This window comes from Gavia stellata, chromosome 8, assembly GCF_030936135.1.
Source record: "Gavia stellata isolate bGavSte3 chromosome 8, bGavSte3.hap2, whole genome shotgun sequence".
NCBI lineage: Eukaryota > Metazoa > Chordata > Aves > Gaviiformes > Gaviidae > Gavia > Gavia stellata.
Window position 1 is genome coordinate 25472746 of NC_082601.1, and position 72089 is coordinate 25544834.

The 72089-nt window shown below is 37.4% G+C and overlaps 1 protein-coding gene across 1 annotated transcript; it reads right to left on the reverse strand.

The window, feature by feature from the left end:
* Positions 1–1855: 1855 nt before the first annotated feature.
* LNPK (lunapark, ER junction formation factor) lies at positions 1856–45470 on the reverse strand. Its single transcript, XM_059820330.1, has 13 exons — positions 45441–45470; positions 41442–41523; positions 40133–40177; positions 38749–38936; positions 35310–35368; positions 32040–32080; positions 25047–25127; positions 24906–24957; positions 17365–17583; positions 12049–12154; positions 11293–11363; positions 9853–10023; positions 1856–3153 (listed from the first exon to the last, which is right to left on the reverse strand). Exons 2-13 carry the CDS (start codon positions 41466–41468, stop codon positions 2957–2959), a joined length of 1257 nt encoding a protein of 418 aa, XP_059676313.1. The 5' UTR covers positions 41469–41523; positions 45441–45470; the 3' UTR covers positions 1856–2956.
* Between the last annotated feature and the right edge of the window lie 26619 nt (positions 45471–72089).

Here is a 72089-nt window from a genome sequence, read left to right on the forward strand (position 1 = left end):
ACATACTTGGCAGAAGTAACATGTGAATGCTTACTGTAAATTGAGGAAAGCCCAGAGTCTATTACTATCTCCATGAGCCTGAATTCACTTACAGGTTAATTAACCCTCTACCCTCAATTACTATAGCTGCTTTAAAACCCTAAAAGATTAGGAAGTTAAAAAATAGATCCTTCTCTACCAAAATACCAGGACACCCTTAACATCTTTTTCAAGCCTTCTGAAGCAATTAATGGGAACAACTGCCAGGAGACTTTTTTTAGTATGAAAGCCTTTCAGGAAAACCTATCACATGCTTAAAACTCACTTACTCTTCCCCTCCTCAAAAATTCTAGGTACTCTTAGGTCTCATAAAGCTAGGTTTTCACATTTTAACAAGTATTTGTTTTCACATCAGGTTGACTGTGTCTACCTGATCCTTCAGTGACATACTAAACAGAAAGTATCAATCATTCCTGTGGCAAGTTGCTAATGTCACATTTAAGAATGTTGGGATAAATAACACTTTCCCATCCCCGCACCCCATACCAGATATGAGTCTCCTTTTTAAAAAAAAATTCAGATTCCCAGCAACCTAAGAAGCATCAGTTTCCTTGACAAAAGCAGGACATCTGAAAATAGACATCTTCCAGGCTAATGAAAATATTTTAATATATAGCTCCAATATCAACAGATTTTCTCAGTCAGTTCAATAGATACTATATGCATTACAGCTCAGTGGTTGCTTGTCATGAGAAGGACCTAAAATTACTCTACAAAACGCCTGACACTGAAGATACAAATTTTTAAAAGGAAATAATACATAGGCCTAGAGTAATCTTAACTTCTGAGGTGACAGTAATTCATGCATTCATATCCCATAAGAGGGATCATAACATCAGGTTTTTCTTGTTTTAAGTACATCCAACAACTTACTGTGCTGAATTACTGAAGTATTCTGCAACATATTTATTTTTTCTCCAAAGAAATCAGCCTTTAAACAGATAAACTGAGGTACAAAATGCAACATAGAGATTAACATCTGAAAGTCTTACAAAATAATGAGTAAGCTGTGTCACCTTTCAGGCAAAATTATTTCTATTTTAAAGAAGTTCTGAAATATCAGGTACGTTCTCTTAAGATACTAAACAATGCATTCCACTATCACTTTGTACCCTGTACTTTTCCCATATCCTAAGACATGTTTGGAAAAGGGACCGTTTTCTTTGTATTCTCAACTAAGATACTCACACACAAGACGGTTACCTGTTTTTACTAATTGTTGTTTATATAAATATAGCCAAACACCTACAAGTACTCCTTTAATCACATGCCTACATTCTGTCTATTAAAACCACTAATTAAAATATGAATTGCAATTTAGTTAGTGAACCAGAAAAAAATTTCCGATTTATCTAAATTACACACCAAACTTGATTCTGACTGATATAAGGGTTGAGCTTCTAAACTAACCCCAAAGAATCAGAAAATAAAGCATATATTTGGAAAAGAAAATTAATTATTGCTGTTCACATAATAATCATGTCTCTCAAAGACATGGATGCTAAGGTCACGTTTAGAAACATGTTTTTCTTGTAGAGGGCTTTTCAGCTACTAAGATTTAGCTTTTTACTACCTTTACTGTAAAACCAGTTCACTTTGGGACCAAGACGGTAGATTAAAAAAATATTTTTGAAGTTTCCCCTTCCCTGCATATATTAAGGTACACAGAGAACATCTCACATGATAAAACTTTTATCAGAACTACTACTAAATCAACCAAGTTACACATGGTCAGCATTTATTTAAAAAAAAAACCCTCATTGATTTAGGTACCTCAATTCCAGGCACCAGAAAAATTCTAGTCCAGGTTCCCAACTGTTATATTTAACAGGAAATGCATAAGTGTCCTTAGCTTGAAAAGCTATACAATAAAGAAAGTACTGTTTCAGTAATCCAGCAACAAATATTCATTGTAATTTTAACAGTGAAAAGTATCAACAGACTTCAGGCACAGTTAGGAAAGTGTTTAGGCAAATGCACATGTGCTTCCCCTATTGATCAGGGATCCATTTCTATTCTACCAAAGCCACCTTAGCTACATACAGACATGCTCTTTTTAAGGTGTCATATTCCTTCTGAACTTCCACACAGTAACTGCAGAATAGCTGCATACAGCAGAACAGAAATTCAGTTTTAGGAATCACAAAGCAAGTATTGCTGCTAGATGTCTTTATTTTCCTTTAACAAAATACACAAAGGCACAAAATTCACTTATATCTTGTCATTACTGTACAGGTATAAATAGTGCTTTGTATTCAAGTACAATCAAGTGCAGAGACTTTCTATATTTTATGTAAACAACGAAACAGTTTTGTATGTATGTGCCTCTGGTTCATCTGCAATGCAAATACCAAAGGAGATGCCATTTATTGAGTGCCATTTAACTGAATTCTGTCAAAAAGTTAGACAATGAATAACATTAACACCACTGTAATGACACTTCCATACGCTTCAGTCAAATGTCGGATGACACTTTAGCTTGTAAACATCTGTGTATTTAAGATGTACTCAATTCATTTCAACAGGGAAGCATTAAAAAGTATCTTAAGTTCACTAGACCAAACCTACTAGGTCAGTTGCTGCCAGTAATTGCTCTTTACGTGTGACAGCTAGAGATGTCAAATTACAGGTCGCCCTTAGCAAAGCTTAAAATTTTAAGTTTTTAAATATACAAACTGAACAATGGCTACAACTGTTAGACTTCAACCAACTATACATTCTGTGTGTTAACTTATTTAAAGACACATGCTTAATTTACAATACCCACTCTTACACATAGCTTTGACATACTGTGACAGTTGGGGCAGTTTAAGCTCAAGCGAGATTTAAGTTGTACCATTAAAAAAAGCTCACCTGAAGAGCAACAACAGGCATCAACAAAGCTAAAAAACTAGCTACAGAAGGCACTTGAAGTACTTTATTCTGCTTTCATTAAAGATTCTTCACTTTGTTCAGCTGAAATAGACTCTGAAATAGAGTCTTCAGTTGTTGAAATGTTTTCTGCTTCTTCTTTTTCAACTTCTTCAGCTAGCTTGTCATTTAGCTGCTCAGGACTTGGTGCTTTATCATCTGTCTCATTTGTCTCAATGATCTGGGCTGTATCTTCTTCAGATTCTGTGAAAAGAAAAATTATGAAATAACCATTTCCAGAAATTAAGAGGTAGCTAATATTCTTAAAAAGCAAACAAAACAATATTTTTAAATCATACCCAGGTTTTGACTAGTAACTGCACGAAGTTCTCAACTGCTAAAAACTATTTTATTTTCCTAACAAGAGGGAAAATAGTTCAGAACCCACTACGAAAATATTATCTATCATTTGTATATGTTCTCCCTCAACAGAATCTTTCTAAACTTGTTCATTAATGTGAGACAGTGTCAGAAATAAGACATAATGGTAATTCAGCTTCTTTGTGCTTGGTAATGGAAGTTTTACCAACTGTATAGCTTTTTCTATAAGAGTTCAATCTGTACACAGAACCTAAACATTCTATTTGGTGGAAACTACTTTAAACATAAGGAGCCAGAAAACCAGAAAAAAAATTAGAATAATCTAGTTCTCAACATCTCAAAACAGCCAATGAAAATTACTGCATATTCCCAGTCTTCCCACAGGAAGTGTAGGAAGGATACACATGAGTTCTCTTTACTCTCAATCTGAGATGGGAGTTTCTTTGATAACAGCATATTTTGGAGATCGGTCAAAAATATTTATCATAAGTACTACCTCTAGTACTACCTCTAGTATTCTAGCTTCACAATAGGACTTCAGTAGTGTATGAGAAATAAGAGACAGTCACATTTTGAAGTAAGCATAACCACTGAAAAACCAAACACTAAGTGTTGCACTAAATGACACAAAGGTACTGTAGAAAGGTATTATTGATGGTGGTTTATTTATTGACTAGTATTAGTCAATACTATACAGCATTAATGTATACTGTGAAGGCAAGCAGTTTGCAAAACTGATGCAAAGTTACAGCTCAAAAATGTTAACCTTATCAAGTGTTTGTAATTTCATATTTATTAAAACACATTGGTGTCTGAAAGTAATCAGACTGCTTCAGGCTGATATTCACAGACTTCAAGCAGGACTAAAAGTTTTAGAACCATTGCTCTGCCTTCCCAGGTCACGACTGACAAAAGTAGCTGCTGCACACCCTTGTCCAGCAGACCTGGTACAACTGCGGTCCGTCACCAAGAACTCGAGACCACTCTTCCCACACACAGCTCCATCTAGGTAGTTTCAAGCTCTGCTTCAGACTGCTCAGTACAGCCCAGCTTCTCCATTTCTTCGTCTGATTTGATTTTCCATCTCAGCAAGTTTGCAGCCCAGCTTGCCTTCTGATCCAGCTTCCTTCCCTGCTTTCTCAATCACATGCTGCTCAACACCTGCCCTGGCTTCTTGTTCCAAAGTTTCTCTGAAGCTGTCTGTCAGACAGTCAATCCCCCTACTTCTGTGCAAGCAAATTAATGTTCCCAGTTTCTTTCCAGACTATTCCATTCTCCATTCCTACTCTTCAATTTCCATCTTGATCCCATCCCAGCCTGCGCTCAATCTTTATCTCCCAACTGTCAATTTTCTTTCTGTTTCATCTCTGTATTTTTCCTTCAGTCTCAAATTCTATGAATAAGTATGTGCCTTTTCCTGCTACAATCCCTCCACACTTGAGTTACATTCCTCCTTTATTGCTGTTCAGGCTCAAGTCAAAGTATAGGATGTGAGGAAGAGACAACTCTATGCCCTCTCAACTCATTTGTAGCGTAGCCCAACCCCATTACTTATTTACAGGGCTTCAGTCCTGCAGTCCTCAAGTGAATGATGCTTAGCACTTTGCAGAAGTGACTTGCTCTTCGTCTGATCAAGGTAAAGAGACTATTCACTCAGTCTGATCAGAAGGATGCCGAGCATCTACAACGTGTTTGAGGACAGCCCCAAGGACAATCAGCCACTAGTAGAAGCAAGCAGAAGCTTCTAATGAAACGGAGAAAAGGTGATCGCGTGCATGTTCTAATTAACTATATTCAAAGGAACAGGAGAAGGATATTGCTTTCATTTTTATATTCTACTAAAAAGTATGGAGACATTGCTTCTCTAAGAAAAAATTGTCAGGTATTGTACGGCTTTTCACTTCACCTTGCTCTTGATTAAACTTAATGAAATTCTTGAATCTCCAGAATATACAGTTAAAATGAACAAACTTACATGGAAAATTTTGGTCTAATAATTAAGTCTGACAAAGTTACAAGGAACTAAGGAGTAGGTCCTTTAAATGAGTAGTCAGGGCAATCGTAGTAAGTGGTGCTATAAACATGACCAACCTTCATTAAATATATACAGTGATTCCATTTTAAATACACCGATTAACAGAAAGCTTGCCTAAAGTCAACTTTATCTCAATTTTTCATAATTTAACTTATTGTAAGAGCAGTAGCTCACAAGAGAAAGCTCTGACTGTAAATTTAAAAATATGACAGAAGAAAATTAGTGTCCTTGATGATTAATATTTAATCCATGATTTAACTGAAGAATACAGCTACGCATACATGTTCTCAACAGCAAAACAGCCCTATGCCGGCCTGAGGCAAATTTAAAGTTGCATTGATACAGCTCTTAAAAAACCTGCGCCTGGCTACAGCAGTTCCTTCTTTCCCCCAGCACTCCTGCTTAATGCTTAGTACTTAGAAAGCACATGTAAAGTAATCAGCTACCCCTCTTCTTGTTGCAGAGAGTATTTCACTGCGTAACCAGTGAAATCACAATACTGCATCACTGTTAAATTAAGTAGAAGATGTATGTCTTATGTAGGAATTCAAAAAAAGGGTATACAATAAATGCACTAAAATGTAGCTGTTCTACTTGTACTTTCAAGATCTCTGGGACAAGTTTTCTCCATGACCGCAGCTCCCCATTAGGAGAGACTTTCACACAGTGCCATGTGTTTGAAATATCTTTAAGGAACATGTGCTTCACAGTACTCTGTGTTCATGGCTTTGATATCACAGAAAGCTATTTTGAAGCCTTTGAAGAAGAAGCCCGATAATAACATAGCATTTGATTCTGTGTACCCTTTACATCCTACCAAAAAGGCAAGCTATGTTCTTCAGCAAAACTGAACTGTGGTAGACTGGAAACATAATAAATTTTTAAACCCAAAGAACTTGTTTACAAGTCATTAAACTCAAGGTGAGTTGACCCATGTCTGCTTGAGAAATCATTGAATTCTAGCCACATTAGCTGAACTAAGGAAAGAGCACAGCAGGCAGAAACTCACATCTTCTAAAAGAAACAAGGGCTTACAAAAATATAGTGGGCTCATGCTGTCCTGTGAAAGCAGAGCACATTTGGTAAAAAGGCAAGCCAAATCTCTGAAAAAGATAAGATAAAGTTTCTGCTCCACCTATAACACTTGCCCAAAGCCAAGCTCTACTTTTGGTAGAACTCATAAATAAGCATGAACTTGAAGTGGCATTATTTCTGGAGGACAGCATTACTGTGAACCCTTCTGTTGAACAAACCAAGTTTCTGCACCTGCCTTTTAAATGGAAGTTCTTTCAAATGTAATAGCAGTTGCTGTATTCCAAGAATCCTTAGAAGTGACAGAGAATTAAATCATTGTAAAATACTTTGTCAAGATGGTCAAGGAATTCCATAAAAATCTGGAGACAACACAGGAAGCTGTCTCCATAAAGGGCTGACCACCGTGGTGAAATCTGAAGTTTAAGGGCATCTAATAAAGACCTCTGAACATCAGCACCAGATATTCACCACAAAACACCGAAACAGTCAAATTTTGTTTCAACCTTCAAAACATTGCTAAATGCTAAACCTGAATCAAAAACACAGGTTAACAATACCAAATATAGGGAAGGCAAAAATTAATCAAGAGGGTAAAAGTGGTTGCTGTTGGCTTTTTCAATATAATCCGAACATTAATACTTGTAAGAGAACCGACTAGCCTTTGATGAAAAAAATTCAAGATCCAGCCATTTAAGAAAAAGGTAAGAAAAGAACTGAAGTATATTACTTCATTCTGGTACTAAAATTTCCCAAGTTACTCTGCTGAACATTTGTGCCAGTAATCTGCATCAGATTGACAGCTGACGACTCCGTATTTCCAGAGGATTAAAAAAATCCAAGGTTCAATGCCAACAGCACTGCCCATAACCATTCTTCAGATCTCTTATCCACAGGAGTTGCATGCAACATGCTTGTCACTGCATGAGCACACAACTGAAAAAAGATTCAGCTTCATGCTCAACTCATTAGTAAAAGTAGCTGACTGGTAAGGAAAATATTTTCAGCACTTCTGTATCACATTAGCTTGCAGTTTCTTCAAGCTATACAGCTACGGTTTAAATTAGTTACAGATAAGAGTTGGATCTCCCTGTGTTGTCAACACTGTGGTGAAGTTGGTTTCCTCATGTTAATGTTTGTCTACACCTGTAAGTGAAGATATTCTCTATTCTTCCTATGACAGCAGCTATATTACTGTAGTGAACAAAAGCCTTCCCCAGAGCTCTACCTCAATAATAGCTTCATACCTTAAATTTACAATCAAGGAATATGTTCATTTATTAATAAAGCCCAACTGCCTGTAAGCATTTATGTTTCAAATTAGGGTTCTGATGGAAAAAGTGATTTACTGAAAATGGTATTTTCTTATTCATAAGAGATTACTTTGTGGCAAGTCGCAGGCAGTTAATGCACAGTGACAAACTGGTAGGGTAGCACTGGCCTCTTCTACATCAACAAGACATTTCTTAGATATTAATTATGTAAAATATTAACACATACTCTATTTCTGGCTGTTTACTAATTATCAAAACAGAATGGTTTATATCATCTTGGAGATTAAATATTCAGAAAAGATTAGATATTTAAGCTAGATAAAATCAAAAGTCAGCATAATAGTTAATTATTTCCTACACCTCTTCTGAAAAATTTCACCATATGCTTCCTAGCAGGAAAAGAGAACTGCGAATGAACCCGACAGTCGCTTCTTTTGTTGTTGTTAAATAAAGCAGCACATTAATACAAGGCCACACCAACAAAAAACAAGCAATTTTCAGTGTTAAAGGTAAATTGGTAAAATCATGTTTACGGCAATAAAACCACCCTATATTTTATCCTGAAATACACGATAAAATTCTGCTTTCAAAAAAGCAAAAATTATTTTGCAGAATTTTCACTCCTACATCTTAAGTGCCTAATGAAAATATCACACTAATTCTTAAGGTTTTACATATTTTACAACATCTGTAAACTGACTCAGGAGCTCAGACCCATTAAAGGCATAGTTTGATAAACATTTCCTTCAGTGATAGTACCAGCTTAATTAGCACCCCCTTCTCCCAAAACCTGCAGTTACGGATAATACTCAGAAGCCCTCGAGGCACACACCTCCAAGAGCTGAATATCCATCTTTAAGGGCTTCCCCATTTGATTCACACAGAGGAAAATAAGCGGAGTTTTGAAGACACCAGTAACAAATTATGTCTTTTCTGTAAGAATCTTTTAACTTTAAAAGCAGCCAGGAAGCTACTAACCTACCCTCCACTCACTGAAAAGATAACCAGATCATTTGAAGGCAAAGATGACATTTGCATCGTCTTAGCTTCATGCATCTGATTTCAGTCTTACTTTCATGCTAGTAATAGTACTTTTAATGAAGTAAGAGTGCGCTATGACACAGGAAAAGAAACTAAGTTTTCTCTATAAGGCACCTGCACCAGACCACACCCAGAGATGGCTATAGTTAGACATGACTTCCCTACCAGCCTCATGCAGCCTTCTCATGCCAGAAAGTAAAGGCCAATGCCATTTCGTACTCCCCATTTAAGATAATCGAGCAGAAACATTTCTTCTATTACACTCCGACAGTTTTCCACAGTTGGTATGTTTCTAGCCTGAATCTCAGGGCCGTGCACTATTCAATAGCTTCCCCCTCGTGATCTCTGTTTAAACTAACGTAAAATCCCATCAAGTACTCAATAGCACATCTGAGCGGAGATTCTCTGGTTTGAAATTATGATTTCTGGAGTTTTTTAAAACACTGCATCTTCCTGTTGGCTGTACACCAGATGCCTACTGTATCTGCAGACTATAAAACGTCTCAAAAGGAACTATGCTAAATTAAAACTGACAATTTGTCTTTGAACTCCCTGATTTTAAACAAGGCAGTTTTACTAGATTTTCCTGCCCTGAGGAAAACAGCAAAAGGAACAAAGGCAGAAATTCCAACACACCTCAATCAAATGACCTGCTGAACACAGTGAAAGTTAACCAGTTAAGGACATATTCCCTTCTTAACTATTTCTGTCATTTACAGTGCTATCTTCCATCTGTTTATCAGTAACATTAGAGTGAAAAATGTTGTTATGCCATGATTTGCATGAGACATATTTCCTAATACGAAGAAATTTTAGGGTAGACAGAAGACAATTGTATCAACAAGCTAAGCTAGAAGCAGGGACAAGAAGAACTAAAAAAATATAAACTGCACCCACTATGAAGTTAGAATAGAATAGACTATTTCAGTTGGAAGGGACCAACAATGATCATCTAGTCCAACTGCCTGACCAATTCAGGCCTGACCAAAAGTTAAAGCATGTTATTAAGGGCATTGTCCAAATGCCTCTTAAACACTGGCAGGCTTTGGGCATTAACCACCTCTCTAGGAAGCCTGTTACAGTGTTCGAGTTCTTCAGCTGTTCTTCTTCTTACAAAAACTCATCTAGACAGAAAGCCAGATGACGGGGGGATTTCATTAGACATTAAAAAAGAGCAGACTTCATGAGATTAGCACATACCTTCTGTCTGTTGAGTCTCCTGGGGCTTTCTCTCTCTAGGTTCTAGAGGGTCAGTTTCAGATCGCAATTCTGTAGATTGCTTTTTTTCAAAACTGAAGTCTGGAAGTCGTGGAGCCTGAGGTCTAGTTTTTCTTGCAGGATTCAAGAAAAAGCAGTAGGCACACCTAAATGCTATACAAAAGCACACGCAGTAAGTAGCCTCACTAATTCATTTCATGTTTCACCTTTATTTCTACACTGACTGTCCAAAATACTAAAACCAGAGAATTAAATAAGTGACTATCAGTACCTGAGAGTACCTCCATCAAATTTACACAAGCTGTTCCATATAGCTCCATTTTTAACTTCAGCATACATTTGCTTCTTAAAAACCTGTGCTTTCAGCTCTGCTGCACTTACGAGTACTGCCCACCACTGTGAAAGATTTGACCACAATGAACAAAATAATATAATTCAGTACCACAAGATGTTGTCACGTGATGTTCTATTCTTTCCTACAAAAGAATTAGGCTGACAGATTAATTTTCTTTTTCCCCTTAAGATGCCACTTTCTTCACCCTCTGACTAAGGGGATTCTATGGATTCTGCAACGTATGTCTCACTCTGCTTTTTAAGGAGCATTCTGCTCCAGTGGTGCTTAATTAAGAAAAAGCAGTTTTGTTCTGGAGAAGTACTCGATACCACTTCATAATTAAGTGCATATTTCCCCCAAAAAAAACAAGGGGGGAAGTGGCAATTTCTTACACAATTGAATTGTGAACTCACTTAAGCTGACATACCAACTACATATCTTTGGTTCCATAGGAGACGTTCAGCTTGTTCTTACAATGCTGTGTATTTATTCATAAAATTAAGCGAAACAAAATTAAATAGAAGGTTTATTAAGATTCCCTCATTTCTTAAACATCAGGCTTACACTTGTGGTAGAAAGGAGGCAAAATAAAACATCTGTGTTCAATAAAGAGCTGTGTCTGTCTTAAGTTACTGTCAGCCATAAATTCACATATAGCCCCCTAGGGCTTGTTCCCACTCCTTTTCCAATACCCCCCCCCAAGATCTTCTTGCCAAAGCAAAATTTTGTTTAAGTTCTGGTAAGAGAGGCACACTTTAATGTCAGATAGTTTCCCAACATAAAACCCTTCTGAGAACCATTCATAGCCAGTAGCAATTCTCAGGGATGTATTGGAGGAGGCTTATTTCTACTGAATCGTTTTCTACACATAAAATCCTTGGCCTGAAGGTTGCAATAAAGCACTTCTCTAAGTCTTGAAGTGAATCTTAAGATACAGAGTAATAAGTTCCCATAAAACTGTTCCCATATGAAGTGGCATTTCACAGTGTCAGTTAAGCACTTAACTGCAACCGAAATGAAGTATGATGCATGCTAGTTATAAAACTTAAGCCAATTGACTAGAGAGTCTACCACAGATTAGCTCTTACCTATGTATTCAAACTCCTCCTTCAAAGCCATACCATTGTGAGAAAAACATTGCTGACATATAAGGGCATACCTAGAAAACATGAATAATATATAATTACATACCTTTAAGTAATAACACACTGAAGTGAGATGCATTTTACCTTAGATATTGACTAATAGCTTAGATATTTACTCTTAAAAGGTAATTTCCACAGTGCAATTATTATCCTTTAAAGCAAACTAAATCTGTATATTAAAAAATAGGTTTTAAAGTTGGTTTAAAAACAGTGAAATAGTCTTAGCTACAATTTAAACCTCATGGTTCAACATATTTTTAGTATCATCATTGTCAGAAAACAACATCCAAGTTAAGTTTATATTTCATTAGAATACAGTCAATATGACAAGTGACCATGGTTAACATGGAAGTTCTGATGGCAATCTAAAAGCATTTGTAATGGTAATAAGCTGAAGTGCTAAGATAATAAAATTATTTTCTTTAGTTCAATATAATTAATTTACCTTCTTAAGCATAGATTCTTCTTTGTATCACATGGCTAATACCACCCAAAGTGGAGATTAATTTTGTCAAAATGTTACAATTTTTACTGCAAAGAGATTTCAGGTGAAGCACTAAGAAAGGGCCATTTCATTATGAAAATTTCCGACAAATTAATTTGCTATTCTTTTAACCTTGATGCAACTGGCTTAAAAAAAAAGATTAAGAAGCTTCCTATCTCTTAAGTGTTTAGGTATTTCCTTTAGCAACATTTTACCTGTTCTGAGGACCATCGCCAACCAAATATTCAATAACTCTATCAACAACTCCTCTTTCTCGAGGAAGAATAGGTCTTGCTAAAGGAGGGCCTGGAGGATGAAGACCTAGGAAGACACAAACTATGTCAAAATTATTTGCAACTATATTATTATAGATAATCTGATATTTCACTGTGTGTGCTAGTGTAATAAAATAATTGCACCTACTTAATATACATAGCCATATTTCTTAGTCCACTAGGAAAACTGTAGGATTTTTAAACCCATAATAGTTGAAGGTTCTTCTTCTGCTTCTTTAGCTTATAATCTTATTAAATCACTCTACTTTTACACCTTGGATATGTAATTAAATTTATAATTTCTAAAGAACTTAAGGCATCAATGGTATTTACTGATTACTCACAAATACAGGCTTTTTAAGCAAAGAAAAACTCCTTATTTGAATTTTCTTCCTATACTGTCAATTCTACATATTCAACACTTCAAATTTACACCAATAATCTGGTAAAATCAATTACAACAGTAGAAGAACTAAAGATGTTACCAAAGAAGCACCCACTGGTTTCTGTGTAATTACTGTACCACATAAGCATGCCCTCGTTGTGCATTCAGTCTACACGTTAAACCCATCTAGCCATTTGGCATTTTGGTAATCCCATGTTTAACAGAAAGTTGGATAATTTCAGATTTATGCTGGTCAAAGAAGCCAGAAGGCCACTATTAAGATATCATTTTTCATATCCCATGTGTTTAACAAACTACCATCCAAATAAAACTCCATTAAGAACACGTAACAGCAATAGCTGGTACCACCTTTTTCACCTCTGTTTACATATGGCAGTTAAGGTAGACCAGTGGCACAAACTTGTCTCTCCACAAAGTTTTAAAACATCTGGTCTATTGCACAAGACCACTGCAAGCTGCCAATTTCCATTTATGTAGCTTTAAGTTCTTACATCTACCTTTCTTTCCAGCCTTAAAACAGAAGATGCTAGACATAATGAGCAAAATGCAATTTGGTAAGAAACTAAGTCTGAATAAATAATAAATAATAATTTGAATGTGACCATTCAAATAACTGAGTATCTGAAACTTCTTCCCAAGGCCACACACCTGGCCAAGACACATTTTACACAAGCACAGGAGGTATTAATTTACAGTACTTTCAACAAACAGATACCAGACAGATAGCCTTGAATGCAAAATAATTAAGTGGCACTTGGGGGAGGGGGAAATAAATACTTAAAATGTATTTCCATAAGATCTTTATGAATCGCATTCAAAGGCCACAAAAAAGGATGTTTGAATAGGACAATGAACCAGTCCTTTTAGAATTCTGAAACTGGGACAAAATGGTCAGCTTCAAGTCACCTGAAGACAAAATTATGAAACGTGACAGATAAGACTCAGTTTAACCCAACAACAAAAGGACTTGTAACTACACGGAAGTCCTATTGAAGCTCAAGATAGTTAAGAAGGTTAGACAGAAAGAATTGAACTAATATTAGCAGGTTTCGTACTGAGATGAGGATATGGTAATCTGAAGCCATGAAAGAATTAAGTATATCTAATTCGTAGAAGTAAAATTCTCAAGGCACAAAAAGCAACCAGCATTTTCTCAGGGAAGAGTTCTGGCTTGTAGCTACTCTCACGATATCCAGTAAAAAAGATACACAAAGGCATGGCTTAAAAGAAAGGCTTTTAATGACCACAGATTCAGGCTTCAATTTTCTTTTCAATTTGCTGTATGCTTCCAATATTTTTCTTGGGAAGGTATGTTTCACAGAATCCCCCATAAAGCCCAATAAAAAAAGAGGAAGCTAAAGGGTAAAACAATCTGAACCCACTATCTGAAGATGCAAAAAGATTTTTAAAAAAATCCAAATAAAGGACTACCAAAAGAGTAGAGTTTGTTAGCAAAGGAGGACATTTGAAGGACATTTGAGTGACACCATGGAAAAAAACAGTGGAGTTCAAGCTTCTCAGAAGACAGATTTAACTTTCTTGTAGCACCTTAGCTGGGGACAGCACCAGGACATGCACAGTCATAGCTTCCAGTAAAACTGATACTCTTTCATAAAGATACGCACAGAAGTAACACATACCTCTTAAGTAGAGTACACATAGGCAAAGACAACACAGAAAGTCTTACTATTTGATAAGCTGATCCAAGATGGGCCTTAAGTTTAAATACAGCATTAAGATGTAACTGGCAGCAATTACCATCTCAAGCTTTCTAGCTTTTAAACTTCACAGATTGGAACAACAAAGGAAAAAGAGTAACTTGTGGTAGAATGTGCTACATTGTGGTAAACCTCAATATGAATGCCATGTACAGAGAACCTCCATCCTCCATGGCAAACATCAGAAACATTGTAGGAATCAAACATTTTCAGCAGTGCCTTCTCGAAGTGCGACACATAGAATGAGACTACTCCTGCCATTAAGGTTGTAATACTTCCATCAGCACAGCCTTTCAAAACACCTCTCATCAATACTGGATAACTGACCTAAATGGACTGTCCTGATCTTTACAAGCACAATAAAATTTCATCAGAAAATACTGCAATTTACAACCCTTCAATAAGCACAAAAAAGTTTCATGCTCAACACAAGTGTTTCTAGAATAGCCCTCATTTTCACAAACAAGAGAACTGAATTCAGAAGATAGTAATGTGAATGCATTCCCAAGTTATTCCTGTATTCTGTCAACAAGCAGGAAGCCAGACTAAGAAAATCCTCACTGCAGCAAGGCAGAACAAATTCAGTGCAACATAAACTGGACCTAATGCTTCATTTTATAGATTTTGAAAAAGCTGTCCAGAGAAGAGTTCAGGCAAAATGCATTTCCTAAAGCACCTGAAAGACCCAATACTTCCATTAAAAAAAGTGAATGGACAACATCCGACGTAGGTGTGAAGTATAGATCTGGAGCACTGATATAATCTGCAATAAAATTAAAACTCTAGAATAATTTTATGAATACCTGGCTAACACTCAAACGTGTATTTAGCCCTATATTCAAAAGGCCAAATTTTCATATGACCCGTATATCACCAAAATATGATAAGTTTCTAGAAGTTAATAAACAAGGTAAAAATTAAATAAAGTTACCTAGAATGAAACATCACAACATTCTCCAAGAACAACTTCAATTACCTGCCTACTAATAACTCAAACCAACCATCTTAGTTCTCATGCTGTTATGGACACCAGTAATTAATATAAACATCAAAAGCAATCATTGTAGAAAGACTGGTCATTTCTGCAAAGCTTGGCAAACTCTCAACTACCTGCTGGTTATTAATTTTCAAGCATATGGGAGCTCTGTGGTAATACACGTTAAATTGATTCTCTTCTACAAAATATAGTATAATGAAAATGAATTATTAATCTTCTCTAAAGTAGAGATAATTAAGGCTATTCATATTTGTTGCAAGCCATGCATAAACTTAGATGCAATTATATTACTCTTATAGATACTGAATTTACATAGTTTTCACTACAGCTACATGACTTAGATTTTATATGCCTGGAAGGTTTGGGGAAATTCAAGAGAAAACAGGGCTTCCACATTAACTGACAAGTCCAGTGGCTTCCATTGCTATCTATGACAAAATAACACATTTGGTCAAAATACCAGTTATTAGTGAAAAAACCATATGTGCCTGTAAAGCATTATCACAAAATCTACATTAAATATTTTAATTAATAGGCTTGGCAACTGTCCTTTCAAGCAAGTCCATTAATTTTTTTTTTCCTTCTTCCTCTAAACCATTTCTGCAGTAAAGGCTGAATTTCATCCAGCTTATTCAAGATGCCTGAATCTTCCCTTAAGAATAAAACTATTATATAGCTGGTATTATTTTATTATATAGCCAGCTTCTTAAACAAGAAGGAGCATGCGATTTTAAACTCATCAAGGAGTTTTCAATAAGCAGGTTTCAGTAAACTTGGTTTGTAACCAAATTACCAACTTCCTGGTGCAAGGAGCTGATTTCTGATACTTCAAGATAATCAAGACTTATTAATAACTTGCCTTTACAGTTCACTTCATGGATAAAAACAAATTTAGCAGTTTTGTAATACAGGTAAACAATGACTAACAAAAAATAATGCTTAATGGACTCTGAAGAGAAGCAAGAGATCACAACTTTTCATGACAAGTTTATTCCACTACACTAAACAATATGAACAGGCATTTTAACATTCAGCTGCCCAAGATCATCCATTAGGAGATCGAATGTCAATATATTACGTATAGTCCTACTTTCAGATTTTATCATGGAAGTTAGTAAGCAAGGACATACAGTTTGTAAGACTTAAGTAACTTAAAGTTAAAAATCAGGAACCTGGGGCAGAGAAAAATATTCTTGATCACTGTATAAAGAGCAAAGAACTACTCCACATTACAGTGGTACTCAGAAGATTCTTGGCAAGTTGCATCCCTTCTATTTTCAAGACAGCATTTCATCTCCTTTCTTGCCTTGTGATCCAACTTTCCAGACATCCTGCAACAAATGAAAGGCCTGGCACTAACCCATACGTGGCTTTACCATCCATGAGGATAATGAGAACAACACCTCCCCCCCAAAGCTCTCAAATTTTGCTATCCCTCCTATAGAATTTAGTTCATGTTCTATTTAAAAAAAGTGCATTCCATCTGAACACCAAGTCAGGAATCAAGGGAAAAGTATTTTCAGGATATGAAACCAAATTTTAAGGAGCACTCATTTCTACCAGGTATCAACTTGTTGCTAAACTTTTGACTCGGTACCAACACACCAATGTGATTTTACAAGAATTAAGCTACAACACAGACAACTTTTCTGGTGTATTTGGTATTTTACACTTTAATCTATGAGTATAGATTGCATGACTATACCTCCTAGAGTAAAAGTTTAAATAAATGTCAAGATGCATGTTAAAAAATATGTGCAGGGTTTAGCGAGAAACATGAATGTATTCTGAAAGTGTTCTCCTCTGTACCTGATTTATATAAGTGTAGAGCTCCTCTAAACTAAGAGCATAAAAAGGTATGCTATATTGTTGACTACAGAATACTGCAAAGTTTTATTGCCATTTAAACAAAGAAGCCATAACAGTTAAACGAGCTCAGGCAATAGGTTTCAGCATCAAAAGGTGCCAGCTGTAAAGAGTTATGGCTAATTGAATATGGAACTCCTGCTTAATCAGATAACTGCTCTGCTATTTCCAAATGAAATGCCATTTCCATACTGTCTGAAAATGGCCTATTTTATTGGTAACCAGAGAAAACAATATAAACTGTAAATAACATTAAGTGCTGTGTTTACCCATTCCAGGCACTGAAGTAGCAGGAGATCCAGGGCGCCTTGGCAAAACATTAGACTGCAAGGATGGCACAACAGTTCTTTCTGGGGGTCCACTCAGAGCTGATGTGTCTCTCTGCAGATTAGGAGATCCTGGAACCAGTGATTTTGGAGAGCCTTGTTTAGGAGTTGCAGGCAGAGGCGTAGAAGCATTTCTTTGAGCTGTGGTCCTCTGACGAATTTCTGACAAGAACATGTGCATACTGAATTTAACATCTAGCATTATAAACAAGAGATTAGTAAAGTACATTAATATAGTTATTCCAACCAGCAAATTACAGAGTCAAACAAAACCAGAAAGGTCTATAACTAAAGATCACCAGCTGCCTGGCTGAGCATGCCATAGAAATAAACCCCACACAGAATACTGTATTTTAATAGCAATAATCATTAACTCTTAAATACTTAAGGCAAAATTCTTCTAGAAGAAAATTAGCAGATACCTACCTTACGATTCTGTTCTCTAAGGCAGAATGTTGGAGATATGAACAGCTAGGTTCAAACCACAATGTACAGACAGAACTGATCACTGTTTTTACTCTATGGTTTAACCATGCTTCCAAGTATTTAGCTTTCCATGGGACCAAAATCTATTCAGTCAATGTCCAAAATATCCAGGCTAAGTGCCCAGAGTTATAAAAAATTTTTCAGATTGGATAAATGAAGCAATTCTACAGAAGAAAAAGTAATGCTTTATTCAGATCATACAGTCTTGTACATTTTTTTCAGCAACGCTACTAACAAGCCACATGCTTGGATTGTCACAAAGCAAGAACAGGCTCTGCTGGAACATATCTTTACTTTCACATCTTCTCACTCCACTGTCAGAGTTACTATCAAATCACCATTATACATGATAGGTTTCCTCAGTTGTTCTTACCTGAAGGCAGAGTTCTCATTAACACCAATGGGACTATAATTCCAGTAATATATTAAGGTTTGGTTGTTATATTATTCATGCAAACCTGAAGTTCCATGATATTTATATGCAAGTTTGTTCCCCAAAACAAGTCAGGAAGAGTGCTCATGAACAGCAGTTACTATCATCTATTTCTCATCCCATCTATACCTAATCACCTCTAGGGATCCTTTGAAATACACTATTGCAACAAATCAAATGTCAATGTAACCCTCACTTTAGGGCTGTGGACATTAGCATGGTTAATAAGTGACAACTTAGTCTCTAAAAGTTACACCCCAAGAATGCCTACACCTAAGGCTATAGTACCCTACAGAGTTAGTGTCCAGCACCCACATTAGTTTGAACAAGCTTGTCTTCCTTCACAACAAATGGAATTTAACATTAGAATTGGACTTTAAATGCATCTCCCTGAGTTTCAAGATTAGAGAGATTTTATCTGCTGACATTGTGTCAGGCTAGAAAAGTTTAAATCCTTAGCAGGCAGTTTACAGGTCCGCTGGCAACTGGCCACGAGTAGATGGGCGTGCTAAAGTCTGAAGGAATGATCCCTGTCCCCAGAAGTACAAGACTACCACGCTAAGCTTCTGTATGGGCTGGAGAAGGCGGGGAGTGTGCAACACCAGCGTACACTAGCTAAGAAAAAAGTTATCATCACTGGAGCACTACGTCAAACATAAAAGTTCTGTTGGAAAATTGCCAACATCAGTGCCACAAAACTGCAACATACATAGGCTATATTCTTGCCTACTTACCTGTACATATAAATAGGGTTATTATACACCAAAAGAAAGAATAAAAGACTCTTTGGTATCGTCAGTTAGAAGACTACAAACGCATAAAGTCTTACTAAAAATCCACCTAGTTCAGTTTCCTACAGAGCAGAACAAATTACTAGTTTTCCTCTGCCACACCTTCATGTGCATGACTGCATTACCTCACACAACTATCATCCAAGTTAGAACACCCAATGAGTATGAAGATTCTGTATTTTAACCTGGTTTTAGCAAGTAAATTTTGTCCCCTCATTATTTGAGCTGTTTTGAATCTGGAAACCAGGATAAATTGGTGAGGTAGTTGCAGAAATTCCTTTAAGGTTTCCTTGGTGACTTGTTTCTATTTTGAAAACTGCTCCTGAAAGTTTTATTCTAATCAAGAATTCATTTATGATGAACCTCACCATTGACATTTCTTTGAGAGCTTTTTGTGAGAGACCTTAGTAGTAACCTTTCAAGTCTAACTACACTAGAATTGCATCATCTTCTCCATGCCATCTGACCAACAGGCATGACTCATCTACAAACAATATACTGATTCTGCCCCATGATTTACTTATCCATATGTTCAAGTTTGTGTTATAGTTTCCACTCATGTACTAGTTTCAAAAATCAACATAAAGGTATGCAATTTCTCAACTCTTCTCAGCTCCACAGATCTTTAAAAAAAGTGATAAATATGAAGCCTAACTCCACCTATTCCCAGATCATTTTAAATATCTATAAAAAGACATTTTAATCCACTGCTAAGATTTTCTTCATTGTTTTTCATTACAAAGCCTGCCTTATTATGATTTTACATTACTATAATTTCTATATATGGATGTTACTTCTATGTGTTGAAGGCTGTCTTCCTATATTCATGTGGTTTAGGCATGTCAGTTTTGGTTGCTTAACAGCTCTGAGTCTGTTTCGATAGGTCATGGATATATCCACATTTATTCTGAGCCCATAAACTATTCTTAAGCAATTCCCATGCCACCAGCAAGAGCTTTGCCCATTTTGCCTGTTCTTTCTGAAGGGTCATTTTTGGCAAGCCTCCTCTACAACGACTTTCAATTTTTACAAAGCTACTGCTACTATAATGACTCTTTCCCTGTATTTTTGCTCCTACAAAGATGTTGAACCCAAGTATTTCACAGTCAGTATTACAGAGATGTGCTTCATTAGTTCTAGTCTCATTACAAAGGTAAGAATGCAAGACTTATTGCTGGTTTCCACAAAATGATATCAGGTTATTCACAAGTTGTTTTTTTTTTTTCCCCTCCACTTAGAAGTTCCTTTGGCTTTCACTCTATTCTTATTTCATACCTAAGAGAACTTAGCAACACTCTGCTGCTCCCCAAGTAAGAGAAGTTACTAGAAGAACTTACATTATAAGAAAATGAGAAATGCTCTCCTTGCAAGACCAACAGCCCATCCATCCCAGTATTTCATCTCTTAGAGTGGTTGTAGATGTTATTTAATGACAACACACAAACCTGAATGATTTATGTTGCCTACATCTGTGATACCACCCCCAGGATCCACAAACACATTGTCAGGGACATTAGAGTACAGCCCTGTCTAATCGTTTTAGTATCACATATGGACCCTGTTGCCCTTGAACTCCTCTAATTCCTTTTAAACCTGCTGTGCACTTTCACAATAACAGCCCTAATATTCCTCTGCAGTAATTGGATATGATCTATATACTTCTCAAATTCCCTTATGACGAGATGCGATGTGTTAATAAATGAGCCTCTTGCAAAGTTCCGGATTTCTGTAACTCAAGTTCCACAAGTTAGCCGAGTAACATGTCCATCAGGTTTCAACGCTAACACAATATACAGCTACTGCTGATGTAGTTTCAATGAAGTTTTGCAATTTTCCAAGGTTTTTTTCTTCCTTGAATGATTTTTGTGCATCTGCAAACCAACTGTATGAAGACAGATAAATAACTTAATAGAACTTTTATTCTTCAAGCACACTGGAGTCCAAATTCTGCAGCTACCTGCACTGAACAATACAGATCCATAAGCAGACACATTACTTAACAGGGCTACTACTCACAGCTGATGATTCAGTATGATCTCTTAAAGAATATTAAGATATTGCCAGTGGTGAGACAGTTGTATCTTTCATGTTTACAAGCATAACTATTTTATTTCTCCCTCACTTCAAAACTCCTTGATTTTTGTAGAGAAGAATACACAATTTTTGAAGAGCTAGAGCAAAATGCAGGTCAATATATACTTCACATAACTCATTGGCTTTAGTGGCAAAGACCAACCAAGAATTTTCTTTCTTCCTCCTCATGCCTGTACCAGTCCCACAGCTTGCAACCATCTGTTATTGCACTATTTCTAATTCAGGTCATGGAGTGATCTCCTTTACAATATAGCCCTGCTAACAGTTGTATTAGCACAATGAAGGGAGCAGGTATCAACAACAGGATATTGTTGATAAATATTTATTCCACAGCTGATATATACTTACCCTATTTTTTCCATATGGTCAAACTACTGAATAACTATATGCTCATTTAACTCTACCCCTCAAAACATTTCTGAATAGATAACATGGCACTTAAGTTTTCAAATTCCTTTCCTTCTGGATTTCCAGGTGCTTTCTTACGCCAAACTCAAGATTCATCTGAACCACCTGTTAAAACTACAATTATTTAAGAAGCATGTGTCAAAAAAAAAAATCACAAAAACTTCAAAAAGAGCTAAATACATATGAAAACTGGGGCACTACCAGTTGTTTTTCTGAGAACCAACTATTATATAATGCTGATTAAATCTTTGTACTAATTGGCATGATGCGCAAGTTTCCATTTCAACTGGTAAGTCAAAAACATAGCAACTAACCTTTCGTCAGCTACCTCATACACAACATTGTCCGATCTGATTATACACTGGTCATTATTTACCCTCTTTTCAAAAAGGCTCAATTACAGAGCTCAAGATAATGAGTTCTGCTGCCTGGCTAGTTTGTGTCCAAAGTGAGTAAACAGAAGATCAAGTAAGCTTTAATGTTAACTTGTTAACAGATATTTTATTATTCCAAATCACTATAATTCTACCAACATACTGCATACACCAAATTACACCACAACCACATTAAGGTGTTATCTAGTTACAGTAAGTTATAAGCTGCACAGAACAGAAGCTAGTATTTGTTTTGAGCAGATACTATTTAGTGTGAACAGCAACAAGCTAGTAGTGTTTTGATAGCTAAAAATTGAAATAATTGCTGCACATACCAAGAACAAGTTAATTGGAAAGTAAGTCTCCACAGTTTCACAAGCTAAAGCCAAACACAGCATGTCCCTCTTGAACTATAATGCATCTACAAAATACAAGACTCTGAATATCCACATTTACATGTACAAAAAGGAGCACAAATTCTAAATTCAATGTGTTAGAGAACAGATCGGAAAAAGAGAAAAAAGGAAGTTGTGGTGTATATGAACAAAATTATATACAATCACAGAATCATTTAGGTTGGAAAAGACCCTCAATATCATCGAATCCAACCGTAAACCATGATAACTTACAAAATTTATTTTCCAAAATCCTTTCCAAGGCTAAACTGCACTTTTATTCAGGATAAAGTAAATTGTTTACTTTAATGTGGATGCACCCAAAGAACTTGAATAATGTTTGAATCAGAAGTGTACTTTACATTTTCTCAATTCTGTCCTCACTTAGACATCTCTAGTTCACACCAAAACACAGTCTCAGACAGCAGCACTTACATTCTTCTCAAATTAAACTGAAAGATGCTCTCCACCAGGTCCATGAGACCAGTTTACAGCGAGCCCTAAATAAAAACCTCTAAACATATATAGTGTGGGCAACCTTCTCTGCAACAACTGTTTCACTCTATAAGTCTACTCCTATTATACCACGCTTATTAATGTAGACCACAGCCTGTAGTGGCTGGCTGTCAGAAATACTTCTAACTCTCTCAGAACCTCTCCCTCATAGCCCTTCTATTATCAGTGAAGTCAAAAATCAACACAACACGCCATATGCTGGATCCAACTAACCTACTTTTGACTAATTCAGAACCCTGGATCAAAAGCACACACACTGTGCTTTGTAAACCCAAACATACACAAAACTAGTTATAGAGACTGAGCAACTCACTTGTCATGATCGCTACTTACACAGCCTGGGCAGAGGGGAAGAGAACAACCCTATAACTCAGGAGTTTCAAAAACGCAGGTGGTACCTCTTAATAAAGCCAGGGTGACTAAAAATTTCTCATTGTCTATTTAACTTATAGCTAGTTATCTCTAGAATTCTACATAGAAACATACATTTCCAGGCAGTTTCATCCCCTGGTCAGCATTCCTTGCATTCTACAAACAGATCTATCACCCTACTTCTGGAGTGATTTCCAACATATCTCAAGGAGAAGGATGAATATGAAGAGTTAAAAAAAGACTACATAAACATTACAGGTATGACAGAAAATTCTTGGCAACCACCCATGAGCTGTATTGAGACAGAGAACAGAACAGGGTGTCAGAATGGTCCTTCAGCCTTAAAAAACTATGAATGCCGCAGAAATGGAATGATGGGAGAGACAGGTAAGGAGAAAACTTGAGAAAAAGCTGTTGTGCCTAGGACACCAGAAGAGATAAAAGCTTTACTGCTAACATACTGCACTGCAACTACTCACTGTCAATGTCAACAAGTAAGAATGGGCTAAAAATGTTTTCATGACAATTTGAAGCTAAGCAAGAAAAACAAAACAGTGGATTTGACCATGCAACTTATTAACACCTTTGTTAGTAAATCCAGGTGCTCTGCACCCATCAAAACCAGCACTCCAAGAGCAAAAAAAGAGACAAATAAAAGTTTGGTTACTCACAAGAATTGGACACAAAGTTGACAATTCTAATACATGCTCTAAAGCAATCTGTTTATTTTATGGAAAATTATGCACATCAGATTCTGCAGTCTATTTTGAGCACCAGCCCCTACAGATCTAAGCTTGTTACAGCAACAAATTAGTACTCGCCTACAAAGGTACATCTCTAAGTGTATCTTCAGTATTATAATGCAAGGTGTCCTTTATACTGTTTTAATACTAGCATTTTCAGTTTAACTACAGCCTATTATACTCAACTTTAAGAAAAACTTACAGTAGTTTGTTTGCATAAATATCTTTTTTTAAATTATAGTCCACATTTTTAATGCAAACATTCTACTGGGAGAGATCTTTTCAGTCTTGAAACTTGTATGTGCTATCTAGAAACAAGGCTTCCTTGAAACGCATGCAAGTTTTCTTCGATTTTTTTTTTTATTATTTTAATTCAATAGCACCTTTAAATGGAACATCATATACAAGAACTGTCTATTCTTTGCGTCTAGAAAATATCCGATTTCTGCACTAGCTTTGTAGAATCTCTCCATCCACCATATAAAAGTAGTTTAAGAACTGGATTAGGAAAGGTCTAACTAGCCAGAAATAGAAACAGAGTTGAAAAGCTAAGTCAATGAACATTACATAAGATTTGAAAGCACCTTAGTATTCTAGAAAAATTGCAAGTATGCCACAAGTTAATTTTCTCTCTGCTTTAGCATCAAGCAGCATTAAACATCCCACTGTCTAGAAGAGGATCAGCCTTTAGTAATAGATCCCCTGTCTGAAAAACACAGAACAGCAATGGGTATAGTGTAATAAACAGTCTATTAACCCTAAATAAAGGTCAATTGATCTACAAATTTTATCATAGAGAGACTTCTGGAGTGGAAATTGCTATGAAAGACGAGTATCTATGCTAAAGAGCAGCCGTCTTACAGGGCTATTACCTTGTCCAGGTCTTGGGGTTGCAGATGTTCCAGCAGATGGCAGTTCAGCCTCCTGCCAATTAATTATAAAATAACATTATCTGAACGTTCAGCTCTACAGTACCTTTCATATTAAATCAGTATCAATACCGAGATTCTTACCTTTGCACTTGATTCTGGATCAAACCTTTCAAGGATTAATTTAGCAGTCTTGTAAGTTTCCTTCTCCATTACTTCCTCAAGCTGGAAACAAAAAGTTCCACACATCAATACAGAATTCTTCAAAGTATTTTCCCCCTATATCCTTGCATTTACAAACAACTTACTAATGTTACCAAAAGTCCAATGAACTGGTAACATGTTCAGATACCTGCAGATTTGCTGTATTCAATGGAAACGAAATTTTGCTTTCAAAAGTAGTTTGGAAACCCTAATGCACTACTTGTATTTAACAGCTTTATTGCAAGGAAACACCAAATATTGCTAATTGTTTACATATAATGAGAAGAATAATTACATGCACCAACTTCAATAATGGAATGTGCAAAAATCTATCAGCCATCATTATTGGAAGTTATTAGACATGACAAGCGAATGACAGGCAATTCCTTAGATTTATTTCCTCATAGCACTTAATGCTATTAATTTAAGGAAGGTCATTAGCCAAATGCTTTACAGAATAAAGTCTCTGTGCCAATTAACTGCTGTCAGCATCGATTTTAGATTATTTATTAGCAGAAGCAATTAGCCTGCTGCAAATGCTGTGAAAACTCACTAACTAGAGAACAGCCATGGAATTTGCGCAAATGACTTTAAGGGCTGGATCTCCATCTTTACAGTGATTCAAACAGCTCTTCAGAAAAAAGGGAACATGTTAAGAATTTAAATAAAAAAATTTACCGAGAACTACGCATACTTTAGGGAGTATAATTAAAGCACTTCATTATTACAGCATTTTATTTACAATGCACTCAAGTGGCTTTATAGCTAATACATGGGCTTAATTAAAAAAGTAATCACTAGTAAAGTATCATTTTAGTGGTTAACAGCCAACATCAGAAGCTTAACTTTAAAATGGAGATAGCTGAAGTTATGACAAATAGCTAATATGTATAGAAATTATAATGCATTTTACAGTATCTTAAGCAGACCTTTTCTCCTAGATATGCTGACTAATGGCCATGTTCAGCTAAAAGTGGGGGGTTTGTTTGTTCTTAAGTTTGCTGTTGGCATAAACTCCAAAACTGAAAAGGTCAGTGGTCAAAAAATTAAGTTCTCTCAAACTCATTTATCACTGCTAAAATAACAAATGGGGCACGTTAACATGACTTTTACACCATTGTTTAGCTAGTGAGAAACTAAAGTTTCAGCCATTCTGCATATACCGACCTTGTAGGGATTTTGCCTTTAGACAGACCTCAGAATTATAAATAGACCTCAGAAGCTAAATAAAATTCACTCCATTTAATGGATACACAGTATCCATTTAACAGCTCACTCCTACAGACACTACCAGAAGCTTAAGGCAAGGAATATTACCCAGGCTGTTAATTAAGGACTGTTGAAACAAAAGGGAGTGAAGAGGGAAGTAAAAATCAATTTCCTAAACTTGTATTTCAGCAGGACTTTGGAGTTAACCCACTAACTTCGTAAAACAAATGCCACACAGTGCAATAAGACCAGAATTAAGGGTCTAATAGGAAAAATAAAGAATTTATTGCTTATAAAAGTGAAAACCATAAGGCAGGCCTTTATATGAAGGGGTAAGGTTAGTGAGCTGAAGCTGCAAAGTGCAGAAGTGTTACCAGTCAGTGTCAATATCTGGCCCCCAAATCAAAATAAAATCCCCCAAGTCACTTCACATCAATGAACATATAACACATGCAATTGCCTTTATAGCCACACAGGAAAATGAGTAATAACCTGCAGGACAAAATGACCTTTAGGAAAAGAAAAAACAGAATGCTCCACCATCACTTGACACTTTCCTTATCTAACACACTTCTTGCTATAGCAGTATTAGATAGGATGGTAGTTATTTGTGGATATGTAAGTTTTGCAAGAACAGTAACATTATTTTGAAATGGAAAAATTTAGCTCTCATCACAAGATTCAGAAGTCAAAGTTATTCTCCATATTACATAGTTATTGGATAATTCAACAAGTTACTCTTCATATTTTGAAATTCATATATCGCTTTATAATTCTAATAAAGCTGAATCTGAAGAATTCAGTGTCACAACTGACTCTACAAATTTCTTGAAAATGTATAGAAATTGTCAAGATTTCTATAAGCATACTCACAGTTCTCATGGTTTCACTTCTAGGATATGTTTTTCTAACATCAGTTGAAATTTGGCTGACAATACCAAATAAGGAATCAAACAGGTCAAAGTTTACTTACTCTTTGAGCAAATTAGTATAGCTACTAGAAGCAAATAAGGGCCTGTGTAAATTTTAAATACTATCTCTACATTTGCACAGCAGAAGAAACTGGCTTGTGCACTGCCACAGCAAGCTTGTTTATAAACGCAAATAAACTTACTGAGTTCTGGATTATTCACCATCCTGAAGCATAACCTTAGAAAGGTTAACCTAGTGCTGAGCACTGGCTCGCTAACACAGCAAATTGCTCGACACCTCCTGCTCTTTTTCCATAATATATTCTTCTCTGAGAGCCAAAACTCTTCCCACAAAAACGTTTTCTACTTTCTGCCAAGGGCTAATTCATAGTCTATTATTATCAAGCTGAAATGCTGAGTAACCAGGATCACAAGTGAAGTCTCTATGAAAGTTAATACCAGCTTAATCATGGATTTTTTCAAACTTATTTCATGGAATTAACCACATCTTAATAAAGAAGCATGGTCACGCACCACACTCTCTCCTATGAATAATTGCATGGATGGCCTCCTTTCCAACTGGCAACCAAACAGAATTCCTGTGGCAACAACATCAGTTGCCGATACTGAAAAGTAATATGAGTAACGTATTTCAAACTTCTTGTAAATGCAATTTAGCAACTGGAAGTCTGAAGTACTGGCACAGTGCAAACTACTTATTCGCCATACTACCACGTGAGTTCTTAAATTGAATACTTGGTATGTCAAACCCAACTACAGAGAGATATTTCTTTACGTACACAGAAAGCCACAAGATTCATTTCAGTCTACCATGTAAGATATGCAAGTACACATAGCAAAAGTTTCCTTAAAATAGGAAATAAATCATTTAAGCCACAATAATCAAGTGTACTCTGGATAGATCCATGCAAAAAGTAAAACTAACAAAACAACTGTTTTGTGTGAACACTGCATGAAAGAAATACCTCATTTGATCATTCATCAAATATGATTTTTAACTGTATTTTGAGCCTTCAATTGCATGTTTGCAGTACTCTAGCATATACTGGGTATACAAGACTGGGCTTATACAACAATCAACTCCTAGTAGAGTTTGTCACATACTGAAGGTTATCAAAATATCTACAGTTGTCTATGCCTGAAAGGCTGAGGTATAAAGTTCATTAAGCAGTAGTTATTTTAAATAACAAAATCCATATGCTGCATTTTTTTCCATTATTAATATAACTCCAAGGCAGCCTTGAAATCAGACGACTTTTTTTTTCTTGGAAAATTAACAGATGCAGCTTTCTAAATTCTTACCTGAAACAGCTAGAAAGTCTGTCCAAGTCCAATATTACACTCAACCTACTATAACAGAATAGCTGAGCAAACTTCAGCAAAGTTTCATTCTAACATTAGCAAAGTAATTAGTATACTATCTTCAGAACTCTGTCCTCAGGCTAAGAATTATCCCATCTTTAAGACTGCTGCTCCAGGTAAAGTCTCCACTAATTCCCATTTGTAGCAGCTTAATACATGTCCTGTACCCCTGCTTTAATATGCTTAACCCTCTGAACTTGCTCATCTATACACATTCAGGCTTAAGGGCTGACATCCTCATTAACTGAGAACTCTAAGGCCAAAACTACAGCTACACAATCACGAACACAACCAGAGTATCCCTTACAATCAAGGAAGGAAAAATAGTTCTATCTTGAAGTACTGCCTTATTTATAGCTAATAAACTTAATCCCTACCCCCAATCCATAAAGAAATACTCAACGTGTTTTAAACCATTCACTAGGAAAAAAGTAGTGTAGAGAGTCAGTTCTGTGGAAAGTAAGTATTACACAAACTTTGAGTCAAAGTACAGGATAGACAATATTAATGGGCATTTCCAGATGAAGTATCTGTATTTGTGTTTGTCAGGTATTTTACCTACATGAATATCCATGTGATTATGCCACCAAAGACTGAAGCCTTTTGAACAGAACTGAGGTTCTATTGAGCAGCTCATTGTGCATCCACCAGGGCATTGTATCGAGCAGATGAGGAGCTTACTCCGTTATAGGTACCCTTCAGCATGTAAGTCACCAGGGAAAAGGTAGACCACATGCCTGTAAAACACAAGTACTGTAACATTTTTCAAAAGGATAATTGTCTTCAATATAAGATTTCTCCAGTAATCAGGTAGCTGAGCCGCAATGAAGTGAAAAACCATAGCTGTTGTGGCAGCCTGACAGTGCCTATACAACAATTTGCATTACAAATAAACAGGAAATACATAATTTACTTATCCCAGATACTTCAAGGATCACAATGTAGATATCTTAGTAACTAATCCTGTTTGCAAACTCAGTAGCAAATCAGTATCCAACAGGGAAAAAAAAAAAATCCTCTCCCTCCCCCCTTCCCATTATTTTACTTAGGAAAGGTTTTTGTTTTGTTTTACTAGAAAGTAGGTGTTGCTAGTTATTCATAGACACAGATAGTCCTAAGGAAGTTAATCCAAAACAAAACCAAATCCGAGTATTATCAAAACCAAATTATTACAGAATACAATTTTATGAGTGTTTTTATCTGAAATACAAGCCATATTCTGTCTCATTACCTGCATCCACTTTCAGCTCATTTCAACATGCTAGGTTTCATGTACGATGATCTAATTTTAATGCTCAATTGGACACCTTTAAATTATGATGAAACTCCCAAGTCAATCTTCTGAGTAAAAAATATCAACACTGCACTGATTCAAGAGGTTGCACTAAGTCTTCTGTTTCTGGTTCCTTGCTAGAAACCAGGCACCCACAAGATCAGGAGGTAATAATGGACTTTTTATTCCCCTCAGATTGAAAAATAGCTCAGTTATAGGTTATTGGACTTTCCAGAACTCTGTTTTATTAATCCTATTTAGAAATTTGTCTTTAATGATTAAAGCTTGACATGCATATATACTAACGGCAATTTTTATTTCCAGGTTTAAACTCTCTATAGTTACACTATAATTTCTATATTGTTCACAAAGTATTTGTGCAGTTGTTTAATTTTTAACTACTGCCTGCTCTTCTACAATATGTTGTTCTGATTTTTTGCATAGGCAAAATAGACATTTACATCTTGTTTCAACTGCATCAATTCCCAAAGTAAAAAGCTCTCCCCTTTATAAACCAGCTTTTTCCTGACTTATCTTTTGTTCAATGCCTTTTCTCTAAAGTCCTTCTCACACATAAAAATTCAGCATTACTCGTTCTTCTAGAATACAAATATTTTCATAATTACAGAAAAATAAACATAAACAGAAACAAAGGCTTTACATTTAAGACTCAAAAAGCTCTTTTGTTCACCATTGTGCTTTTTCTGTTCCAAGAACTTTCCCTCCAAAGCTACCCAATGACTATTTAAATTGGTGGACTAGCTAATTTCAGTTAAGCAGTTTTCATAAAATAAAATTTAAAACACAGTTATCACTCATTTAGTTCTCAGAAAATGTAAACCTCTCCAATCCCTTTTTAGCACCTCTCCAACCAAAGGACACTTCCATTTAATAGATTCCTTAATATAAAGATTAGCAGATATAATTATTAGCAAATCCTCTTTACCAAAAGACAATTACATAATTAGGTTACAGGTTATCATTTTTACATCTACATTTTAAAAGTGATAAAAAACCAGAGTGGAAGATCAGTGAAATCTGTTTCCCCTGTAAAGGCCATATAATACCAGACCCTTACCTGACTCCTGTTTTGGTAGCTTTGTTGTGGGTTTTCCATTAATTTAGCTACCATGGCAAAATCCAGAAGGCATGAAGTGAACACTTTGGGAAACTCATTAACAATAAAGCCTCATAATACAACTTCTGGAGTTTTGGGGGGGAGGAGGGGCTGTTTTGTTGGGGGTGGTGGTGATATTTGGGTTTTGGTGGTGGCGGTTTTTAAGTTTTGCCTTACAAGGCAGGCGATGAAGCCAACAACATAAGTAAACAGAGAACTTCCTTATGGAATGATTAAGTAGAGAGGAAACAGCTTTCAGTGTTACAAACTTCTCAGAGTGCAAGTTATCCAAGACCAGGAATTTTTTCCATCCTAAATTTGTCTTACTGAGATTAAGTGTTGACCCAGTTGAAGCAAATACCTGGCATACACCACTTTTATACTGTTAACTCATCCACACAGCTCACAAAATGGATGACCTCAAGACAACTGACAGGATAGACACATGAAAAGATAAATTTTTTAAAGGAAAAAAATGGAAGAAATGTAGTACGAAAATAAGACGGAGGATGGAAAATAAGTGGTGATGCATTTACAATATAAACAATAATCTGTTACTTGATGAAAAAGTGAATCCAGACAAGTTGAAAGTCCTTTTTGCTATTTATGAACAAGACATTAAGTGACTGAGTAACTACTAAAAATATAGTTGCATTCTGTGTTCTTAAATCAGTGCAACATCTAACACTTTTTATAATCCTAAAGTAAAAGAAGTAGTCAGCAATGAGTAGGTTAAAGCATACATTTTTGTTTTTTGACAAAACAAAATAACTTTACATAGATCTAGCAACACCAAAACACTAGGTTTAAGTTAAACTACAAGGAGACAATTTATTCTCATATGCAAGCAGTCTTTTGTAATTCTGGAGTAAGGAAAACCTTGTGTGATACTAGAAAATGTATAAAAACAGAGGAATGGTAATAGTTTCATGTCCCTCGCTCCATTCTTCATCTATATATTACAATCAAACTCAACTTGTAGACATGCAAACACACTTTAGTGGACCATAACAACTAACTTTTCTTGAAGTTTTACTTACTATTTTTTTCTTTTGAGATTTTAAATCTTCCAGCGCATCATCTAAAAGAAGGACATCATACATTAGTTTTCAAATATAAATAAGATAATTTCAGCACACTCTAAACATTGACTTTGCCCTGTAAGATCAGGAAAAATTATGCACTGACCACTACCAACCCTACAACATTAGTAAACTTTGCGTGAAATAACTAAAGATTTTACGTGAAAATAAATCATTTTAAATCCTGAAACTGCTTATGAATTATAGCCCACTGTTATCACTTTACAGTTATAACTATTAAAAAGTTTTATGTATCAGTTCCTCATTAAGCAAACCAATTCTAGCCAGTGCCCTGCTTTGACCTACGTTAAAACTGGTACAACAATAGACCAAATATACTTAATCTCATGAGTCAAACTGCAGAAAAAAAGCTTAAGGTCTAAGTACTAATATATCTATTTGAGTACCAGATTTACTGGCTTCAGTATTTCACATAAGCCTCTTAACACATACTAGTTTCAAATGCCAGGTCAATTCTCATCTATTTCACCCTTTCAATACTTTCAGACTACAGCAAAACCCCCAGTTTTGTAAGAAAAGCTACTAGAAGGTCATTCTAGTACTAAATGTTAAGACACTCTGTTACAACTAGTAAGCACAGCACTTAACCTCTCTAAAAGGAAGGGAAAGACGACAGGTTAAATGCACATGGGATCTTCCTTTAAGTCAATGCTTGCAGCTTGGCACTCATGGGAAACTCACTGTAATAAACCATCGCCTAATATAGAAGATATTCTCTTAACAAAACTCTTCTCTATTATCTCCTTCACAGCAAGAAGAGTTTAACAAAAAACTTTACAACTTTTTCCCCCTTCTCAGCTCTACTGGACACCAGCAGTTCACTTCCTTTAAGATATAACTATTTTACCCATTTTTCAGTTTTCAAAAAAGAAAAAGCTTCATAGAACTACAAGAAATAAAATCCAAACTCAATAAATATATATGAATAAAGATACAAAAAAGTACATAAGTATGCTATACACATACTTTTTAAAGTTACTTCAGGATCACTACTGTTACTTGAAATTAAGGTAACACATAATAACCGGAACTTTTCCAGAATGTAGAAACCCATTTTGCTAAAATAAACCACTTCATTAAATGTACAAAATAGTAAAACTGGGCATGTACATGTTTGAAAGTTTATGCAATGAAAGGGTAACTAATAAGGGAATGTTATAGTTAAGACAAATAGGACATTGAACAAGACCATATTTAGCACTGGGCTGGACCATAGAAGATAGACAATTCCAGGAAATCTTCAAATTAGTACGGTACCTCTCTCTACCAAATTTTACCTTTATATTAGAACACAGCCCCTCATGTAGCCCCACACAGATTAACACCTTGAAATGCACTGCAATGCAGTATGGTATCATGCAGCCAAACAGCACAATACAGTCAGCTGTTAACCGTTACTCAAGAAACAGAAACTGCTTTTGGTACAGAAATGCCTAGAACATCTTCAAGCATAGCCTCCCACAAAGCAATGCAATCAGTTTAAAGTGTGGGCATTTGTTTCTGATCACTTTACCTCCTGAGTTCAATAAGAACCTCCTGAAACACCTGCCCCTTCAAACGTGGCCAAATGGCAATTACTACGAAGTACTCTCAAGAAACCAGTACATATCATCTTAATTAAAGCTACAGGAAAAAAAAATCATACTAGAGAAGTCAATACCTACAAGATACCTCATTTATTTTCCCCACACTCTGGAACAGATCAGCCTAAATCTTCTTCAACAATTGTTTGCCTGACTAGCCTTTAAGACTGAAATTCCATAATCTCTCTATGTCACCTTTCCTAGGGTTTCACTAGGAATTTTCCCCATTCAGAGCATGGTTCCCAAAACTGGTGTATGCTGGTTATACAGAATAGAGCTTTATAGTACTAAATAATCATCTCCAGTGACTCAATGTGTTATATTATATTAACTTATGCCATAATAAAAGGCTAGCTAGCTTTGAGCCACACAGTTACCAGTTTGCTTCTCTCTGCTATGTTTTCTCCTGCTTTACTGCTGTAGCTCTTGCACTGCACATTTGATTTCTCTTTTCCAAATACAGGACTTGTATCTTTGAGGTAAAACACTTCATTTTTACCCAATCTCTGGAACAATGCAGAAATCATTCCTTTTGGCATGTTCTAACTTCTACTAAAACTCTTTATACATAGATTCAACAAAAGCACTAGACTTCTTCATATGCTAGAAACAGCAATAAAGACATTTAAGCAAACTAGAAAAACTTACATACATTTTTTTCAGCCAGGAAATACAAATATATATTTGCCTTAGAAATGAATCACACAGCACCACAGAATATATGGACAATTTTATTTCTACATAAAAATGTATGTCCTATGCTTGCATATCAAATGCAAACATTAAGTTTAAGAAAAATTCCAAAAGTGATGTTTAACTCATAAGCTGTCACAAATTAAATATATCATGTTGTTCTGCGAGTCATAAAACATAGTGCAACATTGAGGGTTTCCTGTATTATTGCTCACATCACCATGAGATATTGTTACAGGCTGGACTGCTTTCAAAGAAAGTCTCAAATGAATTCTAACTACTGCAGACAAGTGCCACAGATGCAGTTTTTAAATTCTGCATTAGAATGAATCTGCATGTTCCTTAACAACTTTTTATATATATTTGAACACCTGCACTACTTGGTTTTTTGTTACATGACTCCCAATTTTCCCCAGCTCTCAAAACAGCACAAAAACACCTGCTTATCCCTTTTCCACCCAGGAAAACATAAGCATGCTTTGGAGAACATGGGAGAGAAAAGCTACCTTGACAAATAAATTAAACACATCTGCTATAAATCTCTTCTCTTATACATAAAGATAACAGATTAAGACTGCCGGAATACTTGCAAGATGCAAGTATTAAGGGAACTACTACTATTGTTTATATTTCCTTTCCCTCACTCCTACTTGACACTACATTTTATTCCGTTACATTTTGAAGCATGCAAAGACAAGAGAAAGTTACCACAATTTTGTAAGTGAAATGAAAGATAAGGCAGTTTCCTTCCTGTTCTTTCAATAACTGTGTGGTAGAAACAAGAGTTTAGCTAATGCTACCCTTTTCAGCATCAACCAAAGGGCTACTCTTCTTTTCCTAGAAGCCAAATTATCCAAAATATTTACATTTTCATAGCAAGCATCATTCCCAACTAGTTCCATATTCTAAAAAAGACAGAAAAAATACTTACTATTCCTTTCTGTCCTTTTGGAAAAGAAAAAAATGAGCAGTGTTCTTATGAACCAGATTCTTTAAAACAGAAAGAAGAATTTTATTAATTAAAATATATTACAGTAACCATTTCTGAAGTCATTTAGCAAACAGGATAGTTAATGCACAAGACTTACCAGATGAGATTTAACTTTGCAAATACAAAGAACAGAAATCTTCAAACAATATTTATACAGAAAACTAAAAATTAAGTTACTATCTTGTCAACAAGACATGAGCATTGATCTAAATAAAATCCTCCTGTCTATTAAAATTTAACCAAGTATCACTATAAGTAGAAAAACTAAGGAAGCAGTGGCAAGTAACATCATCACTTGCTAAAATGTTCACTGGGAACTTTTTAAAAATCAAGGTATGTGCAGCTAGCTGAAAATTACTTCGTCATCACTTTTTATTTGATAGATTTATGATGCATGTTATCCAGAAAACCAAGCTTACCAGCTAAGGCCCAAAATTAAGACCCGGGAGATTTGTGGAAAGAATTCAATACCAATGAAAACCATGAGATACAGCCATTGTACAAATGCTCTCCCAAGCAGTTAAGTGACCTGACTGCCGGCAATTTTACAGAGCTCTGAATCCACTCAGTTTCTGTAGGGTTTCAGCTGCCTTAGCTCAAACAATGAGGCAGTTTATCTGTGCTCAAGATAAACTGATCTATGATCATTTTACATTTGAAAGGTCTCTGTGCAATCATCAGGACTTCATTTGTTTTAAAGCTTAGGATTGCTTATAATTGAGTTGACACTTTTCCTGGCAAGTTATTCGGCCTAAGCTAAGTGGCAAATTCTCATACCTCAAGCCTTCCAAGCATCTTATCCAAAACCCTCCTAGTGCCAAGTGCTATATAATAAAGCCTAAAGTAGCAATGTTTCATTTAAGAAAAAAATTCTTAAAGGCTAGAAAGGTTCTCTGAATAACAGCTAGTGTAAGAAAGCAGGTAAAAGGCTATAAGATTTCAAATAAAGTTTCAAATTCATTCATAAGAACATCTTTTGCATTTATATAACAGCTACCCAGTTCAAAAGGCTTTCAAGTATTAACACCACAACCTGCATTAGGCAAGTTAGACAAGACAACTGGAATGCAACAGTAACCTGTCAGAGAAACAGAGAAAGAAGTTTAACTCTATTCCACATTCAAAGGTGTGCTGTAATAACTACTCTAAGAATACGGATGGCTTTGCCCACTTACACAACGCAAGATGTGTCTCTTCATAAAGTATCAAAAGAAATGTTTTATGTTTTACAGGATTTGAATTGCCTTAAAGACTATGTTACACAGGCAAAAGCATTTATTTCGTTTTTACTGTATGCTTAATAAAAAGCCTTCTATCTAAAGCTGTATTCTAAGCTAATAGATATATGGTAGGACTTCATGAAATAAAAAACATTTCATCTTCAAGAACTTTGAGGTGAAAGTTTAACAGCAGACCATTTCAGACCAATTTTACAAAATAAAAACGTGTTTCTCTAAATATCAGAACATGCAAGAAGAAACATAATCTAATGCAAATGAAAATAATTTCAAGAAGAGCATCCTTCTAACATGGTAATATATTTCTTCAACTTCTCAGCTATTTCAATATACGTTTAAAATTAATGATGCTATATATTCCCAGAACTTAACTCACTCTACAGCATCAGTAACTTGCTGAGGCCCTGAGGGAATGACCTAAGGCAGAAATAAGTTGGTGACTGACTGCAAGCTGGAAAAGGCAGACATATTCCAGTTTGATTAGGGTTGAAAAATCTCTAGAGCTATTACTGGGTGGCACCAGGCATTCAGCATGGAGTCACCTCTTGACCGAGAACAAAGACAAGCTGGCAGTTGCTTGCCATTCATATCTGCCAAAAAAAGCTGAAGGGGAATAACTTAAGAGAAAAATCAGATAAACGGTTGCAAGTCATAAGATAACAACAGTCTAATTCTAAATGTCAGTAAGCCAATATCTAATTCAGAATTTTATAGAAACCCACCATTCAAATAAAGAAAAGAAACAAGAACTGGAGGACAAACTAGAGAATAAAAATCCAATGTGAAAATTCACACCACAGTGCTAGAAGCCATCACCTTCAGCAATAAAAGCTTTCATTTCTACACTAATCCTAACACACCTAAGTGAAGGAAGGCTGGTAATACTTCCTATTCTACAAGCCTACCCTGTTAGCATGAGCAAGCCTTGCATACTAACAAAGACTTTCAAATCCTTGTCCTTAAGAACAAAATCAATTCATATTGCTGCCGAAGATTAATTTGAGCTTTAATTTCTATATTAATCCTTTCCAGTCAAGACATTGCTGCCCATGTATCTTCTCCACAGGATTCCATAACAGCAGCATACTAGTACATTATGCATAACACAGTATGACATACAAAAAGCATCTTCAAGTATCTTTTTTGCATGTTGTTACACTGACCCATGCTAATCAAACTTGCAAAGCCTTAAATATTTACATTTGACTTTGCCTTTCAAGTCTAAAGCTGGGCACAGACAAGTCATGTTTTCATATAAAGATGCTGTACAAATATGGACAGTATTTATGATGTTCATTTCAGCAAATTAGTAAATACACTGTGCTCGCCATCAGTAGGAAAGATGCTCAGTAGGTTGCTTCTCCTCCTTCAAGGTCTGGGGGAAGGGGAGGCAGGGAAGCAGCTATTTAGTGAGGTGAGAGCCCATTTTGTTACTTTTAGAAAAGTAGTTTTCTTGAAAACAAAAGCCACTTGTGAGGATGAGCAGCCAAATCAGCTCAGTGGAACAAAAAAGCAGACAATACTTTCTCTTATTCACATCCAATGATGTTAGGATATTTTCTGGTTGAAGAAAACAGTCAATCATTTTCCAGAAAAACAGCTAATTATGTAAACTAATCCTCAACGTATTTAGACTAATGACCTTTCAAGTCACTTCTGTGTTAACAGTCACCTAATATGTAGAAGTAAGTTTCTCCATTCATTCTTGTATTTTTCCCCTGCATTCTACATACAGGCAACATACCTTAGGTCACTTTCATATAGTAGTGTTACTTTTCCAAATAGCAGTGGAAATAAAACCCAAGATAATGCTCTTCTGCTTATATTACATTACCTTGCAGCTGTTCAGATACAGGTCTCTCTCTAGCCCTAGTATAATTTTGATAAGCGAGGTAACTTTGGATGCTAACATCTTTTGATGGTAAGACCTAGTTCTACACTAAGCCCAGACCCATGAGACACATTTCCCTCAAAGAAAGCGTCTGCCTAACTACTTGTATTTATTTTAAAAGAAAAAATTCAGCAAGTTATGACAACTCAAGGATTGTCAAAAGAAAACCCAAACCCCTGCTGAGATGTATTTTCCATCTCCTTTTAGCAAAGAGACAGCAGTTAGGAAAAAAAAAGGTGTGTTTACTTACATCAATGGAAATGCAAAAAATGGAAGTGTCATAATCAACCTTGCTGTCCATTCATCAGGAAGACACCACAAATATACAATTAAGCAGGTGATAAGGTAAAGAAGTGAAGAGTAGAGAAGCAGCCTTCCAACCCATAATTTCTGTAGCCTCTGATTTTTTTCTCTAAATTCTTCTAATGTCTGTATTTCCTGTAAAAAAATAAGGTTCAACCTTATTAGTGAAATTAGTTGGTGGTTTTACTAAGCTGCCTTTAAGTGTTTGCTGAAATTGGCCATATCAGTTTGATACTTGATTAGAAAAGTCAAGCAGCTTTTTCATCAATGACAGCATTTGCCCAAAGATAACTTTCATAGCATAAATACATCACGCTATTAAGGTTATGATATGGGCCACCTGCACTGTATTAGCAGTAACACATCGCTATTGGGAAGAAATATTACAAATCAGCACTTTTTTGTATTTGTAACATGTTAGTATATTTGGGGCAAGTGGAAAATGCTAATATCTTAAGAATGGCAGTCCTTACGATCACATAAATTACTACCAACCATACTTTGCATCCTAAAACTTTCATCAGGCACCTGTGGAATTTCAAATGCTTCTAATACTTTTCTACTAACATGGGAAATTGCTGAAACCTCTCCATGATTTCACATGTTTTCATTTCAGTATTTTCCTCACATTAAGACTGAAATCTTGAACATATGAATGATGCTTCTGGCATATTAATAAGTGATTGAGCAATGCTCTGCTGTGTTACCATTTTGACTGCATTTCAAGTGACAACAGGAGTACTTACACTTTCATTAAAAGGAAAACAAAAAATATTAACAGCATATTTCAAAACAGGTAATTTCCCCATAGAGTACAGACATCTGTCACAAATTCTGGGTAAAAATCACAATTGATTACTGAACCATCTATTCAATTATTTTGCCCCTGACCTTACTTACTACCACTACAGTTATAACTCCTACATTTAAAACCATACACTGAAGTTTTTCTAATGAGCCCGATGAACAGAACTTTGTGTTAGTGACATTTTCCATTACATTGGATTTTAACCATTAGTTATAATTAAATCATGTAATCAAGCTAACTTCACATTCATTCCCATTTCAGGTTCTCTAAATAAATACTTAAACTGTAGTTCCTCACTATCTATTATATGGCATGGTTTTTTTAAATGACTAATAGTAAGAAGCAAAAAGGTAGCAGTCCATCTGAAACTCAGAATCTGTAGTACATCCAACTGGAATGATTATCAAAATAATTTAAAATTCCATGACAGTATTTTACCTAATGTGAAATAAATACATGGTCAGCAAAAAGTATGCATATTTCTAAGCAAAAAAAAAAAACACACCAAAAAGTAAATACATACCTTATCAATTTTTTCTAATACTTCTACAGTAGAAGGCTTTGCCTGCTTATAAGGGAAAGAACAAAGATGTTAATCTCACTAAGAAAGTCAAAATTTTTTATGATTACTGTACATTAACAGTTTTCTAACAAAAAGACATTCATAACAGATTAATATACTATTTTACATAAAGATAAGAAGTTTTCCTACTTTAATAGTGACAAATAGAAGGGACTGTAATGAATCACTGGTTTACAGTTGGTATTACTATTAACTGAAGGCTCCTCTCCTACACAACAAAAGATGAAAACCTATAATGCATTTACAGCAATAATGGACGTGTGGGTGGGAAGTAAAACAAGGACAGAATTGATGAGTGGAGGTAATAGGCAAAACAAAGAGAATATATACAGGAAGCCCTAACCTGAGAACTTAAGCTTTTTATTACTATTCATTCCCCACAAAGACACATACTGTAAATATATTATAAGCAACTGCAAATACGTGTTATCTCAAGTAAAACTCCCCTTAGGAGCAACTTGGAATCCACCTTCGAGGAATCTTTCCTAATTTCTGTGAAGTATGAAGCCACTATCTTCCCTCACAGTTCAGGACACAAATTCAAAAACCATAGCCCACACTGCATCACCATGAAAGAAAGTTTCTCTCTATTACACAAAACTGACATTTCACCTCAGCTTTTGCCTTTAAAGGAGTTTTGTATGGGAGGCTCTGAAATCAATCGATAATATGCAAGGGCACACCTAGACTCAAGCAACTCACACTTGCCAAAAGAGCAGTCAAAAATCTCATGCTTCTTCCTCATAAACTCAGTACAACATTCAATACTATACAAGCCAATAAAAACATTGAGGAAGAAAGACTTGTATAGGTATAAGTAGCTACCAAAATATTTGTTAAAACAGACACAGAATGGTAGTCTGAATGTATCCATTTTGACCTAAAATAGCCACCAATCTTTCAAGTCACAGATGCTGCTGTGTCTGTCACAACAAAGCCCCACAGAACTACTTAGATTTACAGAAAGAGTTAAAACTGTATTTTTATAAGTTAACCAAACCAGTGCCAGGCCTGCTACTACAAAGAAAATAAAGGACAGCCGCATAATTTCACAGTTTAGGGATTTTGCAGAGAATATTTTTGGTCATTCTCTCTCACTACTGGACTTCTAAGTGACATATCAATGCGAAGAGTTTAGCACTAACATTCAACCAGCATTAACTGTCAATCAACAGGTATTAAGAAACTCCCCTGCATACTCCTGTCTTCTAGACTAAAGATTATTATACTGTTACATGATTTTACTTACCCTCCATCTTGAAATTAATCCACCCATCTTCTATTGTGGACAAATGTTGGCAGAGCTATCAATCTTCTACAAGAATTCACAGCTAGAAGTGAAGCATTAAGCACTTAAGAGCAATCTAACAGCATAGTCCAAGATTCACAAATTTATCCAATATCTAAAGGAATCAAAATATCACATAAAGCCATTACCTAGTTATCTACCTATATGGTATTTTAAAATCCAGTCTTCTGTTTCATAGGCCATCTTGTAAGTCACTTGATCAGCCTTGATGTGGCCAAACTTATTTTTACTTTGGAAATAACTAACCAGAGGAGTCCTCAAAAACAGAGGCACAAAATAACTGCTAGAAAAGCCACCAAGATCCTCCAGCAGAAAAACATTTTTAAAAATTTATTATTAAGCAGGATTATTTAAGAAACCTATTTCCAATTATTTCCGCTGCTGCTCATAAGCATAACTCTCAGTGTTCCTTTTCAGCTGTCACTCCAGGCATCCGGCATTAATATCCTACTATCAGTGGGAAAGTTCATCTCCAATACATCAACTTCCTTTTCATGCTCTCATCAACAAGAATGTCCCGGATAGCACTATTGTTCTTCTTTCGTATAATGTCAAATAATCAGTTCCAAAGATATTTCACAGGCTCTAAGAAAGCAATACATCAGCAGATCTTCCTGGCACACAGTGCAGTCACCGGCACATCAAGTGGCCCTAAAGCAATTCCAAAGGTGCAAAAGTAGCTCGCCTCACCCTACACAAACCTGGAACCCATGAACAGCACTAATTCGATGATCTGAGTCTAGGTTACTGAAACAAAAGTGTAGCAATTTTCCATCAGCAGGTAGCTGGAATCAATTGACTTTGAACCTTAGGATGGCAGAATTTCTCTCCAGTCACTTAATTTACAGGTTTTTACCCAGTGAATGAAAAAGTGATCGGTTCATAGCAACCCCAACAGTAAACTAATGCTCAATCCCAACTAGGGCTCAAACCCTTTTAACTCTGGAATGAAACAGTAAGGCTTATTAAAACAAAGCGCTGATCCAGTCAGGCAGAAATATAAGTGATTATTACCTTGTTGATTACGCTACCTTTGGCCAAAAATTGAAAAATAAAGAAACCTAATCTTAATCAAATTTGTTTCCAAATTGTCTAAGGTTGTCAAAACAAATTAATATAACATAGGATACACATTTCTCACTAGCACGAACGCTACTGTAGTATGGTAACCTCTTCACCTTTTAAGAAAGACAAGGACTTCAGAATCCAGAACTATAGGCCCCGTGATTTCCAAAACCAATCCTTAAAGATAAGGAAATCTACATTTGAAATACCGCCAAAATGAAGTAGAACAGATGGACAAATTAGCTCTGCTGCTGCCAAATTACTAGCACAAAGGGGTGAGCTACAGAAAAAGCACAATTACCCCTTGGACTCTTGAGTAAATTCTCAAAATAATCACTACTACAGCAATTCACCTCAGTAAAACAGCAGCAATATTTTTATTTTTCAAACACACAATCTAACACTGAGAATTTTACACAATTGTCTCTTTGCAGTTACAGGCAAGTTTTTGCATGACAGGTATTGCAATAGGTCTGAGCAGACACTTTCTTCGCAAAATATTTCTACAGAGACAGATAGTATCTTTATTGCAGACCAATATAAAAGCTATGTCAAATAGCCCATCGAGAAGTTTGTAAACTTAGCACAAGGTTCCCAAATCTAGTTTGCTTCCCTACCATTGCCACTGCTGTTACGAGCAACAGTAGCTCTCAGCTGTGGACATACACAGATGTGGAGATGCTCACGTGGCCTTTTTCTGTGCCATCTTCCTTCAGGCCGTAGTTTGAGAACCTCTGTAGTAAAAGTGTTAGAGGATCTTTTGGGCATACATAGGCTATCCATGAGCCACTGGTGACACTGATCTTTGTCAGTAACACATTCACAGTGCTATCTCTACACGTTTTTTTTAAAATACCTGGCAAATACCTGAAAGAGAAACAGGTTTGACAAGTGTCACCGTATGCATAATTTTACATGAATGATGATGCTGACAGGCTTTACATATGTTGCTCTACAAGTCAGTAATACTACCAAAACCCTTCCCCAAAGGGGTATTAAGGGATTAGGGCCACCAGATTCACATTTACAGTTTGTCACGAATCCTTAGTTAGGAGATGGAGAATTTTCTATGGTTTCTATGGAATGCCTCAGATGTTTTCCTTCCCTCCCTTCTCTTCTTTTTGGCATGACAACACAAACTGTCTTCCAACTGCTTCAAACTCTCCTCATTCCTCCTCACCTACCACTAGTATCCTACTGTTCATGGTAAGAGTTGTCCTTCCACAAGTCTCCTTCCTTCCCATGCTCTAACCATCAAACTATTGCACAGCACTTTTTCCTTCTGAAGACTATATTTCTTTAGCACAGAGCTGTCCTTTCCACTCACTAAGCACTGCTGCAATTGGACTTATTTCCACAAACATTATCACTGATTTAATACACAAATAAGATAGCTGCAATATTTCCTAGCCCTAGGATTAAAATAAACAACAGAAATGTTAAAAAACACTTAATGTAGAAGCAAGAAAACACTATTAAAGTTTATTACCTAACTCTCAAAAAAAAAATTAATTTCCTGATAGCATCTCCTCTACCCCAAAAATACGCAATTTAATGAGTAAAAAGCAAAGCAAAAGTGCCACAGTAGGAGTACCAGAGCAGAAAAAGTTTCTCTTTTGAAAGAGGGATGAATCATGCACAATTACAGAAGTCATCCACCAACCTATTCATCCAGATGGAGTAAATAGTTTGATGATCTCATTACACTTTTATCAAGTCAGTCTCAAATTTCTTCAAGCTTGTTGCTGTTTTAAGATTAAAAGCTCTCCAAAAAAAATCAAACTCTCCAAAATAAATTTTAATAACTGACATGCTGAAATTCAAGACTGAATAACATCAAGACAAGCCATATTAAAGGAAAAAAGGAAGTTAGAAACTTGAAATCAAGGCTTTGCGTACGTATAGATCCATCCCCTGCAGGAAGGGGAAATGTTCTTTAAATGAGATTTTCTGCAGACTTAGTGACTTCATTTTATGTAAATATTTTCAAATATTTACCATTACAAAGGACACAAGTTCTACCTTTCAGATTGAACCTCCAGTTCTGCTCACAAAGTTTCCACCCAAAATTCACATTCTGCCACAATTTACTGACCTCAGAAACTTCCACAGTGACCACAAAAAGTTTCTCCAGCTATGAGCGCCGTGGACAAGGAAACAAGCAAAACAAAACCAGGAGCATCACCCACCACCTACTGCTAGCCTGTTCCAGAACCTCTCAGTTAAAACAAGATACTGAATTTTCTTCAATTTAAACTTCAGTTTCAGCTGTTCCTGTTGGGAAGCATCCTATGGAGGTCCTACGCTTCCTAAAGCCTTAATTAAAGAGGCAAATTAGTTCCCACACAGAGACTCCAAAGCGACGGAGCAAGGAGCGGGTGGGTCGGGCGCTTGTTTTGAAGCCCCGTCTCGTTTTGCAGTCTGCGAGAGCGGCCGCCAGCGACCCGGGGAGTGGGCCCGAGGGCCCGCGGGCGGGGCGGACGACGGCAGAGGTCAGCTTCGGCTCCCGGCGCCTGCCCTTCCGGCCAGCCGCGAAAACCCCGCGGCTCCGCCACCCCCCGGCTCCCGGGCGGGGAAGGCGCCCGCCACCCCCTCCCCGCACCCGGCGGCTTCCTCTTCCGAGGCTGCGCCCCGGCCCGCCGCCGCCCCGCTCCCCAGCAGCCGCCCAGCTGCCCGCGGCGAGGCGGGAGAGGGCGGAGGCGCCGGTCGCCCGCCCTGCTCCGCTTCGGCCCCCGAGGACGCGGGGCCCGAGCCGGCTCACGGGCAGCGCCAGGCGCCCCTCTCCCGCTGCCCGCCCACGGCGGAGCCAGTCCCTACCGCGGAGTCGCTCGGGGCCGGGCCGGGCCGGGCCGCTCCTCCCCCGCCAGCACCTACCTGCCGCGGGCCAAGCCGCGCATCGCGCCGCCGCCGCCCGCCGAAGGAGGGGCCCAGCTGCTTGGGCGGCACTCCCATCAGGCCCCGCGCGGCCCTGACAGCCAATCAGCGCCTCGCTGCCGCGGGGCGCGCTGGAACGGGGGAGGGGCCGGTCCGTTGTGTGAGGCGGCGGGAGGCGGTCGGGGCGCGGCGGGCCCGGCCCGGTGTGGCCCGTGTGGCAGTTCCCACCCGCGCCTCGGAGCGCCGTGCGTCCGGGCGGTGGCACAGTACCCCGGGGGGCTGTGCTGAGCCAAGTCGAAGCGGGCGGGTGCCGGGGGCGGTCACTGCCGTCCCACCGCCACGACTGGGGAGGCCGAGCCCGTTCTCCTGCGGCCCTCTCTGATACTTAGAGAAAAAGGAGTGTTTTAACACTAAAATCTAGAAACGTGAGGGTCAAACTGTCGTGTGAAGGTTTGCAGCAGCCTACTGGCACTCTTATGTTCAGCCTCTGCCAGTGAAGCAGGTGCTGACAAAGAGTCGCTATGCGGGATGGGTTTTCTCTGGCAGGTGCTGGAGTCATCTCGGGGTCTTCTGTGACTGTTTTCACTGTCCCTTTCGTTCCAGTAGGCAACCGTTCAACTTACTTGGAGAGAAGCAGCACTCTCTTTACTTGACCTTGCTGTAATAACAGTGCCCTCTCTTCCAGTCCTCTACTTTACCAGTTCTCTTACGTGGTGTCCTTTCTTGGCTGACACCCATCATCACTTGTCCCATTCCGAGAGGACTGAGGAACAGACAATATTTGCTCTGTTTGCTCTGTCTTTTTCACAAGGTCTTCAGTGCCCTGCTCAAGTTTTACCACTATGGCTACACAAGTGGAAGCAAGGGCACGGATGTGAAGGAAAGTCCTTCAGAGTGCCCTTAAGCAGAAATTCTTATGCAGAAGCTGTATTATACCTTCAGCTGACCCTGCACTGTTGAACTCATAGTATGAAACAATGCATCATAACACAGCCTATAAATGTTGGGGTTTTTCCAATTCTGGTGGGTTGACCCCGGCCAGCAAGGAAATACCCACACAGCCTCCTGCTCACTCCCCCTCAGTGGGATGGGGAAGAGACTAGGAAGAGTAAAAGTAAGAAAGCTCGTCGGTTGGGTTAAAAGAGAGTTTAGTAAGTGAAGGAAAAAAAAAAAAGTCATGCGAGGAAAATAACTCGCCACCTCCCACAAGCAGACTGATGCCCAGCCAGTCTTCGAGCAATTGTCTACCCTAAAAGAATAAAAACCCTACCTTCTTATTCTGCTAACCCAGTTCTATTGCTGAGAATCATGTTATATGGTATGGAATATCCCTTTGGCCAATTTGGGTCTGCTGTCCTGGCTGTTCCCCCCCCCCCCCAGCTTCTTGCCCACCCCCAGCCTATTCACTAAGGGAGCATAGCATGAAAAAGAGAAAGCCTTGACACTGTGCAAGCACTGTTCAGCAATGGCCAAAACATTGCTGTGTTATCAGTGCTGTTTTAGTCACAAAATCCAAAACACAGCAGCATGCAGGCTGCTATGAAGAAAGTCAACTCCATCCCAGCCAGACCCTGTAAATCAATTTTAAAAATAATGTCAATCCAAACAGATAGGCAAGGCTTTTAGGCCAGGCGAGGACAAACAAGATATCCCACCACCTTTTCAAGCAACACAATCAGCTTCAAGCTTTAAGTAGTAGAACTGCTGAGTCTGATCATCTGCCAGGTGTTCACCCTTAGTTTTGATATTGGAAAATTAATTCTTTTAGTTTCTGCCAGTGTTCAGAGTGAATCTTGCTACTCTACATTATGAGCTTGTTCCAATATCAGCTAAGTGACAACTTTAGCTGCAAATCATGGTCTAGAATGGGCTTCAAGTAAGTTCATTCAAGGCAAATGCAAAATAATGGCAGTCAATGCAGAGCCATTGGCTACACTAGAAAAGCTCTGCTATCGGTTACAGAGGTCAAAACAGTAACCTACATCTACAGCTTTATTTTCCTCGTTGAGACCTAGACTGTTCCTTCCTTTCCAAGTGGAAAAAGACTTGGTGACTGAGCCTTTCCTTCGCTTCAGCTTGCACTCTAGAGCCACATCCTCTTAAATCCTTGTAGCAATGACTATCCCTCTGCTGAGAGGATGCCTTCCTTCTTGTTTTAAGATGAAATACAGCTATAGTCCTCTCCTGGTTTTGATACTTCAAAGTGGTGTGTTTGGAGAGAAGCTGATTTAAATCTTCATCTTTAAGCTAATATTTTTAAGCATACCAACATCTTTTTCCGTGGTCTAGCATAGTATCTACTTAAAATAAACCCAAATAATGATGATACCATATTTAAAGGCTTTTTGAAATGCTATAGCCAATGCTGGCACCTCCAAGAATCTTCTCCCTTTTTTTTTTCCAGAATTGTCATAAACTTTTTCAAGTTACTGCAAAATCCAGCCCTGATTCAAGGCTGAACCAGAATTGTGAGGGAGATCCCAGGCTGTACTTATGTCCTTGGGCCCTGTTATAGAACTGATTTTTAGGCAAGCCTCCTCCATGACATTCTAATCACTGCTATACAATTATGAATCTATTTAACTGGTAGTTTTAAAAAGGTATTATTAGCTACCATTATTGAATTTTACATGCCAATAAGTCTCTTAGCTTTGTGATGTTTATGATAGCATGCAGCTACCTGTTTGTTTCAGAGCCAAGATCTACCTAGAAGAAGAAATGGTGCCCATGTAGCTGGTGAGGATAAGACCATAACTTCGAATCGGTCAGCCTAAAATTTTCATTAATCTGGTTCAAAACTGCCCCCTACAGAGTATTTAAATCTCTAAATAAATTCCTTTCAGAATCCTTCATTATCAATGAGATTGGTGTTTAATCCAATTCTGCATAACCACTCTAACAGCAGAGTACCTCCCCAGAATTTTCCCCAGCATCATAGATAGCATTTAGTGCTTTTGGTCCCTCTATATGCAGAACACTGAACACTTAGTAATAAACTTCTTTTAAAATGTTTTGGTCTCGCACACTAAGACTGTTTTCCCTTCAAGAAGAGTTTTCCCATGGTAACACTCATAACACTCATATATGTTAGGAATATATGTAGCCTAGTAGTCTGATTTGGTTTTCTAAATAAATATATGGTCCTATACATCCTTAGGAAAATACTGTCTGGTTAAGAGAAGCTTAGCTTTGCTAATTTGTGTTTACCTGAGGTTTTTAATTAGGCTTCCAACGTATGTTCACCACTTCCTTAAAGTAGACCCTTTTGGACTTCTGTGGCTAGTGAGGCCATGGAGTTTAACTCATTTAGATGCCGGGAAAATTTAGATGTTGAAACAGAACCATTGTCTACATTGCAAATGGAGATGCGATTGTGGCAAACCAGGGTACGTAGATAGCTTTAAGATCATAAACTCCACTACCCATACCACTATTGACTGTGGTCTGCGTGTGGTGCCATCTTACCAGTTTTTTCACCGCACCGTTAGTCAACGCAGTTTGAGAATTAGGTGCTGCTGTATGCTGCATTGCTCAGACCAAAACTGGGGTACTGTGCCCTGGTTACTCTGTTTCGGTTAGCCGTTCTGTGCGCATTGCTGTGTATCACAGGGGATTCCTCAAGAGCACAGCTTTGCTTCAGGCCATTTCCTTGCACCCCGGGGCACCTCAGTGATTAAAGCAAGCCCGAGCTGTCAGGGACACAGTCCAGGCACTCCCCGCTGTGGCTCTGCTCTCCACTTGCAAAGTTAGTCTATCGCCACTGGTGGAATGGACTTGGTGTCAGCATTTGGATTGCTGCAGCATCCTTACATCCCATCCTCAGCTGAACGTGGTGTTAGCAGTGGTGTTAGCATACGCCAAAACTGAATCAAACCAACGATGGATCATGTTTCTCAGGGCATGGACTCTGTTTCCTCTGCGTCTTGAACAGAATGAGTGCATGCTGGCACTTCATGACAGATACATAGTAATTAACACACATTGTGAATGTCCTGTGTAATTCAGCTTTGGTTAAAAAAAAATAGTTAATAATATATTTGATAAAGCAATATAGGAACATTTTATTTTTTACCGATACAGGAAAATACCTATGTAATTAATAACTTCCTTGTGTGGGCATATCTGTAGTAAAAGTTATATCAAACCTGCATTTTGCTCTTAACTGACATGACTGATCATGATGACTCCAGACTATTTTCTTGTCTTGTTTTGTTGCAAGTTTCAGTTAGGACTGGGACCAGGAAAAGATCTAGAGACAATTTTTCAGATTCCAAGGGACTGACAGAGCCCTCATAGAGGGAAGTGGTGAGCTAGAAAGAGTTCAGGCCTGAAGCTGTGCAGCAGATATAACTTGGAAGCATACAAGAAAGGTGGCGTGGCTGAGGTGGGGTGACTTTAATGCCATATTTTGTCATGATATGCTTTAGAAATGCGCTCTGCAACAGCAGCACTGAGGAAGATATTGTAGCTTTGATTTAACTTTTTATATGCAGTAGTATATGCTTCTGTTGATATTCTGATCCAACTGTAATATTTGCAGCGTCAGATGTCTGTATCCTTACAGTTGACTCTTATTTCCTGAGTTTTTCAGCATTTTATCATGTAGGGCATTTCAGTGCTCCAGCGCTTTCATGAAGGCCTTTGCATCCGACTCTTCCAAATAGATTATTACCTGAAAAAGAAATATATAATCCATCAGATCAAAAGATACCATTTCAAGTGAATGGCTTATATAAAAATCTTTTAACAGTTGCATACAATCATCAGAAAAAGCCAAGATCAACTTTTCCATTCCATAAATTATTCTTGTTGTGATTAAGATCTTTGCCTTTAATTAATAAAATTAATTATTATTATTACTAATACTATTATTACTATTGCTTTTGCTATTGCCATTGCTATCACTGTTACTGTTGCTATTGCTATATAGCTATTACTTATTAGTAGTACAATTATTACTATTATTATTTTGCTGATAATTTTTCTGTGGCAAAAACGTAAACATTTAAAAACTTTAAATAAAAAAAAACTCTTAGTGTCTTAAACCTCTTTGTCAATACCCTAGAGTATGAACTTTTCTGTACTTGAAAGACCATGAAGTTTAAAGCAGGAATGGCAGTCTCATCTTCATCTGAGTACTATAAATCTCTGCCAGTATGTTTAGGAACATAGTTAAACTTTGGATTATTTTTCTGGCACAAAGAATCAGGAAAGTGATTTTTCATAAAACACTGAAATGTATGTATTTGTTCCGTCATTAAGATCTCATGAACAAACAGAAGCAGCCTAATGTGAAATTGTCACATGAGAAGCAGAAAGATGGTTTTGCCTCTATTTGAGATAACTTATGCTTCAAATCATGTATGAAGTTTTAGAAGCAGTTATTATACACATGTAAGTACATTCCCTTCCCTGATGGGCATGACTTCAAGCTTCTGACTCTTTAATGGTTATAATGAGTAATATATGTTTATAGTTAGAAAAATGACTGTGTAAACAATAACTCAATGTTCTGTAAAAAAACATAATAAATCAATTTTCCCTAGTCTCCAAATGAAAGCATGATTATTCTCACTGAAAGTATTTGAGCTGTACTAATACCTAAGTCAGCTGTATTATTTTTGCTTCCTGGAGCAGTTTGCTCTTTAAACAAATTAGGGTTCTGATTCAACAGGATTTCTCCTCTTTAATAAACACATAAGTACATCCTTAAATTTTATTAACATCTATTTCCTTGAAGCTAAATAAAATAAAGAATGCTTTCCAATAGCCTTTTTAATATGGTTGTGCCTACTGGGCAAAGTGGGAACTAACCCAACAAAATGAGGGCCAAATTATGAAGTAATTTGAATGAAACTCCTGTTGACCTTAAGAGGATTTTTACTTGATTAAGAATAATGGAATTTGGAACCAAGTAAATGTGATTCAAGGGGCAAATGAGAATGTGCTGTATTACTGCAGCGAGCCTCCTTTCCAGGGCGCTGCATGTGTGTGCAGCGCACAGACAAGTGCAGGAATGGTATCCTGTTTCTATTCAACCTGACTGCGTTTTAGTGCTTTCTTATTAGTTAAGCTGGAGGAGACAGGCAATGAGAAGGAAAGTTCTAATTAGTACATATATTTTGCTTTTGATAACTGCTTAGAATGGTAGATAGAACATTACCTACGTTAAATGCATTTCATACATACTCCTGATTGTTACAAGAGCTTACTTTAATGAAGTATTAAATTTACATATAAAATGGTTTTCAGCAAAGTACCGAGAACTGGGTCTGCTAGTAAGCTTTGTTCTGGTTGGAAACCAAACGGAACCACGGAGTCCCAGAATGCCAGAAATAGGACAATAAAGATTTTTGGCACAGTTTCAAAGGTGCATAATGCCAGACATAGACATGTAAAAATATGGCAAGCTCTACAAAGATTATAAAAGAAATAAAATCACAGTTCGTAATTCATATAATCATGGTAAATAGCAAGCTTATAAACCAATTCATATAATAAAATCCACATGTAAAAGTATCTGTGATCTCATTCAGTTAAAGATGACAGGTATTAGAGCTCCCCTTGAAAGCAAATGTGTATCTTGCAAGCTGAAGGACAATGAACAGTTGCTTTGTGTTTGAGTTTAATGGTATAAACTCTGTTAGTCTTTTCACACACATGATTTTCAAATAACTTTTCAAAGAATGTGAAATTTGAAAGCATTCAGAATTTCAGAACATATTTCAGCTACTGAGTATCCTTTACTACAACTATTACTGCTTCAAGTTTAGACAATTTAAGATCTGAATTTAGTCCCTTCACATGCAAAACTCCCAGGCAACATGATTTTCTCATACTGTGTCATACTGACAAATGTCTGAAACAGAGCTTGAATGGATTATATTAGAAGGATGTCAAAAAATATTCCCTCTCTTAAAATAAAGCTATTTCATTAAATACATATAGAATATGGACAAAAAGCATAATTTCTACTGTAATCACTCCGATGACCCCAAATGATAGGATTCAAGGTCATTCCAAGCCTGCTTTGGTTACACAGAGGTGCTTAGGTAAAATTCCTGTGTCTTGAATTTTAAAAAAACATTTGGAACTGCCATTTCGGAGCAGTGAGTTGGGTTTCTATTACACATTTTTGGGGTACTCTCCATGTTCCAGTCATAAACTGACCCATAATAACCAATCAACCAGTGAAAAGTAAGGCCAATAATAAAGCTGTAATGAGTCAAAGGTAAAGTGCAGATGGGATGTAGGGGAAAAGAAAAATCTGAAATAAAACTTCAATTCTTTGGGCAAAACAAACCAGAATAAAATGTGCTAGAAAAGGCTCAATTTCCAGCACAAGTAGCACATCAAATTGAGTCCTATTGAGAATAAAGGAGGTTACCAGGAAATAGAAATAGCATGTACTGAAGTCTAGGAGTTTTGCTTTAGGGCAAAATATATATTTTTGTTATGTCTGAGTTATTTTATTAAGTAATATACATTTATCAATACTAGATCAGTTCTTTCATGCCAGAAAAGCAGAAAAAAAATACTATAATACATGTATGTTTGTTGGTGATTTTAGTTCTTTATGAAGGATAGTCATTTTATACATTCATTTAATTATCTTCACTTTAAGACAGATTGATGCTGATCCCGAACATGTTAACCTAATGTACAACGAAAACTTACTTATTCTCATTTTGCTAGCTGCCTGTCTTAGTAATTTGTTCTTCAAAACATCACAACCTCGCTTCATTTTCACAAAAGATCTAATACCATAGTGCACTGAGAAGATCAGTGAAAAATAACAGTATTTGGCACACTGCTAATAAAACATTATTGTCTTATTGATGGCCCACCTGCTGTTTGTTTCTTTCCCTATATTTAAGATGTAAAAAGTTCAGTGTTGCCTCTGTTTTACACTTGAATGACTCATGACTAGCAAATTGGGCCCTGGGATTCCTGGAAACTTCCACAGTGCAACTATCCATCTCCTATTCTGTAAAGTAATATACTAAATTATACCTATATGATATATGTATTGACAAATCATAAGCTTTCCTATTTGGCTTGTTTGCTTACCCTTTGATTAACCAACAAAACTTTCAGAAAAGTCTTGTGCATTCAGGTGAGACACCGCAAGGGATCTGATTTTCAGAAAGTACTAACTGTCTAACCTTTGAAAATCAAGTCCCTTTAAAATGTCTTGGGCTTGGCATCCAAGAGCAGAGGAATCCATCCATACTTGTTAGCTATTTTTTTAGTCTTGACCTATGCATCTCCCTATTTTTTCTATTTTTCGGGAAAATAACTTCTGACATATGCAAATTATTTTCCCTTTTTGTTGTAATATAACTAAAAATTAACAGCAAAAATAAATCATTACATTATTGCTGATAAAAGTGCAGGCACCACACATATTTCTAACATCTATAAATGCATTCCTACAAACTTGTTTATTGGATAAGTCTGGCCATAAATTGGCCGAGACACAGAACTTTATATGAAAAGAGCAGAACATTGAACAAAAACATTACAAGTCCACAGTATTAGATTTAAAGTAAAGTAACCACAAACTCCTAAACATATATCCCAAAACTCACAATCTTTATAATGAAAGGAAAAGACCACATCATATAACTGTCTTAGCCAGGCAATTCGGCATTTAACTTGTTTATTTTTCAGTTAAACAAAATCCAAATATCTCTGGGGAAGACAATGCTAATAACAAACACAACCGCATAAGCTTTGTTTATGAAATTCAATTTTAGCTTTAGTAGGGCCTGTCAAATTGGAAATTGTAGTAAAAAGCCAATAAACCTTAATCAAATTCTATCACACAGAGAGATTGGGCATTTTGTTTTTACCCAGTTTGCTCCAGAACTTCTGATCTGATCCTGGGTCCTGAAATATTTGCATATTCCTTTGATATTATTCTTAGCTTTGCAAGTAATTTACCATACTTTTTAATAAGGAAATTCCATCTTAATAGAAGAAAACCTGCTTAATGAGCACATTTGAAAAAACGAAGGATATTTGCCGTTTGCTTTCTAGGGATGTTAAAAATTTTCTTGAGTATATGATTCCCTACTGGTAGATCTGCTGTTGAGTTCCCTAAGAGTGGGAACAGCCTACTTGTGGAATAGCCACCTGCAGTCTGCTGATTTTAAAGCTCTCCTGGAGACACTTCTTTAGCATTGCTTTCAAAAGTATGTGCATTGACATCTATTTGTTAAATTAATTTGTACATATCTAAAATAATTCTTTGTTTCTTCACACTATGCTTAACTGCTTTTATTCTACTGATGTCATCTTTTGTTCTTTAACACATGCTTTCCTTAATTTAGAATTTACATCTTCTCTATTCTTTGAGTGTTGGATGAAATTAGACCCTGATCCTTCATCGGAGTCTAAGTGGGATATTTTAGCTGCATGCTTCCCCAAAACTTTATTAGGGTTCTACACAGTTGTAGGGGTCCATACATAATGCAGGACTGAGACCTGATTCCTTCTGATACTCCTGTGACACAAATCTCCTTCATTACTTGTCCATTTTAATCCATTCTTTCTACTCTTGCCCTTCACAATTTTTGCAGACTAGCAGAGTTGCAAGACAGCATATGTTGTTTTATTTCTCATTGGTGCTCTATTATCTGAGCTGTGCATTGGTCCAGGAGATTGTTCTGTTCATCTAATTTTATAACACCCATACCTTCAAAAGTGTCAGCTTCTGTTGGGTGCCATAGTGAAGAAATCCCACAGATTCTGACTTTTAAGGATGAGTGGGCTACATAAAGCATTGGGAGGAGGCAGATAGAACTGAAAATGTTAAGCATGTAGAAAATGGTAGACTCATCTGCTCTAAAGTCTTCCTTGGGCATTCAAATGTTTCCTCGCTATCTCATTGCTTTCCTAAAAGGCTTTTCAGTTATTAACTTAAATCACACTACATACATTTTCACATTTTGAGTTAAATTCTGTCTTCAGATGAACACAGCCAGCTCTTTGGCTTCAGCAGAATTTTGCACAAGGCCATCTACATGCTCTGTGCTAGAGGACAAAGCTTCTGTCTTGACTGAAATCATGGAAAAAGCCTTCATAAGCTTCCAAAAAGACCATGAAGGCAAGAGGTAGCAGCAACTCATTATTTACCCCAGATCTCAAACAAGAGAAAGGGCACTTCACTGGTACTCATAATTGTGACAGCACTCATGGCACACGTATAAAATATTTTCAATTGCAAAAAGATCTGTGTCTCGACCACTTGCAGATCCACCAACCAACAGTTCCTTCAGCTCATATTGCATCTGCCAGAAAGTCATTTCACCTGACCATGAAAGCAGACAGCAGAATGGGAGGAACAGAGGTGGGAACCCTTCCATCCACATCCTCAAAACCACACCGATGCCATCGGAGCGGTGACACTGATCATCCACTTTGAGCCTGAGCTGGACTTGTGCTGTCGTGGTGAAACACTACAAGGGAGACATTCATCCCCTGTACAGGGTCAAAACCACACATCTCCATTTCAGAAGCAGGTGTACTATGAGGAGTTGATATATGATTCATTGTATTTTTAAAATCTTTGTCTTTGAAATGAGAATTCAATGATCTACCCAGGTGCATACAATTAGGAGCAGCAGCTTGGCATAATAGGGTGAGGAACTTTTAATGGGTGTTTATAGGTTGAAAGCATCAACCTCCCTTTTAAATGAAAGAAGCACTAGAAGAAATAGTAAGCACTAAAAGATAATTTAGAGTGCCCTTAGAAGAGGAAGATTCGTTATCCTTGAAGCTTCAAAATGCCAGGCCTTCAGAAGAGCTCTGTGTTCCAGTATCACCAATAAGGAGAGTGGGAAACTGCTTTTTAAAACCTTACTCCAAGAAAAAAAAAGTTGCATTAGCATTTTTTAGCTGCTTGGAAGGTTAAAAACATTCCAGCAAAAGGGTCTAGGTTGAGGTATGTGAGGCAAAAACAAATATTTCTCCATAAAATGGCTACACTACCATAAAGAGAAATACTTAGTAGGCTTAAGGTGGGAATTAGGGGATAGTATTTTTGCTTTTTTTAACAGGAAATACTGTTTAGGCATTTTATATAGGGGGTTCTGCATTTGTGAAGGGGTAATTTGCTTTAAAATATGTGGGCAACCAGCCTAAATTCTCTAATTGAGTAGTTTGCTTATAACCCCAGGCCATTAGGTGAATGTAAACTATTACAGGCTTAGTAAGAAAATAGTCCCATTAGGATTTTTGTATTTGTATGTGGTTGTGGGTTAGTGTGACTGTTTCCAAAATGATGGATTAATGAAAAGGTCTTTTTTTCTGAGTTTGCAACTACCCGCTTTGAAATACCCAAACTCAAATTAAGCTGAAGAGTTCTTTTCTTCTATCAAAAAATACCAGATCAAGGCTTAACTATTAGTTCCAGTGTGAGTTATCTAGGATAAATCATAGGCATGTTTGCGATCTTTACAAAATAAATATTCCTGCAGAAATACCTAATTCAGTTTTTCTCCATATTTCTTAAACTCTCCTTAATTTTAAGTGCCAGCTATTAGTGCAATAAAAAATGTCCCCTGTCTTATGAGAAAACGATAGTCTTTTTGGAAGTGTAAGTATTTAGCCTTCATGCTTTGTACACGTACTTCAATTGCTAATGTTAAGATGTCACACAGGCTGCTGGTAGACTCATGTTTCTATAAGGAAGGAGACAACTTTATGTGCAGCTTCTTTTATACTGCTAGTATTAAATCTTGTACTTTTCACTACATAATATATCTCTCAGTTGAATAGTCTATTGCGTTTCCTGTTCCCAGGCAAACTTTAGCCTCTCACATTCTATTTTTCATGGCCACTGTATGTACATAATATGGTAAGATATTAAGAAGAGGAAACATAGCTTTAATTAAAAATAATGGGAATAAATTACCTACATATAAACACATTAGAAATCAGCCCTAAATGCACTGATAACTTCCAGCATCCAGCCTCCTTCCCACAAAACCTGAGAACCAAGAGTTACGAGAAACTCCAAAGTGTACGAAATGAGAAAAGTCCTGTAATATCTCTGGTGCAGAAGAAGGTAAAGAAAAAGTACTTGTGTCAATGGTGCCTGAAGTCCAAGGGAGACGTGTGACCACAGAGGCAAGCAGTTCTCCAGATGAAGTGAAGGAGGGGTGCAAGTGTAGCTCAGCATCCCTTGGATCCTGGAAAACATTCACCTAGCAAAAGAAATAGCAGATCTGAAGACTGCCACAGTTTTCATGTGAATTGACAAGTTTATCAATATAATAGGGAGTGGAAGGATTAAAAGAGAGAAGCAGAGATCAGAACATTTTGCATCCAGGACAAGTAAAACTGAAGCAAAACGTTGGAAAAGGAAGCTACACACTGAAAAAAGGGTGGTAGCGCAACATACAAATAATCTGGTTGCTCAGGGGATTAGAGGGAATAACCCCAAGAGCAGCTTCCTATATAATTAAGAAACTATGTAAAGGGGATTTCTTAAAAATAGAATGGTCACATAGCTTGTTCTTCTTCTCTTATAATGTCAAAAGATTGTTAAGTTGTTGAGGTTTTCCCATCATATCAGCAATATAAGGGATTTTGTTCATTAAGTAAAAGAGTGATAAATAGGAGTTCCCTATTTTGATGATTTAACGAAGTTAAAAGCACTGCAAATCCAATAAAATAAAGGACAAATAAGAAGAACGTGAACACAGAATAAGCACAGAAATGCAGTCAGGAAGGAGCATGATGTGCAATAGTAGGTTGCTCTGGCTATACCTAGAAGATCTGATGTAGATGGAAAGGAAAACAAGTAAAAGTCAAAAATCGTGCATTATAATCTGAATAGGTTATCAGGACAACCATTCAAGAGAAAACATGAAGATTTCAGATTTTTTTTTGAAAACTTAATCTTCTTGGCATCACAGACAAACCTACTTCAAACTTTCCTTCTCACACGTAAAGTCCTCCATTGGCATTCCCATGTTCTCATCCTTTGTGTCCCATACTGTCTGCACAGAGGCTGGGAACTTGGGAATTCGAGAGAAACATTGTCCCAGGTCTCAGTCCCATGGCCTAGATCCACATGATTCACAATTACAGCTACAAAAAATTGCAATGAAAGGGGAAAGTATATTCCAACCCCCTCTAAAAATGTATTGGTGCAGTGCAGCGAGCACATCTGCCGTGGGGAGGTGGAGCATGTTCACTGCAGATAGTTCTTTAGAGAATTTATTTACTAAGTCCTTACACATTGCCATTTTGGATGTGGGAAATAAGAGGCTTATTTATTGGACAAATTGGAAAAAAGCACATCCCTAACTTAAGGACAACTCCTTTGCTGGTCTTAAGTTGTTCGTCCAACAAGAAGCTTTAAGATTAGGTTTTTATTTTTTACTTTGAGGAAAACAACATATTTTTCATTAATGTAATAGCTTAACTTCTGGTGCTAAAATTTTCAAACATTGGTCAAAGGCAGATACACAAGCATTTGGTGTGAACAGTGTAAGTCTGAACATCGGGGACAATGAACAATGAGGTCTTCTAGGAGGTGTTGGAAACCTTAGCTGTACAGAGTATGATTTGCAGTACTTAAAATGAAGATTAAAAGTCATATGCAGAGAGTCTGATGGCTGTAACTGTGCAAATTCAGGTGTTTTCCTGGAGTCATGAATTAATTTTCAGTTGTTCATTTGTGTTTCCTTTTCTGCCATCAGGTTCCCAGCAAGCTTAGCCTTCAGCACCATTTTAGGCTCCAGCTTTTGCCGTAGACCAGTCGAGCTGGGGCTGTGAGCTGTCTCTTCAGAGCAAATTAGAAACCAGCCCTGAACATGGAATATAAACTGAACATTGAACCCTGAACATAAAAACAAATGAAAGTTTTACCAACTTCATCAAACACTCTTGAATTTTCTGCAGTACAAAGAGACCGTCCTGGTAAAGGTTCTCCTCAAGAAGGCTTCAAGAAGGCTGCTGCTCTGAGGAGTCTGAGATCCTCCTTAAGAGCACTCACAGTCTTCCCAGAAGAAAAAGCAAACTATGAGCACTCAGCATTTTGCCTGTGATGGTATTTCTGAGTCCCCCAGCCTCCGGTTCTTCCCACCCATCCGACCAACCGAGAAAAACAAGCTCTACAATGACACAGAAATGTCTCAGTTTCCATACATGTGACGCAAATGTCTGTCTTACTCAGTTTCGCTGCCATCGCCTTTCCTATTCCCCACCTTGCCATACACAGTCTGGCAGTCTCTAAGGTCGGAGGTAAGACACTGCAGCCTTGAAAATATGGGGCAAGAGGGGGATATTGCAGATGTTCCAGTATTTGGGCAAATTCTCCTTGGCAGCATTCACATCCTCTCTTCTGTTTGCTCTCTTGACTGTCCTACTAGGAATGCTTGCAAAAGAGGGAATTTGAAGTAAATATTGCAAAATACCTGCAGTCAGTGTACGTGTGAGGATCAGGTTTCATACGCAGATAGCTGAAAATTTTCTAAGTGACATTAATTGCTCAAGAAGTCTGAATCAAATAGTTACAATCAATCAGCCTTGGAAAGTAAATATTATGAAGCAAAACATAATAGAGGCACTGGAGACTAAATTTTGTCAAGAAAACAAATGGATATTTATTACCTTCAGAAGTTTTATGAAGGAACTCCACATGCTGAATACTTCTGAAAATCAAACCACTTCTCACTGTGGAAAGATGGAGGTAGTTGCCTTCAGTCAAAATTGTTCTAATTTGCCCCATAGAATTTCTCAGTCAAGAGATTGCTCAGGACAAGCTAAAACCAGAATAAGTGTCAGCTGTTAATAATTTTTCAGTCTAAGAAGAATTTGGCAAAGTAATGACGTGGAAGGGATGAAGATTCATGAACAAATTATTTTTTAATGAATCCTCCATTCTATTTCTAAGGAATTCCGAATTGTTTTTCCCCTGTTCAGCTTTTCCATAACCTCACTGGGGATGAGCTTCATCTCTTGTGCCAGTGGAGGAGCCCTTGGAGCAAAGCTGCTTTGCTGGTTCTGAATAGGTAGCTCAGCCTGGCTGTGCAGGAACGTGCCCCGTGGTACATACTGTCTTTTAGCAACGGTGAACTGCTCTTTAAGGTCTGCTGCTGTCCATCTGCAATCATGTTCCATTCTTAATCTCTTCTTAGACCTTTTGACTTTAAATCTTAATGTTATTGTAGCTTTAAACTGTTCTTTGAGATCATGTTTAGAGAATGATGAATTCACGAGAGACTTAGTTTTAAAAGTACAGGCTGGACATAAACCTTACCTACTATGTAGTTGTATCATGGATACAGGAACTGTATCTAGCTTAAACCCAGGGAAGAAAGCCCCAGGATCAAAGCCAGACTTTGTAGACATATTTAATTATGTATTACTGGTAAAGCAATAAAAGCTTACAATATGGGCTCTATTCACAAAAAGGACATTGTTTTGTCATGTTCTTCTTGTAAATTCCTTATGCATGACTCAAAGTGTCATTTTACATGAGATTCATAAAGACAAATGTCAGTTCTACATGGGTGTACCAATGTGTTACAGAGTTTAATCAAAAGCAAATGTGTATGTTGAAATCATATGTGTCATTAAGAGCATTTTTGCCCATAAATTGGAACTCCTATTATGGTCAACAGACTGAGCTCCTATGCAATAAAGTTGCACTAGGCCTTCTGCATTTCCTGAAAAAGTATACCAAATCATTTCAAAATGCAGTTATTAAACACAATGTTCTCTAAGGGAACTATTATCTCAGGGAAATACTTTGGGAAGAGTCTCCATACTTTGCATTCGTACTTCCATTTCAAGTACTGTCAGAGAAAAAGTCTTGAACAACATTCGGCACCAGAGACCGTCCTAAGAGAGTTCAGGTTTAGTCTTTACAAGAAAAATAAAGTAGCTGGTGGGTCAGAAACTTCTGCTGAAAGAATTAGGAGGTGTGTTACTGGGGAAAAAGTTGAAGGCCAGCAAAACAAGGGTAGGTAGATGTTGAAGTGTTGTGAAGTAGAACACTGACAACACGCTGAATAGTAATTTTCGTAGCTATCACAGCAAAGCATCAATGCATCACAACTGTGTTGGAAAAAATAATAGAAAGCTTGCTTTTAAATGCTGCCTTATGGCAGTAGTAAATGCAAATAAACCAGAATCTTCAAAAATATTAATTACAGTAACACTAATGGCCAAAGATGAACTTACAAGAAATAGAGATGCTGCAGTAATTCTTCATGTGGCATATTTAATCTCCCAGTCTATTGTGCCTTGTAACCATACATCACCTAATTTCAGTTAGCAAATAAACTCCCATAAACCAGAATTTACTGTTAAAGGGATAAGAGTGAGTAAATAATAATTAGATGAAGATTACCAGGAAGAAATCAGCACCTGAGAGAAAAAAGGGTGCAGGCCTTGTCTAGATTTTTAATGAATACTTAGAAAATCTAAAAATATCACACAGACAGCCAGGAAGCAAACCGGTAACATACATTCAGAAAGAAAAGGCAAGCACACATCACTGCTGTTTTGTGAAATACTTTTTTGAACGTGCGTTCCACATGTATCACTGGCATGTGTTGACTCTGCAAATGAAACCAAGAGAAGTTCATCTGCTGTGAAAGAGATACTTGGGAAAAATCAGCTAGTTTTAAAAGGTTATTAATGTAATGAACTGCATTTGATTCTTGGAAAGCAAAAAGCATTCAGAGCTAGATTCTTAATTCTGATATACATCTTGGTTGATTCCACTATAAAATCTTTTATTGCAAAACTGAGCGAAAGTCAGATTCTTGGTTTCCACTTGCTATTTCTGTTCATCTGTCTTTTCGATTCCTCAGGGGAATTTGAGACTGAAATTCTCTTCCCCAGCAGCTTTCCCACACACAGGCATGTTCTGCTGGCGTGAAATATTTGTCCCACAGGAAAATACCATAAGGCTCATACTCCCTTTACATACCACCACCTTCCTTTCCCTGCCATGCCATCTCCCTCTTCTCCCACCATGTATGTGCATTTCCCCAGGCTGGTGGGGTGCTTGGCAGGAACTGTAAGGAGGGGGAAATATTTTAATCAGGAATCGTGATCTTCCATCCATACAGAGAAAGATCCAAGTTCAGAAGGCTTTTCTTCATTCATGGAGCTGAAGATGTGACCTTGGTCAATAAAAGTAATTCCTTACTGCCAATGAAGAGGTGAACCAATCCCTGCATTTACCCACTGAGGACTGTTTCTTGCTTTGTATACAGCTGTTACCAGCAGTGAGTTTTCTTTTACAGCTTTGGTTCTCAACACTGGATAAGCCGAGTTTGGGCTTTCTACCGACTAAAGCCAGAGAGAAGCCAGGACATGGTGCTGCAAAGGTGCAAGGCAGCATCCAGGGAGACCTTGCGCTGGGGACCAGCTGAGTGAGGCTCTCGCAGGGACCAGAAGATTGGACAGGTCTACAAAATGCACCTGTCCTGAGTTAAACCCCTTTACATATGTAGGATAGTTGTGACGTGACTGGGAGCTGTTCCCACTCAAAGTATAGAAGGAAAAGTTATCGCTTGTTTTAGATGTCACTGGCACCGGCTCCAATTTGTTGAACTTTTCTGTGTAGTGTAGGGATAGATATTCTCGTATCTGCACAGAGCAGTGTTTTCTTTGCCTTTTTGATTAGAAAAATTTTGCATGCAAATCACATTAGGGATTTTTTTAGTCTTTTTCTTTTCTTTTTCCCTCTAACCTAAGTTAGAATTCAGTTCAGGTATATGTAAATTATCCCACAGAAAACTAAATATAGCAACGACCGAGAGAGATTAGATGAGATTGTGTGATGTTTTTGTGAGCTGCAATTAGACAGCCAGTAGCTTCACTTGTAAATACCAGACTTTAAAGGATAAAAGGCCAGTGAATGCTTCCTTCAGTGAAGTGCCTTGGGAAAAAAATACACTTTGTTTGCCAATTGTGCTCGAAAATAATTTCAGGTGGCTCAGTCCAATTTCGTATTTTTTACCAGTGTATGAATGCAAATTTTTAGGAAATACTAAAAGAGGCTTATTTTTTTCCCTTGAGTTAGAAAGAATTATCAAAATAGTAGGATTCTCCTTGGAGTGAAATTTCCTCCTAGGGACTCACCTAGGACTGTGCCTTGCTTTCACCTGTTAAAGCTTTATTTTGATGCTTTGAGTTGTGCTTATCCCTTGAGCTAGTGTTCTGCAAAGGAGTATATGTAACTGAGATTCCTGTTGACCTCATTAGGCTTTAGCTCAGGTCCTCGGCGAGATGTGCGCCAGCTCTATCATGACTTACTTCTGCTGATACAACATCCCAGTGCTCTCTTGAGGGTCCTGGGTGATTCAGTCACTTGCTACAGAGAGAGCTAGGAGTGAAGGGGGAAAGAGCTCCCAAACAAGTGAGATAAATAAATTAGTAAATATTAATGTTCAGTCATAGGGAGAGAAAGAAAATTAACAAATATTCATGTTCAGTCATACTTTTGCCTTGCTATGTTTTCTTGTTTTCTAGGTAGTTAAGGGAAACAGATCATGTCATGAACAAATGAAACCTCCAACAAGATTTTGCACAGAATATTGAACATTTTCTTAGCAGTACATACACCTTGTCCCCTACTTTTTTCTGCTAGGATTGTTTGGCAGAAAACAGGTTTATAAGATGTTTAATGGGAGAAAGCACAGCCCCCTTGGGATTCGAAAGGTGTTTCTGGTTTTGCTGTGAAATCTGTCTTTGGCTTGTCACCCAGGGCATGGCGCTGTTTTTCCGTTTTTCAGATAAGGATAATACAACTTATCTATTTTACAGCATTACTGTGAGAATTTCTGATTTCCAGAATTAGTTTTGCATCATCGGCTGAAGAGTGGTATAAAAGAGGAAGAGATTATGATCCCCCCCCAAAAAAAATCCACCTTTTCTCCTTATTTCACTGAAATTAGTCCATTTAGGGGGCTTTAGAAGAGTGATACTGCAATTAAAATGTAACAAATAATGCATTTCATAACTTAAACTCTTCATAAGAGAAATGGGAAGAAATAGAGACATGTTTTTGTACAAATATTTTGATACTAAATACAATAAAAGAAAAAATATTCCTGAATTACATTATATACATGGAGAATTATTTGCATATGTGAGGAAGAGCTACTGACTTTTTAAAAAGCAAAAGGAAGGATGATTCTCATACCCAACTTCACAGGATAACTGGGTTCTTAATTTCCCTGTAATGTTTTGTATTCTTTAAGGATTCTGCTTAGATTTGACTTTGCTGTTCTGCATGGTTATTCTTTTGTGCTGTAGGTGCATTATATGAAGCACAACGTGTCTTCAAAATGGTGAATACTCTGAATTACTCTTTTGACAGAGCAGTAATCCCCCCAAAAGCTGGAATTGTTCAAAACCTCACAGACAGCCCAGGCAGTCTTTTAGCAACACAATCAGTGCTTTGCTTTTCAGCTGGGGAGTCAGGAACTCATGTCAGGGCATCTCAGGCACCTGCTATTTCCATACTGCCGAACGGAAAAAGGTCTTCAGGGGCTACTAATGGAAAAGGGGGAGTTGATGCAGAAATCCTGAGAATTACTAGTTCAATATTAAGGTAAAAGCATTCTAACAAGCAAAATTCAAAATATCAGGCTGTATCCTTTAAGTTTTTCAAGACTGTGCCAAGGCAAAGCGTGGTGGCTTGTGGTCTTGCTTCAGCCACAGGGCAGCTTGATTTGGCCTCTAGAAGTACCAGCTAACAAAAAGGCCAGCCTGGCTTTGGGGGCTGAGGGGGCAGAGACAAAAAAGGTTACATGGTCCCTTTCAGTGCAGTATTGCTGTCTCCTTCCCCAGATTCTCGTTTGAATAACAGTGGCTACTGAAAATGCGTAAATTGGGCACCCTTTTAATGATGGGTTGTATTTTAATATAAATTTTAGGAAATGCAAATTCTAGTCAGAATGTTGGATTATCATTTGGACTTAATTTGACCCTTTTAACAGCCATATTTTATAGAGATTAAATTGTAAAATGACAGCAAGATGTACATGTACAATAGTGGAGGGACTAGAGGTATCCTATCAAACAGTAACAAAACAAAAGGATTGTGTCCTTTTGACAATATAAAGTCTGATACTGAAACAGGGTCACTCTAAGCTTTACATAATAAGAGAATGACAAACCTAAACAATAAAATTCCAGACAGACCATGCAATACCTAGGTCAAAATAAATGCAAAATGGTTTCATTTTCATAAAAGGTCCTATACTACTATACCTATAAAATATTACTTATTAAAACATATTTCCACAAAAGCAAAAAAAAATTGCAAATGAATGTTCTTGTAGCAACTATAAATCAGATCATTTTGCACCATCTGCTAGCCTGGAGCCAAATGTATGTTTGACACTCCTCAATGAGGATAGAGTACTATTTCAATCCACAAAATACCTTTCATTAACCCATTTTTTAATTATACCTGGTGTATCTACATCTAAGGCTATAAAGAACATCTTGTTGGAAAGCAGTGCAGAGCACTGGCACGCCATCGCCCAGGCAGGTTGTACCTTTTTGTAAAGCCTTATCATGTTGAGCGCTGGAGGCTTTGTGCTGCTCTCTTCAACGTTGCTCTCTTGAAAACCAGCTCTGACTGAACCATTCTCTTCTGCTTGCCCCAGGACTGAGGATATGCCGATTGGAAACCCAAAGAACACAGTGTTTGCAAGAGTGACCAAGCTATGCAGCACCAGCAAGAAACACACTGGAGTTCTATAACACAGTTATAATGGCTTCCTTGCATATCTCTTCTGGGCATCATTAATTTCTCTCATTTACTGTACAGGTAATTCTATGAACTCTCAGCTAGGGTACTCAGTATCATCCAACCAGTAAATGAGAGTTTATAATACACAAAAGAGACAGGCCAGGGAGCAGTTATAAATGTATACTAGCAGTGTGAGAACCTGGTGGAAGAAACTGTAAAGTCATGTCCAACCTGCTTTAATATTGGTTTAAGAGTCAGAAGAAAAAAGCTTTATTATTTAAGCAAAGTTTAATACAAAGTTTATATTAAAGCTTTGTTTAAATAATAAAACTTTTTCTTCTGATTGTTAAACCTATATGAAAGATGACTGAGAAATATTTTCATGCTCTTACGTTGGCCTCCCACCTGCCAGTGTCACAGATGACTTTACTTTCCAGCAAGACAGCAACTATTAGCACTCAGCTGAAAAATACCAACTGTAATGAAAAATGTGTGCTAGAATCCCACAACATGCAATAGCTTGTACCACTGACAAAATACTTATTTTTCCATTAATTAATTAAATATTGGTTTAGCTGTGTTGATTTTGAGACCATTTCTAACTTACTTTGACCCTTGAGTTGGATGACTCGACCGGCAGAATATCACAGTTTCTTTTTGAAGGAGATGGAGGCTCATGCAGGGAGGAACATGCTATGCTGACGATATCATAATATATCCCCTTAATTTCCTTAAGAAAAATATTTCACTTAAACAGAGAAAGTGTTTTCAATAAGAGAGCAAGAGAGAAAAGTCACAGCAGCTTTGAATAATCCCTAGAAATATCTCCTCCTGCCTGCCCACCAGCAAGAGTCACAGATAACGTCTCCGTTAGCAAGCAGTGCAAACAAACCGTGCTAGGACCTGACAGCTGCATCCTACATGTTTCAGGGGCTTTCTACTTCTGCCAGCTCTAGCTGAATCCCGTGGGCTGAATGCCCATTTGTGACCGGTGTGCAGGAAGATACCGTCCAGGTTAGTTCATCTGAAATGAATCCAGTTGTGCTCTGAGGTTAGCCTACCATGTGAAGCAAAGCAGAAAAAGGTAGACAACCAGAATATTCTCTGCAGAAGCATACCAAACAACAACTCTATGGTAGATGCACCCACACTAATTAATCAAATCAATTTTCTTCTCTGTCAAATGAATCTCAACATGTGTCCACCACCTCATGTCGAAACCTGGGTTTTGAATGGCTGTCAGGCTGTAGCCCTCTGACCACCCAGATGAGCTTCTTTACCTCCATGAATGGCTCTGGTGAGGCACCCAGCCTACCAATCAGAGAAAGAGTGAAGCCAATGTCCCAAATCCTTGTTTACCCACCCACAACCTCAGCTCACATGTTTCATCTGAGACTTAGGTAATACTGAAGCATTTCTTTCCATATTGATATACTACTGCCTACGCTGTCTCAGGTATAATGAGATGAAGCAGGGACTTGATTTCATTTTCGTTCACAGCATTGATGAGATCAGCACTAGAACAATCCAGCCCCAGTAGCTCTGCTCTGCATCCACGCTGAAATACGTGCTGAAAATATGGACCAAGGGTGACCAAAAATTAATCAAAAACTGATAGAAACTCCATACCTTAGGAAATTGAATGAATTGATCTGTCTAGTTTGTCAGACCAGATGCAACTCGATTCCATTATTTAAAGTAGCTCCATGGGAAACAATAAAGACTCCTGCAGAATACTTCACCCGGCAGAGGAATGCAAAGCAAGATCTGAAAGCACAGGCAATTTCAAGGATATGTCTAAAATGCAATCAAGTGGAGGCACTCTTGAGCTAGCTTTAAACTCATTAGGCTTGGATGTTGTTGGCAGTGTAGCCAGGGTAGCAGGGTGCTCAGCGTGGAGTAACATAAACTCCATCAATAGATGGTGTATTTACCCAGGTGTTTGGATGGGTCATGTAATTCACACCCAGCACTGAGCTGTTAGAGCTACACCCCTAGTTTGTTTAAAGGTCATTAGAGTGTGACTGCATGAGCTGCGGACAGGGCAGCATAGATACCGTTTACATGCCTTGACTCAAAGGAGGGTGAGGAGTGGGAGGACGCTGTTTGTGTTTGCATTCATGCCATGTAGCTCTAATGAGTCACTGTGATTGTCCAGCAAGAGATACATTGCAACATGTTGTCTCAGGGCCAGTTATAATGAGACTGTAAAGGGCTATAATCAGAGGATTTGCTAATGGGCCTGGGTCCCTGACAGACCTTTTTGTAAGTCGAGTGCTGATACTGTTGGCAAGTCAAGTATAAATCAAAATATGTTTTCTATAATGAATAGCTAGGGCCAGGGTATTACCTCAGTTGACTGCAATAGTCACCTGCTTTTCCAGTGAGTCCTTGTTTCTTTACATGTAGAGGGGCAGCTGTAATAGACTGAGAAAAAAAAACATAGTTTTATTCATCTTGGTAGTGTGACCAATGAGGATGTTAATATGTTACGAGGGGTGCAAGAAAAGGAATGGAGTTCAAGCCCAAACGTGGTATGCGATCCAAGCAAAAGCAAAGTACAGAGTGCTTTGTCTAGTTCATTTCTTGCACAGATTCCTGCAGTAGTGCAGTTGCCATTACTCCAGGTGCTTCATCTGACATCCCTGTCAGGCAGTGGGTCATATAATTCATAAAACTTACCTCTAGCATCTCAGAAATTGTGCTTGCTGACAACATGCTTGATTTTGATCCCAGGTCTGAGTTGGAGGCAGTGAGACAACCAGCAGAGCAACAAGGAAAATGTCACCTACCTTAATGCTGCACAAGGATCCCGTGGCAAATCCCACCTGCATGACTTCTCCAACGTACGGCCACGCTTCCTAACTTCATTCTTCTGCAATGTCTTCTCTACCTAGTTATGAAAGTAGCTGTTGTCAGGTAGCTGGTGAACATTTTTCAAACCAAACTCAAGCAACAATTTATCTTCTCTTGCTGTAATTGATCAGTATTTTCAACTTGTGGTAGAAGGCACTTTTTCTGATGGGTTCAGTAATGGAATAGAAGTTTTTATGGAAGCTCTTTCAGTAGCTGGGTCTGGTCCCTGCCTTCCAGACTGAAAAATTCAAAAAGGAGGTAACTTATAGAGGGTCTTTTAGAAAAGAAAAGTTGTGTTCCAAATCCTTGGGGAAACCTCCTCAAAATGTGCAATAACTTTTAGGTGAGACCAGAATGACTACACAAATGTTGTGATATTTCTCAAAGATAGAGGGAACATTCTTGAAACATTTTAGTACCCAAACTAGATCATTATCAGTAGCCAGTTTCATGCATTTAGCACTCAAATGAAATACAAGGATCGTAACATGGAAAAGCTTCCTGCTGAGATTTGCACACTGCTTTGCAAGAGAAAAAAAAAGTTTTATTCTTCAGTAGTTTGACAACAGGCTAATAGTTTAGCTGAGCAAAAGAGTATTCATATGCTTTATTTCCTATAGGACAAGAAGGGGTTTTACCTGGAAAACTGCTAGTAGCAGCCCAAGGTAAGCCTAGTAGGACATTGTCCAGAGGTCTGTCAGGAGAAAGCTACTAGGAGATGATATAGAAGAGAGGGAGATAGAGACAGATAGAGATAAACTTTCCAAAAAAAAAAATTGGCTCCCAAAAAGTCATGATCTTACCAAAAATGAGCTGTGGAAGCTATCTGCATAATCACCTATTCAAGCAGAACATCCAACATTCAAGGATTCACAAAAGATCTATGGAAATTTAAATGGAATTTTTCATTTACAAACTAATTACACTGACCTGTCTGCACAGCAATACCTGTTTTCTTCACAAACGTAAATAATAGTTCATAAATTAATATGTGAACTGAGATTAAGTTAATGAAAGCTAAATGCAATTTTAGCTAAAAATTATCTTTATCTTAGTTAAACAAATGTTTAGTTTCAAAACATGATTCAGAAAGTGCTTTTACAGAATATGAGAAGCCACTGCAACATGTTATAGCATATGGCATGCCACCCACCAGAATAAAAACCATCGCACTCCGGTTTTATCACCTGAATTTTGCTGTCTAAGTTGTAACATGCACAGACAAAAAATTATGAATTCCAGCTTTTTCATAAGAAACATGTCATAGATGTTACTCTCAGGTGTTTTTTGGATATGGGCTTTGCACAGCAACTGAGTTTCTTTAAAGGGAAGCAGTACACACTATAGAGTCATGCTCCTGGGCTCCTGAAGAATAGACAGAGTTAAATACTAGATAAAAACCTGAGGAAGAGAAACAGATATGACAGAGTGCTGTTACCCTCGGAGCAAGATGTAGCAATACATACAGGTCAAGCAGATACTAGAGCTCGTCTACATTATTTGTGATTGCAACAATCATAAATAGGATAGGAGAAATGGTGAAATATATATATCTGTCTTTCTGATGCGGCATAAAACTGACATCTTCCCCATTTCCTGACATTAAAGATTCTGCTGCTAAGTCTGTGTTGGGGTTTTTTTCAAAGAAAAAGGGCTATTCTTCATGGAGCAAAACAGTAAATTTCATGAAGTAACACTGCATTTCATAAACAGATATTTTAAGAGACATTGTCAACCAAATAATGCTTTATAAGGCGCTAGAAATGATTCAGTGCATGTCTGAAAAACAACTTCTATTCACTTTTAGCTTACTAAAATGTTACTATTCTCTCTATGAAGTTGAGTGGCTGCAAATGTAGGAAAAAGGATTCCTTACTCACTTTTTCCTTCTCATCCATGTTTCTGACTGGATTAGTCCCCTTCCAATGGTTTACGACTCTGCCATGAGAAACAGACCACAAAAATCAGCAGGGAGAGGATGGACAGTAAAAAATAGGACCCTCTTTCCTTCAACAAAATGGTATTGTTTTCTCTCAGAGATATCAAATCCCTCCAAACCAAACCATATCCTCCATTCTCATCCTTTCTCTTAAACTTATGTCATACAAAGTCCTAAGATCTCTGTATTTCCATATGGATGTTTCGATAACAGGTCATAGGCAACTCTGTAAAGATAATACAATCAAGCACACAGATGTATAATCAGAGCAGATACTAAAATGCAAGACCCCATTCACTTACCCACTTTGCTTTGTCTGAAGCTGGTAATTAACTGATTGGTAATATTCTCCTCCCTCAAGCATTTTCCATACATGTCTAGGAAGTGACAAACTGGCAGAAATGTCAATTTCACATTTTTGACAGAATTTTTTTAACTGACCAACTCATAAGAGTAATGAAAGTGTTACAGTCTTTCCAATGGCAGTTGCCCAAACCCCAAGAGTTGGGCAAACCCCAAGAGTTGGAATGACAGCTCTGATGCATACCAGTTTCTGTTTTCCAGATCCTAAATCTGAATGGATAACATGATCTCGGGGTTATGTTTTAAATAGTTGTGTGGTGTGGCTGGGGACTGATCAACACTGAAGCGTAGCCAAAAGTAAATCTGGAAGACACTGAAGCTAATGCAATGTGCCTGTTGATCTGTGTGAAGACTATGCCGCAGAATTCAGTTAGTCCCTTGGCCGTATTTCCTTCTCATATACAGATGAGCTTTGGGACCTTTATGCTTCCTTCTGCAAATGTCTTGTTTCTTCCCAAATGATAATCACACTTTCTTCTAGAGTTTGTATTTCCCTGGTTTGGGCAGTAAAACAAACCTCATGGAACATAAAAAGCAAGCTTTCTGACCAAAACCCAGAGAAACCGATCTACTATGCATTCACAGTATCCCAACATTGGACAAAGAGGTGGATGAAGAAAAAGTCATCAGAAATGGGATCGCTCTATCTCACACAAAAGCTGAGTGCCTCAGCATGCCTTTTGGTACAGTGTGAATTGTGGCAGCTTGTATCTTCCTTGAACACCTTATCAGAACTTCAAGCATGTAACTA

What these genes read in the sequence shown, in the direction of transcription:
- LNPK (XM_059820330.1), bottom strand. Translation starts at nt 41,468, where the DNA reads ATGGGTGGATTAATTTCAAGATGGAGG. An exon ending in AACCCCAAGACCTGGACAAG is followed by an intron (nt 17,584 to 24,905) that starts GTAATAGCCCTG and finishes TGTTCTTGTCAG; the next exon opens with AAATTCGTCAGAGGACCACA. An exon ending in TACTTCAGTGCCTGGAATGG is followed by an intron (nt 12,155 to 17,364) that starts GTAAACACAGCA and finishes GTGTCTTCCTAG; the next exon opens with GTCTTCATCCTCCAGGCCCT.